We start from the raw sequence: 64,843 nt of genomic DNA, 5'->3' as shown, positions 1-64,843 counted from the left end.
TGCTGACATGTTTGAATTATTATTATTATTATTTATTTGTTTATTTTTTCATATCACATTTTATCATATCAAAGTGTACGTATTGCTCACCCGGTATTGTATAGTCCTAGCCCTAAGTATACGTGTTGCATGGTAGATTATAGGAAATTGTAATGGTCATAGTCATAGTTTAACATTATTATTTAAGTCTGTTACTAACACTTATATGGGCTATGCCTGAATTAAACGATTATTTAATTTAATTTAATAACACAAAGGTTGTGGCGCCATCGCTGGAAATTTGCTGCCATACCTTTGGCCTTTGATATATTAGATGGCGCTTCTTTTTGACATTTAACAAATTTAACACATATTATTGAAAGATTGAAGATCAAAGTGAAATGGCGTTCTAAAAGTTTTAATCATGTGTCTAAAGAAAATAGAAAATTACTATGGCTACAAAATTTTCTTTTACAATCCACCTCTATTTCAACTAGGGGATCGTCCCGGCGTTTCGATGGTTTTTGATCTCTGATAGTTTGTTTCGCATTAACTTTACTAAATTTGTTCTAATTTAAATGAAATTAGGTACGTGTTGTTGATGGCATTCTATTATTAAAGTTGTTACTTGATAATAATATAGGAAGGTTCAAGTAGGGAACAGTGGCTCGGTAGAAAAAAGACGGGTACAGTAGCTCACTCAACCTAATTTCAACACGAGAGAGGCGATATTTGGGCGACTTAGCCACTGTTCGAACCTTGATCCAACGGGTAATTAGAATCATTTTAATGTGTATTTAATGTCTGCATACATAATATTATATTATGTTGACAAAAAAATATGCAACTGTTTAAACAGAGGGCACTTAAAAAATAACATGTTGTCGTCGATTTATTTTTAACTAGCTGTTGCCCGCGACTTCGTACGCGTGTATTTGTGTGTTGGTGGTTGGGTCAAATACAGCAAACTTGTTCGCGTCTTTCATGTAGACATAGCTAATTTTTACGCGGCACTTTTACAGGTGGGATAAATTTTTTCAGTACTCAAATAAGAAAAACGGGACCAGAGTCGTTAACTTTGATTGTATTGTCCATATAAGAAGTGTTTTTTTTCTAAAATGTGTTTGACCCCGTTATGTATTCTACCTACATTGGTTGGTATTTAGGTGTCTTTTTCACATTTATTATTCCACTTTCGTTGTTTGCCGTAGGATTAAGCTTTAATAGGAGGTATTACTGCAATGTTCTGCCGCCAGAGTGCAGCACTAGGACCTATCGCAAATCATAGAGTAACTTAAACTGTTTTTTGACAAGATACCAGAGGAGAAAGCCAGCCAAGCAGCATGGGACGCGATAAGTATAAAAACGCACCACCAACTTCTACTACAAAACTGCCAGAACGACCACGAACGGGCGAGGCTATTAGCCGTTTCCGAAAAGGAATCCGGGCATTGGCTGCACGCGCTTCCATCGCGAAACCTTGGCTCCACTCTAGAGCCACCAGCCTTACGCATCGCTATTTGCCTCCGCCTGGGCCTAAAGTTATGCGAGCCCCACGCTTGTAGTAGATGCGCCCAGCCTGTGGACGCTCTAGGACGGCATGGCTTACACTGCCAAATGAGCGCAGGCCCACTATACAGACACGCCATATTAAACGACCTGATCCGCCGCGCCCTTTGCACCGCCTCCCTACCTGCGACTTTGGAGCCGTCAGGCCTCTCTGCCACCGACGGCAAGAGACCTGATGGCTGCACTCTTGTGCCTTGGAGCCTTGGCCGCCCTTTAGCGTGGGACGCTACCTGCGTCGATACGCTAGCCCCGTCCCACGTTGAAGGATCGGCCCGGAAGCCCGGGACTGCCGCGGACCAGGCCCAGACACTAAAGCGCCGTAAATATGCATTCCTAACGGACGAATACGAATTTGCGGCGTTTGCCATAGAAACACTGGGCCCATGGTCGAGCGACACGATGCAATTTATGAAGGAAGTGTCGGTCCGACTAATAGGTGTCTCGGGCGACCACAGGGCGGGCACAGGGCTTCTTTGCCCAAAGATTGAGCCTGGCGGTGCAAAGGGGCAATGCTGCTAGCATCCTAGGGAGTATTCCAGAAGCGGGTAGCTTTGGGGAGGTATTTTATATTTAGTTTTTATGTATAAGTGTAATATAGAAATATTTTCTTAGCCACAGATAATAAAATATGACATTGATGCATCAAGACGGATTGTTTACAAAGAGCTTATCATACAAACATAGGGGTCAAACTGAGAACCTTTTTAGGGTTCCGTAGTCAACTAGGAACCCTTATAGTTTCGCCATGTCCGTCTGTCTGTCTGTCTGTCCGAGGTTTTGCTCCGTGGTCGTTAGTGCTAGAAAGCTGAAATTCGGCATGGATATATAAATCAATAAAGCCGACAAAGTCGTCCAATAAAATCTAAAAATTTTATTTTTTGAGGGTACACGTACCCTACCCGTAAAGTGGGGATGAATTTTTTTTTTGCTTCAACCCTACTGTGTGGGGTATCGTTGGAAAGGTCTTTCAAAACTTATAGGGGTCTTCAACAAACATTTTTTGATAAAGTGTATATATTCGGAGATAATCGCTCCGAAAGAAAAAAAAATGTGTCCCCCCCTCTAACTTTTGAACCATAGGTCCAAAAAATATGAAAAAAAATCGTGGAAGTATAACTTAAGAAAGACATTAAATGAGAACTATAGCGGACATGATCAGTTTAGCTGTTTTTGAGTTATCGCAAAAAGTTTCTCCTTCATAGTAAAAAGACTTACTTTAATTAGGTACTTCAGATTATGCTAATTTGCCTATTTGTTTAACTCGCGTGAAAGGTACCGTTTCATTCCTTGGTTAACAATTTACTATACTTTAAGCTCCAGTTTAGCTTATTGTGACGGAAGAGTAACTACGGAACCCTACACTGAGCGTGGCCCGACATGCTCTTGGCCGGTTTTTATTTTTACTTAGTACGTGGGCGAAGCCGCGGGCAAAAGCTAGTATGTTAATAATTATACAACGCATGAGATTTGTCTGTAACACCCTACCAAGTTTCAAGCCCCTAACGGAAAAATGTACCTCTATATAATCCCTTTCAACCCGATTAGAAGATTTTCAAGTCAACTATCGACAAAAAGTGCGCTCCCAATGCAAACTTTCAACCTTTATTCACTAATTTAGGGGATTAATACAAACTTTCAACTTATCCTTTTTACTCCATACAAGAATATTTGTCGTGTAAAGGTTTGTAGTAGCATATTTTAAATATAAGGACGGGCCTTACGGACAATAAGAATGGGGCCAGTACAGCGGTGTCACGCACACAAATTCTAGCCAATCGTGCAGTTTCACGCCGCAACGCGATTGGTTGATGAGTTCGCATCACGCACGCGATTGGTCGCAACTAGTTGCGTTAGACTGCAGGATTGGCTCGAATTCCTGAGTGACACCACTGAACTAGTGCCATTCTTAGTGCCCGTAAGGCTCTTCCTTAGATATATATATGTCAAATACGAGTACTAACACCTTTTGTAGTCACTTTCATGCAATAAAAAAATTGATCATGAATTATCTTAACTCCTTTAGGGAATACAATTCTAAAAAACGCTGAAATCACTTTTCTTGTTTTCTATTATTGCGTCTTTTTATGATATTTCAAGTTCACTAATTACAAAAAAAAAACCTTTCCGATGCAAACTTTCAACTGAAACCGCCCTAAGTGATTTTGGGATTTAAATAACTGCCTGATCTCCGTTTCGCCTAAAGGTTAACTGGTATAGAATGCCTTCTGGCATTAAGTTAGTACAATTTTTAATGTGCAATAAAGCTTTTGAGAGGGAAGAATAACTTTTTGAATCTTGTTAAGTAACGTTATTTTTTCTATGAAATTCCATTTCGGGAGTTTCCACTAACTAAGTCTTAATAAAACATTTTGATTTTAATGTCGATCGCTGCAACATATAGGATTATACATTTCGTGTTTGAAAAAAAAAATTGTTTTGCAAATCTTAAAAAAAAAACCTATAAACCTAGTTTTTCATCGTGTCAATCTTCTCTTCTTCTTCCTCGCGTTGTCCCGGCATTTTGCCACGGCTCATGGGAGCCTGGGGTCCGCTTGACAACTAATCCCAAGATTTGGCGTAGGCACTAGTTTTTACGAAAGCGACTGCCATCTGACCTTCTAACCCAGAGGGTAAACTAGGCCTTGTTAGGATTAGTCCGGTTTCCTCACGATGTTTTCCTTCACCGAAAAGCGACTAGTAAATATCAAATGATATTTCGTACAAGTTCCGAAAAACTCATTGGTACGAACCGGGGTTTGCCGCGATCTCCGGATTGCAAGTCGCACGCTCTTACCGCTACTAGGCCACCAGCGCTATCCGCTAGGTCACCAGCGCTATCGGCTAGGCCACCAGCGCTATCCGCTAGGCCACCAGCGCTATCCGCTAGGCCACCAGCGCTATCCGCTAGGCCACCAGCGCTATCCGCTAGGCCACCAGCGCTATCCGCTAGGCCTCCAGCGCTATCAGTATTCATTGTGTCAATAACATACAAAAAATCATGGAGAATGGAAAATATTTATAAGTGGAAAACGTTTTCTCTTTTTGTATGGACGATCCCATAGTATACTTCTCTCTTAACTAAATAAATAAGACCAGTCATGAGTTATAAGAACGCCTTTAATCTGAATAAAATAACAGACATGTAGTAATATACAACGCTAAAAGATTGTGAGTCTGGCGTCATACACTACACGCAGCCTCCAGTACTTCCTTAAGTACCACCGGTGGTGCCCCCGTTGCTGCCATTGCCATCCCAGTCAACGTTGTCGCCGTTGGCACCATTGCAGGTTTGCTTGATGACGGTCGCTTGAACAGTGATATCTATAAAAAAGAGCAAATTGTACATTATTGGGCATTTTAATTGTAGTTGACTACATCGTTTGTTTACGATTATTATAGTCGAGTTGAGAGCCCATACATGAAAAGTACGCAATTACAGTTTGGTATGCGAAATCATAATTCAAACATTAAAATCGACGAGTGGAAAATAGTATTTTATAAAATACTATTATACAATCAATAAAATAGAGAATTTTTCAGGCAACTGCCGTGTTTAGGTCACGAAGCTAGCTGAGTGGCCTAATGAAGGTAGGTACGTGAAAAGCTTGATTATATCGCTATTCAATACTTTTTCTACGAGTCGTCTAAAATATTACTTTTTCCTTACATAAAACGTAAATAATTAAAGAAAATTAGGTAAGTATCCCAGTAGTATAAAAGATATCAACGCGTTTATAATATATAAATATTACTCATGTAATAGTCGCGCGTTGGTGTCTTTGCCACGGGACCGCGGCGCCACGTGATTGGTCAACTTCATTATAGTTGACTACAGCATTTGCTTATGAATATTATAGTTGAGTTGGGAGCCAATACATGTAAAGTACGCAATTACAGATTGGTATACAGAATCATAATTCAACCATTACAGTCGACGGGTACAAAAATAGTATTTTATTTACCTGGGTATCCGGATTGCGTGAAATACGGGCCGCACTTGGTCACGAGGTTGTCAATGATTACAGTTCCAGCTGAAAATAATATTACATAATGTTATCTTCATAAAACTTACTGAATTGATTACTGACAGACTAAAAAATCCATCAAAAATGCAAATTTGGAAATTGGAACCAAAAATGTTATTAATTGAGATCTAAAGGGTACCACGTAAAGTTAAAAGCAGATAAAGTTAGACCAAGTTAATTCAGACAGTGTCGTGTAATAAATAACAAATTTCTATGAAGACAAGACGGTGCAATATAACGTTAAAATCAATAGATGGACTTTTGCGAAGGAAAAGTTAAAACTAATGATTTGACTAAAAACAAAACAGTAACAGTAATCAAAATTTTAATTAATAATACAAGAAGATATATTAAATGGGCATGAGATACACTTACAGTTCGTCTTGCGGGAGTTACTGATGGAAGCAGAGATGGTGGTCACTAAAGAAAAGAAACACATTTAAGCAAATACAAAAATAGGAGAAAACAGAAAATAATAAAGCAAAAATATGAGATGTATGGGCATTGTCAGACAAAAGTGTAACATTGTTTTTTTGAAAAACTATCAAGTTTTGGGTTATTTCTACTAAGAATCACGAGTACTATCGATTTAAAAAGGAAAAAGTGTTCGAAAATGATAGTTTTGTGACGCATATTCACATGCTTTTTCTATGGACCGTCACATAACTGCAACAACATTTTTAAATTTGATTGGATAATCTAATTAGGAATTAAAAAGCAAATAATAACTGTTAATAATAAATATTATTTTTAATGCAGAATAAATGTTTCCTACGCCTAAAAGATGATCGAACGAAAAATGAAAATGAAAAATGTAATAAAGTTACGATACTCACTGATGACAAAGGTTTCTGTCACGGTGTCCTTAGAGATCTGCTGGTAGTCTGCACACAAATGATTATAGCATTATAAATAGGGTAATTGTAACAACTATAAATAGTTGAATATAATCTAATATCTTCTTCTTTACAATACTTTAATGAAATTGATAATGCCTAACGTTTCCAGAAAACATATCAAATATTACATAAAACTTACAGGTTTTGTAGTGGCATAGATAAAGATAAAAAAACGGAAATCTGACTGCCATGAACTTTCTTAACTTTGGGTACCTATGTCTGCAGGAACCTATGTTATTGGTGTACTGTGTGTCCCACACGAATGTGTAGGTTTTGATATTATATTCGAAATACTTACTGGTGATGTAACCGCACAGAGTATTGACTTGGTTCAGAATGATGTTCACAGAACCGCTGGTTCCGTCGATTCCTGCAACGCAAAAATACATTGTTAATATAAGGTTAATATAATAAGGTATAAATAAAGAAGAGTTACGAATAAAGATATGGGTTATAAAAAGTACCTTACCAAAGCATACCAAACCAAAAAGTGAAAACTAGGTAGAAACATTTAATACTTACAAAAGTAAACATTTCAATTAAAAATGTCAGAAGATCTTGTTTTGAAGTAATTTGCAAGCTTTAGATTAAATAAAAAAACTATTAAGTAGAAACTACAAAAGTGATTGTAAATAAAGATTTAAAATATGATTTGAGTAATTTTACTTGTAAAAAACAATTTTGTAGGCATAATTATGAAAAATGGTAAGCAAATACGAAATCAAACCAAGCAACGTTGTAAATAAATTATTTTTAATTGGTGAATTTTGATTAGCGAAAAAGTATAAGACAAAGATACCTTTTCCTCCAGAAATGATTTTGATGTATCCGTCGAGTTGAGCTTGAGCGTCGACAAGTACAAAAAGGTTGATGTAGGCCTCCGCAGTGGCCCCCGCTGAGAGTTCCCCATCTACGCCGAAGCGGGCGTTCCAGCCTTTGGCACACACGCCGCTATCTCCTATGAGACGAGTAGAATCTCGTTAATATTTCAACACGATGAACGCTTCAAATATGTGTTTCTTAAATATAGATCGATTGATAACATTTAGATGAAATTATGACATCAATTGTGATCTAAATTGGTGATGATAAATGAAATTTTCCTTTGTTTTTTGCTCATTAATTTAAAGTATATTGATAGCTGAAGTGGGACCGGGCGGGACACGTTTGTCGTATGCCAGATGATTTATGGGCTAAACCAACCATCAATGGGGCTCCACAAAATCGAAACCGAGGTCACGGCAAACCTCGACGACGTTGGCTAGATGGGACTGGTGGGAGACGAATCAAGACCGGCATACGAGAAAAGGGAGGAGAGAGGCTTTTGCCCAGCAGTGGGACACTACGCTCATATTAATAAATAATAATAAAAGCTTATTATGCAATGAAGGATCTCTTTAAACGTGTTTAACCATCCTTTAGTCAACATCCGGCAACGCATCGTGGCTATTTGCAGAGTCCAGCTATCACTTTACTAAAAGCAACTACCGAACGACGTCGTGCTCTACGAGCACACTATCATTGGCGAAAAAATCAAAAATTTGATGGAAGCTATTTTTTTAAAGAAGGAGATTCTAAATTCCTTTACAAAAAAAAAATGTGATGACAATCATGCTGTTGCACATACCTGGGAGTCCAAGGACACATACGGCGATTTTGACGATGCAAGCGACCAGTCTGACGAAGAGGGAACCGAGACCAGAAACCAAGTTGTTGAGGGTCACTTGGAGGACCAGGATCACTATCAACAGAGAATTTACAGGTCAGATACGAGTATTATATTATACAATTTTTTTTTTTAAAGTTATTCTAGTTTCCATAATCACCAGATTAGCTCAATCTCCATCATCAGATTAGCTCAATCGTACTACCTATAATACAGCATCAACCAATTTATAATCGAATACGTAATGGCAAATGGGTGTAACTTGGATTGCAAGATTTGATTAAACACAGACAACGGGACACTAGACGAAGTAAAAGATCCCAGAATGTACCTTTTCTGGATCCCGTCTAGTCTGGATATACCGCCATTCTATCGCATTATAAACTATCTTAATATTATATTGATTTAAACCATCACGATTTTCGTTCACAGTTCATAGTTTCGTCCAAAGTCCTCTGAACGGAACGTCTTTAATACAGTAGGAAAGTACGTGAAGCAATTGAAATCAGAAAACACAATCAAATTTCAATCAAAATGAGTGTCAGGGAATTTCGTCTTCGTGGAATCCAGTGATTAGCAAATGTAAGGGTGAAGAAACTTTCCAACACATACCTACCATCGGATGTCGTGGGTGTTGTGTGTAGGCAAAGTGACAATCCTAGCGTACAAGTGAATAATCAAGATCAAGTGCGGGTAGTTCGCAAAACCCGCGCAGCAAGATGTTTATACAATTCCTCGCCAGTCTGCTTGTGACCACGAGCGTAATGTCACGTCCGAAACGTCAGGCCATATAATAAACGTAAGTTTACGCGATTAAGTCCCGTATTCGTTTTAAAACTATCTTGTTATTTTCCTTAAGTCAAATTATTGAACTTACAGTTTCCGACGACGTCAAAGACATCCTTCAAGGTACGGATAACTGGAAAGAAGAGAACAAATCAGTTAGTTTAGAAAATACCTATTATTGACGACCGGTCTGGCCTAGTGGGTCTGGGTAGAGACCGAGCCTATGAAGCTGATGGTCCCGGGTTCAAATTTTGGTAAGAGCATATATTTGTGTTGAACACGGATATTTGTTTCAGAGTCTTGGGTGTTTTCTATGTATTTAAGTATTTATAATTACATATTATATACATCGTTGTCTAGGTACCTACAACACAAGCTTTATTGAGCTTACTGTGGGACTTAGTCAATTTGTGTAATAATGTCCTATAATATTTATTATTATCTTACCAATATTAACGACAGCCTCAAGAGCACCGAGAGCGGTGTTGACGACTCCATTGATAACCTTGAAGATTCCATTGAGGACTCCTCCAAGACCGAGTTTGACGCCCTGAAGAAAGTCATATTTTAAGCTACAAAATACCTAATAATATATGAAAGTTACTAGGGCCTCAGATTCTTGGTTGGATTTTTTATCAATATCTTACTACGGAAACGCCAGTGCTGCCTCCAGTGTTGCTTCCGGTGTTGCTTCCGGTGTTGCCTCCAGTGCTGCCCCCAGTGTTGCTTCCGGTGTTGCCTCCGGTGCTGCCCCCAGTGCTGCCCCCAGTGTTGCTTCCGGTGCTGCCTCCAGTACTTCCTCCAGTGCTTCCTCCAGTGCTGCCTCCAGTGCTCCCTCCAGTGCTGCTTCCAGTGCTGCCTCCAGTACTTCCTCCAGTGCTGCCTTCAGTGCTTCCTCCAGCGCTGTCTCCGGTGCTGCCTCCAGTGCTGCCTCCGGTGCTGCCTCCAGTGCTACCTCCAGTGCTGCCTCCGGTGTTGCCATCCCAATCAACGTTGTCACCATTGGCTCTATTGCACGTTTCTTTGATAACGGTCACTTGAACGGTGATATCTATAAAAAAGAGTAAGTGCTTATGATGTAATTGTATATTAGTGTCGAGGTTTTGTATTAATTTTAACCGGACGATCTTGTAAGTCGTGTATAGTGCTTTAAGACTACTACTTTATTTACCTGGGTATCCGGATTGCGTGAAGTATGGGCCGCACTTGGTCACGAGGTTGTCAATGATTTCGGTTCCAGCTAAAACAACACGCAATTATATTAATGGCAACACGTTTTACTTATATTCTGTGCAAAACCAAATGTGGAAATGAGAGCCATATAAAATATTGAAATAGAAAATACACAGAAATATTTGAGAAGCAATTTCTGTGCTGAATCTGACCCTGATGACAGAAGGAAGTCCTGGCTTGACGTCATATTTCCATTTAAAGATGAATTTTATCATTTTTAAGTCGTTGTACAATATGTACAAAGATTGTAAAATTAGACGGAGAAGTTAGTTAGTTAGTTAGGTGTGGAAGGAGAAGTAGAAGGTCAATATTTGATATTATTTAAATAAATAATAAAAATTAAGACTGTTTTACAAAATAATAATATGTATGCAAAATACTTACAGTTCGTCTTGCGGGAGTTACTGATGGAAGCAGAAATGGTGGTCACTGAAATTTAATTTGATAATTTTAAATAAGTTATTTGTTGTGATTTAAAACTTAAGATAGGTTTCAAGGAAAACATAAGAACATGCGAAACAATAAGAGAGCTGACATCTCTAATAAGCAGAAGAAAAATATCTTTATCTACACACATATCATAAACCCTCTATGCCATGCTATAACGCCACTATGATGCTTCCAAAATCCACAAATAATGGCCAGCATTAAGATACTTAAACTGTTTTGTTACAACAAATTTCTTATCTGCGAAAAACCTATTAGAACCAAACCAAGATAATTTGCCGGCGAACGTTCTTTTGAATGTTATTACAAAATCGATTTCGATATTGTAAATTGTAATAACTCAATAGAGTCAGACCAAGGTAAGTTCGCAGCGGTTTTGATAGTCCACACGGTGCAAGTATCTAGTAAACGTCATAATTTTATAGAAGTTTGACGTTTAAAATATCCCGTGCACCGTCTGTACTATGGAAATAAATCTCCATGTACCAAAAAGTGTCATCAAAAAACCTTAAATAGGTGGCGCTACAATACCTAGAATACTTGAAAAAAATCAAATCATAGACAATAACGCACTTCACTCCGTCAATAACGCCTAGATTCTTCGCTACTCTAGCGCTACTCTGGAAGTATTTGGAACTATTATTTATAGCTGACAGCTGGACACTTTTGCAACAGTTCTGCCATAAGAGATGCCTCTCCTCTTAATTCCACACTCCATACTAGAAGCCTCTTATCCACTGACATGAAGCGTAATGTCAAGTTTTCAGTTTTAGATTTAAGCCACTAGATGGTAGACCCTACTATGCGAAATAGAGCTAGCGTAAAGTGTAGGGTATGGAGTGTGGAATTAAAAGGAGTGAAATCTCTTACGGTAGAACTGTTGCAAAAGTGTCCAGCTGTCAGCTATAAATAATAGTTCCAAATCTCTCCAGAGTAGCGCTAGAGTAGCTAAGAACCTAGGCGTTATTGACAGAGTGAAGTGCGTTGTCTATGATTTGATTTCTTTTTCAAGTATTCTAGGTATTGTAGCGCCACCTATTTAAGGTGTTTTGATGACACTTTTTGGTACATGGAGATTTCATTCCTTACCTCCACCTTCCATAGTGTAGGGGATACCTACTTAGGGGATACCATCTGCTTAGAAGCATTAATTGTTTTCGCTTTCGATTCAGGTCACGAGATGGCAGGCCCTCCAACGCGCACGGTCTTAATTGTGTGTTCCATCGTAGCGTCAAAAGTACTTAATTTCAAGGTTGCACCCCTGAGCTTAAATTAAGTAACTTTCTCAAACAGAATAGCGGGTGGTATTCTAATTAACTCCATTTTCAACTCCTTCTGCTTGTAATATTTGTTGAGAAATTTAATTTTCGACAGTCGCAACATCCATGTTAATAATAAAGGTATTAAAAATATTAATCATCTAGGGTATTAATAATTCCGCTACTCGATGCTTGATGAGGAGTATGAAAATAATAAGGGTTTTGGTACCAAAACTGATGCATGGAGTGAGCACTCTATGCATACTACGTAAACTGGCCCTAAAGCAATTGTACACGCTCGTATAGGCTTTATTAGATTAAATGGATTACCTTCAAAATGAATCTAATTAGACAAAAATACTTAATTTAAACTCAGGAATGCACCCTTGAAATTACAGACTTAAAAATATATATTACAAAAATCCATTTAAGATGAACTGACCTCTGTTAATATTATGAAATTGGGTACTTGACACATGTTGAAAATTTTAACAAAATTTGGCTAAAGCGATAAAAAATGAGCCATTTTAAAAAGACATATTTTGATTATAAAAAAATACAAGGCTCCAAATAAGTCTCAAAAAAACTTTTTTTTTACTTTCAAAAAGAAAATGGCACCATTAGATTCCTTACATTTTATTGAAAAATAAATTTTATTACAACTAGAGGCCATCCCAAATCCCAATATGGGACCGGCAAGAAACTCGGCGGGACACATATTTTCAAAATTTCAAAACATTACATCTTATAATTAAAATGGAATAAAAAAAAAACAATATAAATTAAAAAGGACAAAAAACATAAAACAACATACAGTAGGTACTCTCTTATAGAAATTTGATGCACTAAATTGCTAAATACAGGACGTTATCATCTTTGATTATCATTGCCATAGAATCGAAACAAAACCAATATTTATTTTATATACTTGAAAAACTATTCTTCTTTATTTACGCAGGTGTTCCACAAATAAAGTAAATAACGAGACCATGTAATAAGCTTCTCAGTACAATTAAAAAAATGTTTTTTGTGGATACAAGTGCGAAAATGTGCTTAAAATCGCGTATAGCCTTTGTTATGCTAATGTTAAATTTCAGTCTCAATGCCACTGGTATTCTTTTATAAAAAAAGAGACGAATTAAAAGAGGACCCGGGTACGTCCTTAAACTACGTCCACAAGAGAGGTATAAATAAATAAATAAATAATTTTATTGAAAACAGTATAAGTACAGTGTTAGCACTTAAAGACTAAGGATTAAGGATAAGGAAAAGTTTACAAATGCCTGAACTAGGAGTTCCTGTGTTTCAGGCAGAATAGGACCATATTAATTAATTTGTAATTATTCACTTAATTATAATTATAAATAGTACACAATAAAAATCTGGTAGGGTGATAACCTTAACAAAATAACTTATTTAAGTATTCTATATCAAAGTACAGTAAGAAATCATTTTACGACTATTAGTAAGTTCTCTGTATCATCGTATGTCATTTTTTGAAGGGCGCGTCGTAGAATATTCTTACAACCAACATAGCTAAGAGGGTATAAGTCTAATTTTGAATTTAACCTGTTGTACAAATAAGGGCCCAAAAAGACAAAAAATCTACAAGAAAATACGTGTTTTCTTTGTACGGTTTGTATACATATAATATCTTTGCGCCTTTTGTTAGTATATGCAGTGTTGAAAGGAATTTTGGTGTGCTGCTTAAGTGTTGTGCTTAATATAAATAGTTGACGAACAGTTAGTACTTCACATGCTTTATAAAGGAGTTCAGTGGGGTATAAGAATGGGCGGTAAGTAGCTACCTTTAGTACAGCTCTCTGGGCTCTTTCTAGGTTTATTAGTGTTGTTTTAGCTGTACCACCCCAGGAAGAAATACAGTAACTTAGTATCGATTGACACAGTGAAAAGTATACTTGCTTGATTAAAGTTAGATCACCTATCGATCGAAGTTTTTTAAATACAAATATTAATTTTCGAACTCTATTGCACAATGCTTCAATGTGATTTTTAAAAGAGAGAGTTTCGTCAATAATGACTCCCAAATACTTAATGTTGTCAGTAATAGCTATAGATGGGCATGTACAGGGCTTATTTGTTTCGTCCTCACAGTTATGTGCGTAAAGTGTGTGATTATTTGACATTGGATCTGATTTCCGCATGGAAAAGCTTATAAAGTTTGTTTTGTCAGAGTTCAGTGTTAGTAGATGAAGTTTTAGCCAGTTAGTTACAACATTGAATCCTCGTTGTGCGTACTCGTAAACCTCGTTTGTTGACTTTGCGGAAAAAAGTAGCGCAGTGTCATCTGCGTAGGAAATGATTTTGCCACTATCTATCTTTAGATTGCATAGGTCATTAATGTAAATTAAAAATAGGGTAGAGGCCAAAACGCTCCCTTGTGGCAAGCCGTAAAATGTGTTTTCTAAATCTGAGCTGATGATGTTATCTATTTTTACGCATTGAGTTCGTCCGTTTAGGTAGCTCGCGATTAATTTGTGCTGTGTGCCCCTAATACCTAGTGATTCAAGCTTGTGCAGTAAAATGGAAATAGAAACGGTGTCAAAAGCTTTTGCGAGGTCCAGAAAAATTCCAATTGTCTTGTTACCCTTGTCTAGTTCCTGAACTAAATAGTCTGTCAATTCGTGTACAGCATCTGCAGTTGATAACTTGGACCTAAAACCAAACTGCGTCTTTGACAAAAAAGCATGCTTCTCCAAATATTGCACAAGTCTATTATTAATAATTTTTTCCAGAATTTTTGATGTCGCTGGCAAAAGAGAAATCGGTCTATAATTTGTTACTTGAACTTTGCTTCCAGATTTATAGACAGGGATTACAACGGATTTTTTAAGACATTTCGGAAATATTCCTTCAGAGATGCACTTTTGAAATATATATGTTAGTGGTGGAACCAGGATATGTCTGAATGCCTTTATTATTTTGTTCGATATGCCATCCCAACCGACCGCGGAATCGTCTTTTAGGCTCATGATAATCCTTTCAACCTCAGCTTCATCCGTGTTTAATAGGACAAATGATTTCGAGGATTTATATGTACTAAAATGTATTCTTGAGGGGGGTGAAGACGGATCCTCCTGGATTTTATCAGCCAGGTTTTTGCCTATGTTAACGAAAAATTCATTTGTGCTATTTGCAGCTAGCAATTCAGACGGGCCTACTTTCAACAAACTTGCAGATGATTCACGTTGTTTTGTTGTGTATGTTACGTTTTTAATATATTTCCAAACTAATTTACTGTTTTTTCCAGCAATTTCCAGCTGTTTTTTGTCGTAGTTTGTTTTTACGTTTTTCAATAGGTTGTTACAAAAATTACGATATCTTTTATACGACAGTTGTAATATAAGATTGTCTGGATTTGCTTTAGCTTTCAGGTGAAGTTTATCCCTGTGTCTCATGGATCGAAGAAGTCCTGGGGTAATCCATGGTTTTATATTAAAATTCTTGCTATTTAAACGTGTATTATAAGTGTTAAGTAATCTTGCTTGTTGGACATTTTTAATCAAGTAGAGCATACTATTTTCTGCATCAGCAGAATTATAAACGGGGCCAAAGTCAATATTGCATAAATCATCTCTAAGTTTGTTTATGTTTAATTTGTTGTATGGGCATTGTGAATGTCATCTCGCTCTGTGTGGTAGGGCACAGCACAGCGGATGTCATTCCAGATCTAGAGCAGAGCCCAACTGGGTAAGTACCTCCACCTTACAGAAAACCGCAGCCAAATAACACTAGACCCTACTCATAGTGTTGTGTTCCTGCCGGTGAGTAAGGTTGCCAGAGCTCAACGAGAGTTGGGAGGGGGTTAGGGTCGGCAACGCGCATGTAACTCCTCTGGAGTTGCAGGCGTACATAGGCTACGGATACTGCTTACCATCAGGCGGGCCGTATGCTTGTTTGAGAAATAAGAAGTAATAGAGTGCTCACTCCATACATCAGTTTTGGTACCAAAATGCTTATTATTTTTGTTCTACATAAAGTGCGGTCGTGTCCGCACGTCGTCGAATCGAATTGTGGGAAGTGGGTCTATAATTTAGCTTGCAAGATTTGACCCTAATAAACATAGGTAATTTATAGGTTTTTATTTGACGACCGGTTTGACCCTGGCTACGAAGCTGATGGTCCCGGGTTCAAATCCTGGTAAGGGCATTTATTCGTGTGATGAGCATGGATATTTGTTCCTGAGTTATGGGTGTTTTCTATGTATTTAAGTATACATATTTATATATTATATATATCGTTGTCTAAGTACCCCCAATCCAAGCTTTATTGAGCTTACTGTGGGACTTAGTCAATTTGTGTAATAATGTCCTATAATATTTATTATTTATTTATACCAGTGTTGGCCGAAAGTTAATTAGAATTGAAAATATTGAAAATTAACCATTACAAATTTACCGTAAACCATAACGGACGGTTACTGGTATAAATTACCTATGTTTATTCGGGTCAAATCTTGCAAGCTAAATTATAGACCCACTCAATTTGTAGTGGTTAATTTTCAATATTTTCAATTCTAATTAACTTTCGGCCAACACTGATTTATACTAATCAAACATTGCAAGTAAAAAATAAAAGCTTGTAAAAATCAACATTATCAGTTTCCCCTACGCAGCCGCCGTCCAGGGTTCGAATCGTGGTAAGGGCATTTTTTTGGGTGTTTATCACAAATATTTGCTCCTTAGTCGTAACTAAACTTAGCCGTAGCCTATGGGTGTTATCTTTGTATATAAGTATTTATATATTATGTATATAATCTAGTACCCACAACACAAGCCTTTCTGTGGAATATATCTAAATCTGTAACTTAAATACTCCTATCTATAATCTAAGCATATATCATATTAAAATCCTAGCAAGAAAAACCTATATAATCTTTTTTTTTGTTAGTCGACTTTGGTGACCCACTGCTGGGCAAAGACCTCCCCTTGTTTTCTCCACTCGACCCTGTCATTGGAATTTTCCCACCATTTTGGATAGCATCCCAAGTAGCATTGCTAGCTGTATAAGAGCTGTATATCAGTTTATTTGAATACTATAAGCTGTACATTTAGGCTGTACTACAGCTGTATAAGCGCTTATACAGCCCTTATAAGTTAAAAAAGGGCCCCAATTATACAGCTTTTCGCGTTATTAGAGCTGTACAGTAGCTGTACAAGCAATAGATAAGCTGTATAATAGCTGTAATTCGGTGTAAATGGAAACCTTAGCACTACAGATTATCTCTTATAAATATGATTTAAGAATATCAGTTTTAAATAGGTTTTTAAGAAGAATTACAATAGAATAAAGAGTCCGGCCCGATCTGCAGCCGAGTGAGGTCGCGTTATCTCGTGTTACTCCACCGCGCGTAGGGTCATTGAACCCCAGAGTCAAGTCATGGCTCCGAATACGTGTATTGTGAAATGTAATCAGTGCAATATTGTAATTAACGAGGTCTTAACTTTTGTGAGGAATAAAATTGACGTGATGGACGACGAAAGTTTAATTCAAATATGTACGTCTGCTTTTAGCATCGAGGATATTGAAAAAGCGAAAACTATGCTTTTTCAAGCTGTGCCAAATAGTGACCGGTTGGTTGTGAGAAAAAGCAAGGGGAAAGCCACTAGAGACATGGAAGATATAGTGAAACTTTTAAGGAAAGCGAGTTTGGACATTCTGCCTATCTTTGTAGCAAAAGACTTGCATAAACTACCTCCAGTTTATTTCGACCATGTAGACTGCACTAAATTGCTTAAAGATATACTCGTATTACAGCAAGATGTCCGTTATATCAAGGAACACTATGCTACAGATGAGCAAATGCAAAAGGTAAGAAACGAGATCGAATTGTTACGAAGTGACATTGTACAACAACCGTTACCTATTGAACATTCGGCCTTAGAGTTTAATAACGTGAATATTCGTAGAGGAGCATACGTTTTCCAGAATAGTTTTATGAATAACAGTGGGCCTATGGGCCTACCGCACCAACTTTCACCGTTAGAAAGGTCAACGGACGAGTGCACCGGTTCTGCAAACAAAAACATTGGATCGCCTGTCTCACTCGTGCACCCGCCGCAGCAAGATAACGCTGTCTCTCTTGAGCGTGCACCGGCACAAGAGCCAACGGACGCTTATCGGACGGAGCGGCTCACCAACACGATGCATTTACCTGTCTCTCACGCTCAAGCGCGGGGTTGCAATAGCGCCGTCTCAGATGTAAACCCGATCGACGAGGAGCATCGGGAACAAAGTCGCGTGGAGGCCTCCACCGCGGTTTCGAACAGTTCGGAACCAACGCATGCGCATATTGAGGCGCGCTTACACGTGCCGAGACAGCCAGTCGACGACGCCGGAGCAGGTGCAAAAAATAGCGAGATAAGCGAAGTGCATGAATGCAATTCACGGTCAAGGACAATGGCAGATATTGTTAAAAGCGGTATCTGGAAGCAACCTCAGATAAATGACGAGTATGTTAAATCGCAAAGGTATCGCTTAAGGAATCAATTCGTTGGTAATAGGGGAAAGGCGAATCCAGATAATACGAGTGACAGGTTTAAGGCGGCGAAGGTCAAGGTTCCGTTTTATATATATAATGTGGACGAAGGAGCTGCGGAGAGTGATGTCTCCGATTTTGTACTCAGAAAAACAGGAGTAAATATCGTGCCATACAAAATCATAACAAAACAAAATAAAGGCTATGTAGCGTTTAAGTTCTTTATTCCCGAGGAAAAATTGGCTGTTTTTATGAATGAAGATCTATGGCCGAGTGGAGTTGCATTTCGTCAATATATCAAAATTGATAAGAGATGTATTAACCAAGGGCCGAGATCTACTTCGAGTTTCACGAGTAGTGGCAAACTGAATCACATTATTAAAGAGAATGTCGAACAAAAATAAATAAAAATAAAAATAAATAAAAATGTTATTTATTCAGGTATTAACCCATTAAATTACAATAAAGCAACAATACAATAAAATAAAATATACAATTAAAATATACAATTAAAATTAAGACTATAGATATAGGTGCAGCGGGGAAACCTTGCTCATACAGTAGCAGGTTGTATACACTACTTTAACAATACTGTTCGCCGATTCGCTCACTCTCCCGACAAACGACCAGTGCCTTTTACGCATTAAAGCGTAAAAGTCATCTACTCTGTTCTCGGCGAACATACCAGACGCACTACACCGCCACGGTAGCCGTAACATTGCACGAAACGCGTTGTTGTACTGTACTCGAAGTCTATTGAACGATCGTTTCGTGAAATGGTACCACAGCTGGCTAGTGTAGAACGCCTGACAGTACGCCTTGAACAAAGTTATTTTGGCTTGGTCGGAACAGTGAGCAAACCGACGTGCCAGCATGTTGCTTCTCATCGCTATGGCCCGCCGCTGTCTTTCGAGATCGTCATCGTCCTTTAATCTCTCTGTCAAAACATGCCCTAGATACTTAAAACTACTTACACATTTTAATTCTGTCCCGTTTAACCTAACAGGTGGAACGAAATCTGGGCCCTTATCATATTTAAAAACAATTATTTCAGATTTTTTTACATTGTATTTTAGTCCGTGTGTTGCAGCATAATGCTCACATACCGACACTAGCATCCTAAGGCCCGTGATAGAAGGGCTCAGCAGCGCCATATCGTCCGCGTAGCTAAAGTTATTGGCACATACGCCCGCGACATGACACCCGACGGCGGCGCTGCTGAGCTCCTCTATCAGGTCGTTTATGTAAAGATTAAACAGCAATGGCGATGTCAGTCCACCCTGTCTAACTCCGCATTGCAACTTATACGGGTCCGAATTGGCATTTCCCCATCTAACGCTATTCATCTGGTTCCCATACCAGTATCTCAACAGAGTGGCTATTCTACTCGGTACACCTGCCTTTGATACTTTATCCCATAATAAATTATAGTCAATAGTATCAAAAGCACGGCTCAGATCCAGAAAACAGCCGTAAACCGACGTCCTTTTCTTAAGATATCGGTTTACGACGTTTTTAAGACAGAATATAGCCATATCTGTTGAGAGACCCGGACGGAACCCAAACTGGGCGTCGTGTAGACGTATGTGTTTGGCAAGTATCGGGTTAATTAATCGTTCAAGAACTTTGGAGAACACGGTAGCTAACGAGATAGGTCGGTAGTTGGACGGGTCACTAAGATCGCCAGTCCTGTTTTTAACGATGGGAACCACATTCGTAGTCATAAATTCATCAGGTAAGTAGCCGTGCGCTAAACACAAATTAAATAATTGCGCCATCTTTACATGCAATAATGGGCCCCCATACAAAATATGTTCAATACTTAGACCGTCGTGGCCCGGCGACTTTCCGCGTTTCATTTTTCTAACACATTGCCATATCATATCTTGCGTAATGAATAACTCGGAACCTGTCGACGGGCAACCACGGTTCCGCGTATTATCAAACAAGTGAGAATTCGATGAGTTTAGAAGTGAGTTATCGACTTTAAATTGCTTAATAAACAAATTAGCTATTTCTTTTTCATTTTGAATTCCATTTACTGATAATGGTCTACTTTGTTTATAACTTAGTTTATTAGTATCCTTCCAGAACTGAACGAAATTTCCTGCCGACCTATGGGATGCTATAATATCCATTTTAATAATATCTTGGTTCCGTTGGCACCAACTTAATTTATTCTTAAATAATTTGCGTTTATTGGACATATCATCAAATATAGGACCTGAAGAAGGCGAACCGTGCCATATCCATACTTTATGCGCTTCGCGTGCGTTATTGTACAGTGGTAGCACATGATAATTCCAAAATACTAAGCTAATTAGTTTTAACTGCAAGAATGTGAAAAGATCTATCGAGTGTGTTAGGGGCTTGTGTAAGGAGGCTGATATTGTAGCCCTTCAGGAGACGTGGTTATTTAACCATGATTTAGCATTTCTTGGAACTATCAACAGTGAGTTTATGTTTACTGGTACGTCAGCTGTCGATACTTCAAATGGAGTAGTCAAGGGTAGACCGCACGGTGGGGTAGCCATACTGTGGAGGAAGGCGGTGTTCCCGTGCGTAGCGGTGATAGCTTGTGAAAGTGTGCGTTTATCAGCGATAAGGATAATAAACAATGGGCGCTCAATGTTGGTGTTCTCCATATACATGCCTACTAACTCAGTGGACAACTTGCTCGAATTTACAGAGTGCTTAAGTGAAGTGGCGGCCATTGTTGAGAATAGTAACGTTGAGTCGGTATTCATCCTTGGTGATTTTAACGCGCACCCGGGTGAGTTATTTGCAAATGAACTTTTGGAGTTTTGTGTAGATCAGAAGTGGTCGTGTGTGGATCTCGATTTGCTACCTAAGGACTCGTTCACTTTTATCAGTGACGCGCACGGTTGTAGGCGCTGGCTGGACCATTGCGTGGTTACTGAGGCTGCTACACAGTCGGTCGCCAGGGTGGCCGTGTTACGAAATACTTACTGGTCGGACCATTTCCCGCTGGTAATCGAGTGTGACCTTGGGCGCATTGAGCCATCGTTGCCGGTGCCAAGTAACATTGGATTAAATAAGATAAAATGGGGGGAAAGAGATTATGTACAAGTCGAGAAATATTATGAATACTGTAATATAGAACTTAAGAAAATTGTTTTTCCGCTAGAGTTAAATACTTGCACCCATTCCTTTTGTAATTGTGAACATCATAAGTTACTTTTGAAAAACATGTATAAAGATATTGTGAGTGTGCTGAGCACAGGTGCCAGGATTAGTTATGTAGAACCTAAACATAGGAAACGCAATTATGTAACGGGTTGGAATAGGCATGTGGGGGAGGCTCACAGGAAGGCTAGGGATTGTTTTTTGTACTGGATCGCCTGTGGGAAACCTAGTGGGGGACCTATTTATAACAGTATGTGTTCATCTCGCAGACTCTTTAAATCCAAATTAAAATTTTGTCAAGAGAATGCACAACAAATTAAATTAGACATAATTGCGGATCATCATACAAAAAAAGATTTTGGTAAATTTTGGAAGGCAACAAATAAATTAAATCCTAAACCCGGCCAACCTGTGAGTGTCCACGGCCTACATGACCCGTATGACATCGCCAATGCCTTCAAACATAATTTTAAAGTGGAGTCGCCTCTTGGGCCGACCACGCCCGTGTTCCTGGAGAGGAGTCCAAATGAGGGGATTTCCGTTAAATTCTCTGCCGAAGATGTGTCCTCTGTGATTAGAAACATGGTAAGAGGCAAGTCCCCTGGTGCTGACGGTTTAAGTGTAGAGCACCTTAAGCACGCGGGGAGTCATCTCGCGAGGGTGTTGGCTGTGTTCTATAATCTATGCATTAGCCATAGTTACCTACCGGATGAGCTAATATACACAGTAGTAGTTCCGATAGTCAAAAACAAAACTGGAGATCCATCAGACATCAATAATTACAGACCCATCTCTCTGGCTAACATTATTGCTAAAATACTGGACGCTCTGCTTGATCAACAGCTGGAAAAGCACCTAAGTCTACATGATGCTCAATTCGGCTTCAGGCCTGGCCTCTCAACTGAGAGTGCTATCCTCTGTCTCAAGCGTACCGTCCAATATTATACATCTAGAAAAACGCCAGTCTTTGCATGTTTCCTGGACTTATCTAAGGCCTTCGACCTCGTTTCATATAAAATCCTATGGCAAAAAGTTGAGGAAATAGCAGGGCTACCGTCAGAGGTAATCTCTCTCCTGAAATACTGGTACCATAGCCAGAGAAACTGTGTGAGATGGGCGGGTGCTCTCTCGGAGGAGTACAGGTTGGAGTGCGGGGTGAGACAGGGGGGGCTTACGTCTCCCCGGCTTTTCAACCTGTACATCAACGGTTTGATAGAGAAGTTGAGCGGCACCAAAGTCGGGTGTTCGGTGGATGGAGTTTATATTAACAATATCAGCTATGCAGACGACATGGTGCTGCTCACGCCATCTCTCGGCGCATTGCAAAACTTGCTCGGTGTTTGTGAGAGGTATGCAGTGGACCATGGGCTCAGATATAATGCTAAGAAGAGTGAATTCCTAATCTTCAAGGCCGGTACTAAGACGTACGAGGTTGTGCCACCAATTGCTCTATGTGGCACTCATTTAAGCCGAGTTAAGCATTTTAAGTATCTGGGCCACTGGGTCACTGAAGACCTCTCTGATAACATGGATATAGATAGGGAGAGAAGGGCGCTGTCCGTCCGCTGCAATATGTTGGCTCGGAGATTTGCAAAGTGTACTAGAGAAGTAAAGCTAACGCTCTTTCGGGCATACTGCCAGTGCTTTTACACCTGCAATCTCTGGGTCAATTATGCGCAGAGGACGTACAGCGCACTTCGTGTGCAATATAATAACGCGTTTAGAACATTGCTGGGGCTTCATCGGAGGTGCAGCGCTTCGGGCATGTTTACGGAGGCGGGGGTTGATGGTTTTTCATGCGATCATGAGGAAGCGCTGCGCCGCACTGTGGGAAAGGATGCGGGGGAGCCCTAGTAGTCTTCTGAAGGTGTTTGCCGACAGGTGGGACTCACCCATGTTAAAAAGATGGATCAGCCTTCACACTACTTTTGTAAATTTTGATTGGTGACATGTTTTAATTATTATTATTATTTGACGAAATTTAATTTTAATTCTCTACATTTTATAATTTTCAAAATTTAATTTAATGCGTTTAATTGTAATATCTTAATTGTAATTGTTATGTTATATTGTTTAATGGACAATTTAAATTATTTTAGAGATAAGTTATTGACATTTTATTATTTTATGCTCATCCGGTTATGTCTGTGTTTGTGATCTCTGTATGTACTAACAATAGTCTTGTAAGTTATGTTGTGTAATACTAACACTTTTATGGGTTTTTTTTGCCTGAAATAAAGGATTTGATTAATTAAAAAAAATTAAATAAAAAATATTCAAGTCTAAAAATGTCTTCTGTTCATTCGTTATATTTGTAATGGCGCCAAATGACAAATATAAGTGGAAAGTAATAAAGTGCAGTTAAGATACAGGATCTTAAGAGCAGTTATATTACTATTGGTAAGTGCCGATTATTATTTATTGTGAACATGTGTATCTTTTCTGGCAAAATATTCACGCCCCTGCTTAATAATCAAGAAAAACATAACAAAAATATCTAAAAGTGGTACATAAGTTTAGTTTTTGTTTTTAAGGTTAAGGTTTTTTTTCTTTTAATGTTAATTCTAAGGTTAAAGTCAATTTATTTTAGCTGGTTATCATAATATGACAAGTTTTTGTTAAATATTTGCAAGTTTATCTTTAATTATATTTTCAAATATGTTTTTATTCATAGTAAAATGGCGACAGTATTTAAACAGCCTATAGGATAGTTGGAGAGCATCATAATCTTAGTAGCTGTACTATGTAATTAATGGAGTCACTTACAGCTTTTGGATTTAAATCAGCTTTGTAATAGAATATTTTTATACATTTGACTGTATTTCGGCTTTCTGTACATAAGTTATAATTCCCGTTAGAGATCCGTATTATAAATAAAAAAACTAAAGCTGTAATATGACTGCCATTTATTCATTTAGTTTTATAATACACTCCTTGTCAGAAATCATAAAACTACTATACTTATATGAGTGCAAAATTACGCCAAAAAATTACTTTAAGCGACTTTGGTCAGAAATACAGACAAAAACTGTACTACAGCTGTCATTTATTCCTTTAGTTCTATAATAACCTTACAGACAGAAGTTATAACACCATTATACTTATAATAATGTAAAATTGCTGGTGTTGCAGGTGTCCATGGGCGGCGGTAATCGCTTACCATCAGGTGATCCGTCTGCTCGTTTGCCTCCTCTACCATAAAAAAAAATAAAAAAATAAAATAAGAATTAGTTTTAAATCGGAGTTGACAAATACTTTTATACAGCAACAAGTGCCAGGTGATCCTACACTACAGCCTCTATACAGCTTAAATGATAGAATAAGCTTGTAGCGTCACACAACACTCAAAGTTTTATAACGGAGTTTACAGATACTTTTTTACAGCAACAAGTGCCAATTGATACTACAATACAGCCTGTATACAGCTTTAACGATAGAATTAGGTCGAAGTGTCACACAACACTTAAAGTTTTATAGTAGATTTTTTATTTTCTGATATAACACCCCATGCGTACGCAGATTCCTTTATAATGATTTTATACAGCTTGAGCTCAGGTTAGTTTTCTCTGACACTCTTATAAGTCCCTTAAACCACCCTTAGTTCTAAATTGGCTGGTATATTGATTTTACCGACACTTAAATGCTACTTGGGATGCGTCCAAGTAGTAGTAGTTGTATTCTATATTATTTCTTCATAAATCAGTATCAGAATCATCTACTCAAAGGTTAACTGGAAGAGATACCTCAAAGGGATGAGTTTGCCTTTGTACTTCTTATTAATTGTGTGTTACTTTTAATATGTCTTTTTGTACAATAAGGAGTTTACAACTACTATCACTTAGGGCCTGTTTCACAATGTTCAAGTAAAATATTGGATAGCTAATTAACAAATAAATTAACTGCTAGATAAAACTACGAGGGAAGTATAATACCACCTGCGGTAGCAGCATGGTTCCATTTTTATCACTTGTCACTATGCCTGTCACTTTCGCGCTTACATACTTGTTAGAACGTGACAGGCATGGTGACAAATGATATTGAGCCGACCATCTTAGCCCTACTGATCGTCCATACAAAAACAGAAAACATTTTTCCACTTCTAAATATGTTCCATTCTCCATGGTGTTTGAGTATGACTGTTATTGACCCAATTAAAATTTAGATTTATAGGTTTTCCTTTACTTCAAATATGTGCAAAACAAGAACAAAATTTTTCAAAGCGTAACTTACGAGTATAAATCTAGAATATATTAAGCTGAAGCCGACATCAAAATCAAAGTGATTTGTCAAGAAGTCAGTGGGTAAAGTTTTCTCCCGAAATGGAATTCCATAGAAAAAGTACCGTTATTTCGCTAGGATCACAAAGCTATTCTTCCTTCTTAAGTTGTAATAGTATTGTATGCAACAGTTGTATCAGAAGGGCATAAGAAGGGTCAAAAAAGGCGAGTGGCGTGAGTTACAATGTGAGCCGGAGCCGAAGGCGTAGGCGAACATTGTAAAGGAATACGCCACGAGCATTTTTTGACCTACTTATACAACGTTGCATAGAATACTTTTCCTACGAGTCAACAAAAATAAATCTTAATTTAGGTAAACAAAGCAAAAGTATATAGCCAAGACGCGCGAGCATACCTTGTTACGCGGCCGGCCGGTCAGCGACACCTTCTCGTAACTCATGACATGAGGCCCTGGTACTTGCTACTTGCTAAATTAAATTTCTGGACAGTATTTTCTCGATTTTGGCTACCGTAGCCTACGGAGACTAACAAGCAACGCTAAGCGGTCTTCGTAGTCTATATTACGGGTTTCACATGCGTGTTTCTGATTTATGAAGTAATTGTTTTTACTATGCAACCAAATGAATATTTTGTAAGTTGGCAGCAATGCACTTAGTTTAAAACTGTATTCGTTTTGATTTTGTTAGGTTGGTAGCCATTAATCGCAGTAACGTTATAGCGATTTACAGTACATATGGTGCTTCTTTATAGCACTAGTGCGAAAATTTGCATATTACGTTACTGTGTCGAACATTTAAAGGGCCATATGTACTGTAATGTACTATTAGGTATCTACCAGTTAAGCTTATTTGAAGATTGTGAAACGCCAACGATGACTTTATTCGTCAGATAAGTGGCAAGTAGCTTATTCAGGATCGTACTTGGATTCTTTTTAGCTTAAATTAGGTACTTACTATCGGTACGCCGAAAAAAGACAGAAAAGACAGAAAAGGAATAACTATATTTTTATTTACTTTTATATTATTTGCTCATAACAATTCAATAAGATATTTATACCGAAATATAAAATCCACACTGGTGGGTATGGTAAAATATTTTTTTACTAATAGGTTAAAACATAACATATTGCATAAAATGTTACCCATTCTAATTCAATTTCATTGTTCTTTTATTAACAGTCCACATTTTCTCCTGATTTAGTACTTTTGGCACCTCCTTTGGCATTTCCGCCTAGGCTGACACCTCCTCCAATGCTTCCGCTGGCACCTTCGCTAGCTTCTCCTTTAGCAGCTCCCTTGGCACTTCCTTGGGCACTACCATTGACACCGCTGCTAGCTTCTCCTTTGGCACCTCCCTTGGCACCTCTTTGGGCTCCACCATTGGCACCTCCGCTAGCTTCTCCATTTGCACCTCCCTTGGCACCTCCTTTAGCACTACCATTGGCACCTCCTTGGGCTCCACCATTGGCACCTCCGCTAGCTTCTCCTTTAGCACCTCCCTTGGCACCTCCTTGGGCTCCACCATTGGCACCTCCGCTAGCTTCTCCTTTAGCACCTCCCTTGGCACCTCCTTGGGCACTACCATTGGCACCTCCGCTAGATTCTCCATTTGCACCTCCTTGGGCACTACCATTGGCACCTCCGCTAGCTTCTCCTTTAGCAACTCCCTTGGCACCTCCTTGGGCTCCACCATTGGCACCTCCGCTAACTTCTCCTTTAGCACCTCCCTTGGCACCTCCTTGGGCACTACCATTGGCACCTCCGCTAGCTTCTCCTTTAGCACCTCCCTTGGCACCTCCTTGGGCTCCACCATTGGCACTTCCGCTAGTTTCTCCTTTAGTACCTCCTTTGGCACCTCCTTGGGCTCCGCCATTGGCACCTGCGCTAATTTCTCCTTTAGCACCTCCCTTGGCACCTCCTTGAGCACTACCATTGGCACCTCCGCTACCTTCTCCTTTAGCACCTCCCTTGGCACCTCCTTGGGCTCCACCATTGGCACCTCCTCCAACACTGCCACTACCGCTGGCTTTTCCTCCTTTGCTGCCATTATTTTTGTCTTGTTCATTGGAACCTCCATTGCTGCCGCTATCGCTGGCACCTCCTTGGGCTCCACCATTGGCACCTCCGCTAACTTCTCCTTTAGCACCTCCCTTGGCACCTCCTTGGGCTCCACCATTGGCACCTCCGCTAACTTCTCCTTTAGCACCTCCCTTGGCACCTCCTTGGGCACTACCATTGGCACCTCCGCTAGCTTCTCCTTTAGCACCTCCCTTGGCACCTCCTTGGGCTCCACCATTGGCACTTCCGCTAGTTTCTCCTTTAGCACCTCCCTTGGCACCTCCTTGGGCACTACCATTGGCACCTCCGCTAGCTTCTCCTTTAGCACCTCCCTTGGCACCTCCTTGGGCTCCGCCATTGGCACCTCCGCTAATTTCTCCTTTAGCACCTCCCTTGGCACCTCCTTGGGCACTACCATTGGCACCTCCGCTACCTTCTCCTTTAGCACCTCCCTTGGCACCTCCTTGGGCTCCACCATTGGCACCTCCTCCAACACTGCCACTACCGCTGGCTTTTCCTCCTTTGCTGCCATTATTTTTGTCTTGTTCATTGGAACCTCCATTGCTGCCGCTATCGCTGGCACCTCCTTGGGCTCCACCATTGGCACCTCCGCTAGCTTCTCCTTTAGCACCTCCCTTGGCACCTCCTTGGGCTCCACCATTGGCACTTCCGCTAGTTTCTCCTTTAGTACCTCCTTTGGCACCTCCTTGGGCTCCGCCATTGGCACCTCCGCTAATTTCTCCTTTAGCACCTCCCTTGGCACCTCCTTGGGCACTACCATTGGCACCTCCGCTACCTTCTCCTTTAGCACCTCCCTTGGCACCTCCTTGGGCTCCACTACCGCTGGCTTTTCCTCCTTTGCTGCCATTATTTTTGTTTTGTTCATTGGAACCTCCATTGCTGCCGCTATCGCTGGCATCTCCCTTGGCTCCTCCACTGGTACCACCTCCAACACTTCCACTTCCACTGGCATTTCCTCCTTTGCTGCCATTATCTTTGTCTTGTTCATTGGAACCTCCATTGCTACCGCTATCGCTAGCATCTCTCTTGGCTCCTCCACTGGTACCACCTCCAACACTTCCACTTCCACTGGCCTTTCCTCCTTTGCTGCCATTATCTTTGCTGTCTCCATTGGAACCTCCTTTAACGCTTCCTTTGGCACCTCCCTTGGTACCTCCTTGGACATTTCCGTTGGCGCCTCCCTTGGCTCCTCCGCTGACATTTACTCCTACGTTTCCGTCTTTGTTGGCATCACCTTTGCTGCCACTATCTTTGTCTTGTTCATTGGAACCTCCATTGCTGCCGCTATCGCTGGCATCTCCCTTGGCTCCTCCACTGGTCCCACCTCCATCACTTCCACTTCCACTGGCATTTCCTCCTTTGCTGCCATTATCTTTGTCTTGTTCATTGGAACCTCCATTGCTGCCGCTATCGCTGGCATCTCCCTTGGCTCCTCCACTGGTACCACCTCCAACACTTCCACTTTCACTGGCATTTCCTCCTTTGCTGCCATTATCTTTGCTGTCTCCATTAGAACCTCCTTTAACGCTTCCTTTGGCACCTCCCTTGGCACCTCCTTGGACATTTCCGTTGGCGCCTCCCTTGGCTCCTCCGCTGACATTTCCTTCTACGTTTCCGCCTTTGTTGGCATCACCTTTGCTGCCACTATCTTTGTCTTCTCCATTGGATTTTCCATTGCTACCGCTTTCACTGGCACCTCCCTTTGTACCTCCATTGGATTTTTCTTTGGCACCTTCCTTGGCTCCTCCATTGGTGCCTCCACTGACAATTCCTCCTAAGTTTCCGCCTTTGTTATCATCGCCTTTGCTGCCATTATCTTTGCCGTCTCCATTGGAATCTCTATTGCTGCCGCTCCCGTTGGCACCTTCTTTGGCACCTCCATTGGTAGCTCCATTGGCACTTCCCTTGGCTCCTCCACTGGCGCCACCGCTGACACCACCTCCTACATTTCCGTCTTTGTTGGCATCACCTCCTTTGCTGCCACTATCTTTGACATCTCCATTGGAACCTCCATTGCTACCGCTTCCGCTGACACCTCCCTTAGTACCTCCATTGGAGCCTCCCTTGGCACCTCCTTTGGCTCCTCCACTGGTACCTCCTCCAACATTTCCACTGGTATTTCCTCCTTTGCTGCCATTATCTTTGCCATCTTCTTTGGCCCCTCCTTGTCCGCTAATTTCTCCTTTGGAACCACCATTGGCACCTTCACTAACTTCTCCCTTGGCTCCTCCATTGGCGCCTCCGCTGACACTTCCTCCTACGTTTCCGGCTTTGTTGGCATCACCTACTTTGCAGCCGTCTCCGTTAGCACCTCCTTCAACGTTACCTCCTTTGGCACCCCCTCCCACGCTGCCTTTTCCACTAGCACCTCCGCCTATGATGCCACTTCCTTTAGTATTCCCTCCGATGCCGCCACTGGTGCCTCCTTTTCCGCCAACGCCAATGCCTCCATCTCCCTGATAAAAAAAAACGCCGTTAAGAGCCTGACAATTCTTAGAGATATTTATAGGAGTACTTCTTAACCATAGATGTATACTCAAGTAAAATAATATCTCGGAGACCGGAAAACATATACAAACTCAGAGATAAGAAAGACCTAGCTAGATCGATTTTTCACCTCCGAAACCCCCATTTAGCATATTTCATCGAAATCGTTAGAGCCGTTTCCGAAATCCCCGTTAGATATATATATATATATACTACAAGAATTGATCGTTTAAAGGTATAAGATAAATAAATAATAAATAAATATTATAAGACATTATTACACAAATTGACTAAGTCCCACAGTAAGCTCAATAAGGCTTGTGTTGAGGGTACTTAGACAACGATATATATATAATATATAAATATTTATAAATACTTAAATACATAGAAAACACCCATGACTCAGGAACAAATATCCATGCTCATCACACAAATACATGCCCTTACCAGGATTTGAACCCGGGACCATCAGCTTCGTAGGCAGGGTCACTACCCACTAGGCCAAACCGGTCGTCAAAAGATAAAGACATAAAACTGTTTAATAAATTTAATGATGATTAAATTATTATTTCGGTATATTTACAATTGAGCTTAGTTCGTTCAGAAAATGTGTATTGATTGACTATTACTATATGAAAATAAACTATTGGGGATGTGGACGGTCCGAAGTCCGACGACTGATTTGCGTATTTATTTTTGCGGTGGGAAGGTGAGAACATTGTTGCATGTAAAAATACGCAAGTAAGTATAACGGGTTGGCACTGATTGACTACTCGTAGCACGTTATCTTTTCGCGGATAAGCAAGGTATAATATTTTTTTGTTTTAATTAATGGATGTCCGCAAAGTAATGCCTGATTTTATTAACTAGTATATAACCTGAAGTTTAATATATAGCTCCTGTTACATGGACCACTGGTATATTAAATAAAACATAAAAGTAACAAAGTAAAATAAACAATGAAATTTGATTTGACCTCTTATCTAATATCAGTCGAGATGACGTTTTATTCGAAATAAAGCGTCAGTTGCAAACAATTTTGACAAATATTGCATGTTACTTGATATCGAACGATATGGCAGTCGGCCCTGACTCTAGTTCATCTGTTAATAAAAAAAAAACAGCGGATGCGTGATTTGCGCGAAAAAGTTTGCATTACCGCCAGTTGACAACAAATTTTGCATGTAGCTTCAATCGAACGATATGGCAGTCAACCCTGACTCAGTTTGTCTCTGAATAAAAAATAGCCGTTGCGTGACATGTGCGAAAAAGTTTACATTACCGCTATTTCACGTTTAATTAGTCTGTAAGTATAAAATTATTTTGTTTTGTTTAAGCTTATGATATTGATGTAGATAAAGCAGTACATAAAGTAGCTGTACATAATTAGGCATTCAGATACTCATGTGATCCTTTTATGAAACTTATTTCTTTCGTTTCATAAATCCACACTCGTATATTAATGCCTTTCATTATGTAGCAGTCACATAAACTACTATAAATAGTCCCAGAAGCGAAAAGATTCGCTCGTTACGTGATTTGTTCGTACCTAAGTCTAATCTTAAGGCGGAATTCCACTAGTGTGTGGCATTGTGCGGCACTTTTATACTGAATATGCTTTTAGGAGCATTGGCATCTGTTTTTTCATGCTTGCATGCATCGTGAACATTATAGTCTACAGATCCACTGAACGAAATGAGTGATATATATCTCCGCGAGCAAAAGATATGGATCTATCTTTTCAGCTCAGCGAAGCGAAAAACGTATAATAAAAACGAAGAATAAATACTTACGTGTGGTTTAGATGCAGCTAAAGCCACCTGGAACAAAAGAAAAAAAAAAAGGAAAATAAGTAGTGTTCTGTCAAAAAATGCTTCATTTCAAGTCCGGAAGGTCACCTCGACATTGGCAGAATCCACCTTGCTAAATTAGCGAGGAGTAAAAGCCATTTATGGAAAAAAAAAGTACGGAAGGTAAGGAAATAAATCTCCATGCACCAAAAAGTGTCATCAAAAAACCTTAAATAGGTGGCGCTACAATACCTAGAATACTTGAACAAAAAAATCAAATCATAGACAGCGCACTTCAGTCCGTCAATAGCGCCTAGGTTCTTAGCTACTCTAGCGCTACTCTGGAGAGATTTGGAACTATTATTTATAGCTAACAGCTGGACACTTTTGCAACAGTTCTACCATAAGAGATATCACTCCTCTTAATTCCACACTCCATAATTTCAAGTTAGCTATGGATAATATGAAATATGAAAATATGAAATATATGAATGTGGAGGTAAGGAAAGAAATCTACATATACCAAAAAGTGTCATCAAAAACCTTAAATAGGTGGCGCTACAATACCTAGAGTACTTGAAAAAAAAAAATCAAATCATAGCGCACTTCACTCCGTCAATAACGCCTAGGTTCTTAGCTACTCTAGCGCTACTCTGGAGAGATTTGGAACTATTATTTAAAAGTGTCCAGCTGTCAGAACACTTTTGCAACAGTTCTGTCATAAGAGATTTCTCTCCTCTTAAATCCACACTCCATAAAGCTAGCGCGAAGTTCTAGGATGACTTACGCTAGAATAACCCTACCATATGATACGTCCCAGACGCGGGGACATGTCTCCGTTTGAAACTTGGTGTTTCTGTGTGCCGGTCACTAAAAGGTGTGGAAGATATTTGCCACTTTTCAAAAACCCTTTTCATCACACTTGCTCGAAAAAGATTTTATTTCATGCAGGTCTCATTTCAGGGAGTTATGGATTACGAAAAAAGCTATAACTCCATGAGGAATTTAATTTGATTAATTTAATAGTTGTTAAAAATATTTTTACAGAACTTTCAATCGTGGCTGAATGCCGGATTGGTTCGTGCCTTCGATGCCTATTAACCAGTCAAAAAATTTCAATATGGTGGCCGAATGTTTGAAATGTCACCGTATTTAAGAATTTTTTGCCTTAAAATTTAGTTTTTTCTCTATAAGTGTGATGAAAAGCATAGTGTGTAACTCCGGGGGTAAGAATATTGCAAACTCGTTTGCTTGCGTTACTATTATTTTGACAACCGGTGTCAATACATAGAAATCATAGGAACAAAATATGTGTGCTCAACTCACAAATGCCTTTACCGGGATTCAAACCCAGAAGCATCGGCTTCATAGGCAGGGCCCGACGGTCGTCCGTCCGGTTAGGTGATGGAAAAACTTAGTGAAACTGGATATTATCTCAATAAGGTCTTGTTCTGTAAAGGGTAAGGCTTGCCTCCGAAGTTTTTGAGATTGGTGTGCCAAACTCAGGCCTTTCGGCTCCTTTAGGTGAGGATGAGTAAGAAGTTAATAATCATTTAGCCTTGGATTTCACGGGCCTATAAATCCCGGTCTTTTGATATGCTTGCGTGGGGATATAGATCCAACACGTAGAGCCCCCTAGAGCTTTAATGTCATGTAGAATGCCCGATGGAACCCGTTCACACGTAAACCGGTCACTGCAGGCATTGGGATTATTATTGAATTTTCACTATAGTTATCGTGGCAGGCGGTGACTTGCCGTCCACTATGAGCCCTTAAAACTGCCGTCCTGAAGCCTATATTGTATGTTTCACAGTCTATATTATATGGTACAGGCCTCCTCTCATGCGCGAGAGGGCTTGGGCTATCTATAGCCCCGACGCTGGCCCATTGCGGATTGGGGACTTCACATACATCTTTGAATTTCTTCACAGATGTACGCAGATTTCCTCACGATGGTTTCCTTCACCGAAAAGCTAGTAGTAAATATCATAAAGAGATATATAAAGATATATAAACAGACACTATTAATAACTACTTTAAATCTAAAATAGGCCTTTGAGGCATTGTACCAAGGATGCTGGCAGCATTTCCTCGTTGTATCGCAATGCTGATACGTTGTGCAAAGAAGCCGCCAGCTCTTCGGTCACCAATACGCTTCACGATTTCTGCAAAAAACTTGTACGCGCTGGGACGCCATTTCAACGCCAAATGGTACAAAATGATACTTGTCACTGTGGCTATTACATTGATTACGTTTCAAAATTCGGATCTATGGAGTGTGGAATTAAGAGGAGTGACATCTCTTATGTTAGAACTGTTGCAAAAGTGTCCAGCTGTCAGCTATAAATAATAGTTCCAAATCTCTCCAGAGTAGCGCTAGAGTAGCTAAGAACCTAGGCGTTATTGACGGAGTGAATTGCCCTGTCTATGATTTGATTTTTTTGTTCAAGTACTCTAGGTATTGTAGCGCCACCTATTTAAAGTTTTTTGATGACACTTTTTAGTACATGGAGATTTTGTTCCTTATCTCCACCTTCCGTATTCGGATCCCTTTGTTTGACATAATTATTGAACATAATGTAATGAATAATGATTGTCAGATTATCATTAGTCATAACTCTGAAACATTTAACTTTTCAGGATATTCGTAAGGTTATCCTATAGATAGGTTAAAAGGTAAAAAGTGACATACATTTGGGGGAAAAAAATACACAAAAAACAATGATACTTATATAAATAAACTACGAGTACAATGCTAAATAAACTATCTTATTCTAAAAGACCTCCGCGAGCTGCACCGGGTGCAAAGGTGCCCATCACACTTGCCGCGTTACCGCGCTGGATAGCGATGGCCAACCTCTGCACCAGGTACGAACCCGCCCGGGCATCAGAGGTCTTCTCCCTAATCCTACGTCCCAAGTCTTAGGTTAGGTTAGGTTTGTTTTATGCCAATCCTGAAAAGTTACGCGTTTCTGAGAAAAACTAAATTATGACTAGGTAACGAAATATATAGTACATAGTAGTTATGTATTCTGTAGAACTAGTTTTAAGATTGTTAGCTTAACAGTCTCTTGACGTGAAATATGTATTTCATACAATTTTTTATTTTTTTATTCTTTGACATTTGGAGAACCTTTATACCTCCAAATCGTATTATTGTGTATTATTATTTTTCTCAGACCGTGGGGACCTTATACATCTCCAAACTTAATGTATTAACCGTGGAGACTATACGTCTCTGTCATATTGTATAATATACTTGACTTGGTACATACTAGTTATGTACAGAATGTAGCATTAGTTTATGAGACTGCTAGTTTAACAGTCCAGACGCGGTTTATTTATTTAGTATAAATTTTATTTTGACACTTGGAGAGACTTTACACCTCCAAATTTTATTAGCATTAGTACTCTGACATTGGGGACCTTTTACATCTCCAGATTTAATGTGTTTTTAACCATAGAGACTATACATCTCTATTGTATTGTATTAATTATTTATTTTTAAGATTATTATAATGTATAATGTTTACCCAGGTATTGGCTGTTGTCTTTATAAATGTTGTTATGTATTTTTCATGTCACTATATGATGTTACTATAAAAGTTGTATTGACTTGTAAAAGAGCCCTTGAGGCCTACTTGCAGAATAAATTTTTGAATTTTGAATTTTGAAAATGCGGACAAACAATACATTTTGACTTAAAACTGTGTGGTAACAATAGATACCCTTCAAAATTACGTACATTAGATCAGAAAAACTTAACGAAGGCGAAGGCATACGACGTAAGACACATGTAAGAAATATAATTAATTAGACTTACCAGAGCAAGAATGCATATTAGCTTAAATGACACCATCTTCGGGCTTGCTATCCGATAGCAACGGTTGTCCTCTCCTCTAAAGTAATACAGACTTTATATACCCAAAATTTGTGACACAGCTGTTTTAGAAACCTGCGTAATTTCATTGTATAATTACTAATTAAGAAATTCTATAAACGTGTAAGCAAATAACTGATGAACAGTGAAGCAATTCTATTGATATAATACAGACCTTTGAGATATAAGGCGCTTAAATCGATTAAGAAACATTTGTATTGAAAAACTATCAAAAATGACGTTAGCGCCAATCGATTTCCGGACCGTTTTTCTTTGAGATAATTATAAATAATATTATTAAGAATTTTGTTATGAAATAGCGTGTACCTATAATAAACATAAAACAATTTTCCGGTGGATTATACGTTATGATAAAACTAGCGCCTGTATGCGACTTTTTCCGAATAAGTTGCAATGTGCAAAAAGTGTTTTATACAATCGTAATCAGTGGCGGATTTGCAGTGTCTCCCACTCTAGGCCCCAGGCCCTGTAATAAGTACTAGCCGCCCCTTTTTCAGCGCACCCATCATAGAGGTAGACTGCCGAGTGCCGCCCCTAATTATCTCGCCGCTCTAGGCCCAGGCCTACTTGGCCTTAGGGTAAATCCGCCACTGATCGTAATATAATTAATATTATATGACATTATTACACAAATTGTTCCTTGCCTCTACCTTCCATATTCCAAGCTTAAAATAGACGTCAATGTGTGACGTAAATTTTAAATGAAACAGTCGTCCACAGCTAAGAACATTGAGTCAGAACCATTGAGCGAGTTGATTGAGTTGCCAGAAGGGAACTTTGTAAGTTTAAATTTGCATGTGAATTTTCTAAACATAAACAGCCACATCTTTTTTAATCCTTTTTTCACAGCTTCAAGAGACTTAAGATCAGAGTATGTGGTTTTAATTTCAACTGGACACCTCCACACGTATCCGAGATAAGGTTCTTGACAGACAGACGGATGGACGGTCTGACAGACGGACAATAAACTGATCCTATAAGGGTTCCGTTTGATGACCGGTCTGGCCTAGTGGGTAGTGACCCTGCCTATGAAGCCGATGGTTCTGGGTTCCAATCCCGGTAAAGGGCGTTTATTTTTGTGATGAGCACAGATATTTGTTCCTGAGCCATGGATGATTTCTATGTATTTAAGTATTTGTAAATTACTTATATTGTTGTCTGACAATGAGTCAATTTGTGTAAGAATGTCCCTATAATATTTATTTATTATTATTTTCCTTTTGAAGTACGGAACCCTACAAATAACGAAAAACTAAATTGAAAACAAAATCTATATAACTACTTAATTATCGAACCTGCTTACCAAATTTCAAGAGAATCGATTGATAAATGCGACCCCTAACATCCAGACATACGACCGAAATTTTGCCTAAGCTGAAAGCTTGGCTTTTGTTAACTAAAAATAAACACTGAAATTAATTGACCAGAGCATTTTTTTTACTCAGCAGGCGAATATTTCGCCTATATGTATAGCGATAACTGTCACAGTTGTGAAACAGAACCATGTCATTTCATGCTGAGATGAAAATCCACACAGTACCCAACGGGCTTAAAAATTTGGTATTTTCAATGATAAAAACAATTATTCAAATGATTTATTTATCCTCATAAATACCCTGTTTTCCTATTAACGGTTTTGGCGTTCGTATAAAGTTTAATTTTTTTAACGGAGCATCATATCTTGGAGCAAAACGACCCACTTTTACTCTCTTCTTAGGAAACCTCTCTGCGCTTACTTTCTTCATACGTTTCTCGGGTGGACGCTCTATGCTACTTTCTTCTTTATTAACTCTATTGCTATGTTCTTCTATTTCAGAGTCATCATCTATATATTCTCCTTCATCACGTCTGCGGAAGTCCCGTAAGATGTTCATAAGCTTTACGTTTTCATTCGAATGTTGGTTGATCCGTCGCCCTGTGTCAAAGAAAAATCATTACAGATAATTTGAAATAGAGGTGGATTGTCAAAGAAAACTTTGTAGCCACAGTAAATTTACTGCCATCTTTCGACACATGATTAATACTTTTAGAACGCCATTTGACTTTGATCCTTTTTCTTTCACTGTGTACATGATATGTGTTAAATTTGTTAAATATACAAAAGTGGCGCCATCTACTAGATCAAAAGTTCAAAACCCAAAGGTATGGCGACATCGTCTCGAGCGATGATCCGTAATTACCTTTAGGTTGTGCCCAGTAAGATGGCATCACTTTTTCATCATCAATATTTACCGATTATGTCATTTAAATTTCAAATTTGATTAATTGAAACGACATATGCCACTTGAAGAGATATATCAGTGAAATAAAACTTTTTAACAAAAAATAAAACCGACTTCAAGAATTTCCAATAGCGCCATACATATAGCTATAACATTTGAAGAGTTCCGTCGATTTCTCCAAGATCCCATCATGAGACACCGACTTGGTGCCAACGATTTTTCGATTTTTCGACGATGGTTCGATTAAAAAAATATTTGAAAATTGGTTCACGATTCTCGGAGATATCGAGTAACATACATACAAAAAAAAACAGTCGAATTGAGAACCTCTTTCTTTTTTGAAGTCGGTTAAAGATAAGGAATAACGTCAAATGGCGTTCTAAAAGTTTTAATCGTGTATCGAAAGATGTCAGTAAATTTACGTGGCTACAAAGTTTTCTTTGACAATATTATCTTTGCTTACACTTTATAACAAATTATACCCCCGTCGCGTCTGTCTGTATGTCTGTGTGTTGGTACGTGGGTGGATGTAGGGAGATTTTGAGGGAGTCGGAGACAAACTGCGTGTGTTTCTTATGGAATATATTGGAAAAGTGAGATGAGTACATCACAAATTGGCTAGCCTAAATTATTTTTTATTGTTTACTTACAGCGCCATTCCTATGGAATTGCGTACCTTTATTGGATGCCTATAATATCGATTATCGATAAGCCATCTAGGGTTCGATAAAGTATAAAAAGGGTCAGATAGATGGCGCTGTTAACTTCACAAGTTAACAGCCTGTATGTTCACGATTCAGTCTGCGTGCATGCTTGAGAAAATAAATATGGTCTGGCGGTTCTGGGATCTTGCTATATATATATATGTGTAGAGTGGCCAATTAAAAGAAATCTCTTTATCATAAATTCTTGTACCGTAGTTGTTTTTACAAATTCTGTTCAATTAATATGCAAATTTACTGTAATATTAAACATACGATCAACGTATGATCACTTGAATAAATATAATAATATATTTTTGTTGTAGGTATTTCACTTCACGGAAATAGTAGGTATTACCTCCGCAACAATATCAATAAATGAATATTTGGGCTTAGAATTTTGAATTTAAAGGTAGAAACAGCCAAAGCCAAAATAAAAACCAGCCGAGCGAGAGTAAACGTAGGAGTTAAAAATGGAAATCCGATTACTCTAGAACTATATTATTAGCGGAAAATCGTTCAGCATTAGACTTTTTGTTTGCCGCGACATCTATTGTCGAGAAGCAGTACTGAGAGTTCCGCTACTTGACGCTAGATGTAGACTACGAAAATAATATTATTTTTAGTAACAAAACCGTTGTATGGAGTGAGCACTGGGCCCCTGTGCGAACTCCGATTCAACAATATTGAGTTCAAGTCGGATTGAAAGTCTCAGTTTGGGTCACTGAGGCAATGAAGGAAGGAAGCCTAAATATAAAAGGTACCTTCTTGCTCCTTGAGTCGGGCGTCCACCTGGATGAGGAATTGCATGACGTCTTTATAACTGACGCTGCTATCACTCTCTGATGATGTTCTGAAATGAAATGGAAGTTGTCAATCATTTCTACAATATGTTACCAACGTCCAGGACAGATCTTTATTCAGATCCTTAGCTCACTCAGTATGACAACCTGTCTGGTCTAGTGGGTAGAGGATCAAATACTGGTAAGGGCATTTATTTGTGTGAGGAGCACGAGTATTTGTTCCTGAGTCATGAGTGTTTCCTATGTATTTAAGTATTTATAAATATTTATACATTATATATATCGTTGTCTAAATACCCACAACACAAGCCTTATTGAGCTTACTGTGGGACTTAGTCCAGTTGTGTAATATTGTTCTATAGTATTTATTCATTTATTTATGTTATTCAACTCATCTTCTTCTTCCTCGCGTTGTACCGACATTTTGCCACGGCTCATGGGAGCCTGGAGCCTGCTTGACAACTAAACCCAAGATTTGGCGTATGCAATAGTTTTACGAAAGCGACTGCCATCTGGCTTTCCAATCCAGAGGGTAAACTTGTTGGGTTGAGCCCGGTTGCCTCACCATGTTTTCCTTCAGCGAAAGCGACTGGTAAAATATCAAATGATATTTCGTACATAAGTTCCGAAAAACTCATTGGTACGAGCCGGGGTTTGAATCCGCGACCTCCGGATTGGAAATCGCACGCTCTTACCGCTAGGCCACCAGCGCTTCCATGCATATGTTATTCAACTCATATTTATCGTAAAAGATAAAAATATTTAAATATTTCTTGACTAAGATCACCGTACATTTGATGTCTTTTCTTCATCTTCCGATAGTCTTCAAAGATCTCTGGTTCATTAACGAACACCACGATTTGGTTGTTGGACGAACGTGGGTCCATTCTAGTTCGCTCATTATCAGTTACCTGTTAAACGGAAATCTAATTACTGTAAACTGGGGTTACTTTGAATCCAGGGGAGACATTGATCATCGATAAAAAAAAAGAGAAACAACCTTAACAGAAATGCATGATGAAAGCGTTAAAACTAATTTCTTATAGTTTAAAAATCGACGATTCATGTTTCCCCGCAATTCGAAACATGCCCATTTTACTGATAGGTATACAATTTATAGAATCAGGCGTTACTTTGCAGTGTGTGTGTTTTAATATAATCGCATAAAGAATTTAAAAAAAGTTTTACTCTTATGAAACAATTTTACAAAAAGAAATTTTGCCTTAACTGCTCGTAAAAGAATGTAAACCAATTCTGATTTTTTTTCAAATATACGCTAAACATGTCAGCGGCCGATTGTAAAATCAGGTCGATCGTACAGTTCCTGGTTAATGTTTTGACGGTAGTCACATTCAACCAATAGATAGGTAGGATATGTTCGTTATGTTGCTTCAGATGTCCGAAGGGCAAACTGTCCAGAAATAAGTAGGGGCTCAGGGAACGAGTCAATGATTTTCACTATTCACGATATGCTTAGGAATTTCATGATCTGCCTGTTTTTTCGATCGGCCACCGACATACATACTAATATAACAGTAATTTAACAGTTGTGACGTCGCGTCAGCAAACTAGTGTGACGTTTTGAGTTGACGTTCGTATGTCAAGCCAACTGCAGCTACATTACTGTTGTGTCGTCGTTGTTGCTGTCGCTATATCTGTCAAATTTTTTGACAAGGTGAATGACGGAATGAATGTCATAAGCACGGCAGTAATACGGCGAACGTCACTTATTTAATCAAAGAAATTACAGAAAAACAAAGCGGCAACAGTAATGCAGTTGTTATCTGAATACCACATGTATTTGAGCCTGTTTTAATAAATTACTTACTTCAACAGTCCTCGGTGAAAGTCTCCTTTCAACGCTGTCTCCAAAATAATCCATGTCTATTGCTACAAAAAATAGGTACCGTGAACCGGGGTGAATAGGGATAGCTGGGGTGAATAAGGACAAGACTTAATATATGATTAACCTGACAATTTCTTAATAACTACCTCCAAAAAATGTCGGTTTAAATTTTCAGTTGACTTTGTGAAGATATTTTTTAAGAAATTGTCAGGTAAATTACATTTTAAGTTTTGTCCCTATTCACCCCAGTCATCCGTATTCTACCCCATCCCCATTCACATTCCTGAGGTCATATTAAGGAGCAAAAAGTGTCGTATGAGTTTTGGTCGAATTCGGCAAAATATATTTTTTTGCCGGATTTTGCACACAACACGTCATTTCTTTTTTCATATTGCCAAAAAAAAACATTACAATGACTACCTATGTAAAGTTCATTTTTAAAACTTTAATGTATGTCAGTAGGTACATATGTCTAAACCATAACGGCAGCGTCGCCAAAAAGGTGTTTTCCACAAAGTTATTATAGAAATAAATTTTTACAATAATTATATATATTACAAAAAACAAAACCAATTTCCAAACCGATTTCAGAAAACTTGTATGACATTTTAGTCTCTATTTGCGGTCAAGAATACACTTATTAAATCTGTCGGGCTACACTAGCCCACGGTGTAAACGTTGCTTATCTGTGTCCATAAGCGACGATGATCGGCTCCCATCAGGCGTCTGTCTAACTCTTCCAACGCCACGATTTGGTGAACGTGAACCTTGTCGGGATGCACGAGCGGCGTCTGGTTGGCAGTCAAAGGGTTAAAAAAAAGCTTACCACCAGGATGGAAGGCCCTGTTCAGCTTGACATTAGCAGAACTCAGATTGGGGCTCCATTGAACGGATGTTCGTGAAGATACGGACGAGGAAGCAGTCAAGAGAGCTGGAAACGAATGTCATGTCATGTGGTAATAAGACAAACATATTTTAATTTTGCTCGGGGTAAAATAAACAATATGAGGAGTCACTATAAGTGTTTCTCTTACCCCAGTGTTTCTTTTAACCCCATAGCACGCACTCCAAAGCACGGATGTACAATAAACAAAACTATTAGCTTAACACCCTTACATACATATCTGCAATATACTCTTTCGGCCCGATTCGAAGAATGATTAAGACACGTTTAAGATCTTGGAAAGATCTTTAAAAGATCGATCGGTAACTAAACGACATGTCATAATTGACGTTTATTTCGATTCAAATGTGATCCCAATAACATCTATATACGATATTTCTTTATGTCAAAGTAACATGGGCTGCCCGAATCGAGTTGCTTGTGTTATACGACATACAAACGATATCTAAATGAGAACTTATCTAAACAAAATGTATCGTTAACGTATCATTCTTGGAAACGGACCGTTCATTGGCACACCTCAGCAAAATATACAACTTGCGAGTACTAGTAGTTTGTGAATATCTATGTTTTTTCACAGTAAGCTCAATAAGGCTTGTGTTGAGGGTACTTAGACAACGATATATATAATATATAAATATTTATAAATACTTAAATACATAGAAAACACCCATGACTCAGGAAAATATATCCATGCTCATCACACGAATACATGCCCTTACCAGGATTTGAACTCGGGACCATCAGCTTCGTAGGCAGGGTCACTACCCACTAGGCCAAACCGGTCGTCAAAAAAAAAGCTCCGGTAAAGTGAATAAGACTTCGGCTGTGGAATGAGCTCCCTGCCGAATTATTCCCAAGGAGCTACAGTATGAAGTTCTTCAAAAAACGAGTGTACAGGTTTTTAAAGTACGCTGTAGTTGCAGGCATCCATGTGCGAAATAATTGTAATTTAATCACCTACTTGTAGCCCTCTTATATTGCTGTGCCCTTACAGGGTGTCACATACCTATATAGGTACAGTCAGCATCAAAAGTAGCGGATGAAACAACGCGCCAAAAGTGTCTGATATTACGGATAACTTTTCCAAATATAGATAAATTTCTAAAATTCGTGTTCAAAGGTATATCTTTTACAGTCTTAGTTGTTCTATATTAAAGACATCACTTTTTGTTAAGCTGTTACAGAATGGTAGTTACTTATGAAACGTTATTTCATCCGCTACTTTTGATGCTGACTGTACATGTTCCATTGCATCCATGCTTGTTATGTATGTGATATAGAATAAACGATTCTATTCTATTATATTCCATAGGCTACGGTAAATGCCGTAATGGCCGTAAGCTTTTTTGCCACCGACTTACTACTACTACTACTACTTAATGGCGCAGCGACCCAAAATGAGTCTTGGCCTCCGGCACGAGTACACGCCAGTTGTCTCGATCCTGCGCCATCTCCCGCCAGTTATCGGCCTGGAGATCGCACAAGTCCGCTTCAACAGCATCGCCTCAGCGATATCTGGGACGTCCGATACCGTCCCAGCCACCGACTTGGTATAATAAAACGTATTAATAAGAAATTCTCTCGCAAAACTTACCCAAAAAGGTATACAAAATATAATTCATATTTTACAATATCATTATTCGGTGTGTGAATGGTTTTATTCGCTCCACTTCTTATCGTTATGTGAAATTAAATTCACCGGCCGTAGCCATAAATTTTCATATAATTCAACATACAACAATCACCTGTGACTTTGCCTTGGAGAATATAACACGAGGCCTATTCCAGCTTATTGTGGTTTTGATAGTTTTTTTTTACGTCAGTGGCAAACAGGCATACCGACCGCCTGATGGTAAGCAGTCTCCTTAGCCTATGTACGCCTGCAACTCCAGAGGAGTTACATGCGCGTTGCCGATCCTAACTCGCACCCTCGTTGAGCTCTCAACCTTACTCACTGGCAGGAACACAACACTATGAGTAGGGTCTAGTGTTATTTGGCTGCGATTTTCTGTAAGGTGGAGGTACTTCCCTAGTTGGGCTCTGCTCTAGATCTGGAATATCGTCCGCTGTGCTGTGCCCTACCACACAAAGCGAGATGACATGCACAATGCCCATACCTCTCTTAAATATTTTCAATTAATCTTTCTGGGATTTTGAGTTTCCAAAACGTCCCGCTTGGCGCGCTGTTTCTAAATCCCATACAAAATGAGACTTAACACAAACGCGTACGTTTCGCTATCAAATAAATTTACACTAGGGGTACTGTACCTATCTGTTTTGTGATTAAACAGTGAGCCACTTTAATTAAGAGCGTGATAAATGAAACGACAATAATTTCCACTTAGTTTCGTGATACAAAGTTATTTTTGCCTGTATTCCTATGTTCTGTTATTATTTGTTGATATTTGGGCTTTTATATGAGATTTATGAGCCCTAGGTATGACTACGTCATATCAAGATGACGAATCGCGAATTTTGGCGTAAAGTATCTTGAGATATCTCAGCAATCAAAAAACTCATAAAGTATTGTTTGGCGAACCAGTTCATGGCATCGACTTCATTTCTGTAGCTGCCGTTATTCGATTGGTTAACTTTTATAGTAGATAAAACCGTGCCTCTTTTTAAACAAATACACTAGCGGGCAAATAATACGGGTCAGTAAGAAAAACTAGAATAATTATCTCCTAAAATAATAAAGCTAGGAGCATGAATTAAATTGTACAATATAGATAAACTCATAGTTAATAAAACGACATTAAAAGTTAGAAATGATATTCACTTGTTTATTTAAATTACACAGTAAACACGTTATCAATTAACTATAGGTAAAAAATCAACAGTGGTACCTCACACACAAAACAAAAATAAATAAAATAAAAAACATATTAATACTTTCTATTGCTTCCCGGGCTCTTCTTACAGCTTCTAAACGATTGGGCATACTGTTTATTAAGTTTCTTATGCGTTCTTGCGGGATATTAGCCCATTCTTCAACTAACGCCTGTTTCAGGTCTTTCGTTTCAGGGGTTTCGATTTCTTACACGCCTCCCGAGCTCGTCCCATACGTGCTCAATCGGATTTAGGTCCGGGCTTCTCGAGGGCCAGTTCATAGTGTTGATGCCAACCTCCTCAAAATAATCTTCTACAATCTGAACTGCATGTGGCCTGGCATTGTCATGCGTGAACATGGAGTTTTCACCCATATTAATTAAATATGGACCGACATGCTCATTAAGAATCTCTTCCAGATATCTGGCACTGGTTAACGTTCCATTTTCTATCAAAACTAATTCCGTGCGACTCTCTGAAGAGATTCTAGCCCAAACCATAACAGACCCACCGCCGAAAGCAACTTTTTCTTCAAAACACGCTGGAATAAACCGTTCACCTGGCCGTCTGTAAACTCTTCGCCGCTCATCATGTGCATAGAGCATAAATCTGGATTCGTCAGAAAACATAATTCTTGCCCATTTTTCGTCACCCTATTGCCTGTGTTCACGTACGTAAAGTTTTCTTTGTTCGATGTCTTCTGTCAAGTTTTGGGCCATTGGCTGGTCTATGTGGGGTCAAATTAGCTTCACGAAGCCGCCGCCTTACAGTCCACTCGCTGATGTCATCTCTTCGGGTCTCCCGAAGTTGGTTTTTGACTTTAACTGCAGTGAGATGCCGATTTCGGAGCATGCTTGTAACAATAAATCGATCTTCTCTAGCCGTAGCACATCTCGGCCTATCGGTTCCTGGCCTTCGAAGGTTCCTGCATATGACACTGTAGTGGTTTTTTATGATAAGCCTTGGGAAGCTGTGTATAATACAGCTAAAGCAGGCCTACGTAAAATAACGACATGGCTAACCGATAACCTCCTTACACTAAATAGCTCAAAGACAACCTATATCTGTTTAACAAAATATAGTAACACGCAGCCTCCTGCAGATATGAAGTTAAGAGTGCACAGCTGTCCTGATAACACTCCAAACTGCAACTGCACAATTATTACCAGGACTCAGTCTACAAAATATCTAGGTATAATAATAGACACCACTTTCCTGGCATAACCATATTGAACATCTGGATGGCAGGATCAGGAAATTAATATGGATTTTCAAAATTCTGAAATGTGTTGCTCCTACAGAACGACTAAAGCAAGTATACTTGTCTCTAGGCCAGTCTATAATTACCTATTGCATCCCAGGATGGGGCGGGGCTAATAAAACGAAACTTATAGAGGTAGAAAGGGCGCAACGTAGTTTGTTTAAAGTACGTGGCGGATTAACCGAACAGCAGAAAAAGCATATGCTAAGGGCCCCGCGCCTAAGGGGGGCCCCGCGCTCCGACCCTGACCATGCGATTTCGGCACGTGGAACCGGCCAAGTTCAAGTAGAACTCGCACTCCGCGGATCCTGTACTACCACATTTTATTTACAACTAGCTGTGCCCGCGGCTCCGCTCGCGTGGTATTCGGTCTGTGTCAGTAACCGGCTCATTCACGGCTAATTTCTCTGCCTCTCCCCTGGAGGTGGAACTTGAAGTAAAGTTGACAGATGGATACGCTAGAGGACTGTAGTCTAGATAAAATATTTTACAATTAGGTACCACTTAATAAAACTACACTCGGCATTTTTCATAAGGCATTTTCAGTTTTCAGTTCTTATGGCATTTTAACGCGTATAAAATGCGAGTCCCAAATCGTTTGACATTTACACCGCAAACATCAGAGAATTTTTTTTTCATAGTACCCACCTTCGTAGCCATTATTAAGTGCTTAAAAGAGGCGATACGTATGAATATGGATACGATAAAATTACGATTAAGTAGGTATAATTCATGACGGAGAAAATTTTTTTTAGATAATTATGCAGTTATACGCGTGTTGATATGTGTATTGATTTTGCCACTACTTAACTATGCAAGTAAACTCATTATTAACCGATTTCAAGATTTCAAAAGGAGGAGAATCGAGGGAACTCTTCAAATATGAAAGTCATACATATACTGATTTTTGTATTTTCTTTAACAAATCTAGCATTTACATTTAAAAAAGTGACATTTGATGAAGTGGAACTGCTGATGATGATCAGAATGGAACTCTTCAACAATACACAGTACACGTTTGGCGATTTGTCCTCTTCGCTGTGTTTGTTAAGTAAATTAGATTTTCATGACAAATTTTTGTCAAGTTCGAGTTCTGACGATGGGGTTCATGAGGAATTCGAGGGAACTCTTCAAATGTGAAAGGCATACATATAGTGATTTTTGTATTTTCATCAACAAATCAAGTATTTACATTTGTAGAAGTGACATTTGATGAAGTGGAGCTGTTCATGATGAACAGAATGGAACTCTTCAACGATGCATAGTTCACGTTTGGCAATTTGTTCTCTGTGCATGTTTGTCAAGTAGTTAGGTTTTCAAGACACATTTTTATATTTCTATCCTATTTAGTTTTTTTAATAATTATCTGGTGCTTTATTTCATGCATGGTGTGAAATAATTTATCTTAAATACAGTCGAATACCCTATTGCGGGTATCTTACCAGTCAACCATAGGGCAAATCTGAAATGTGTCAAGGTGGGTGCAGTGACAAGAAAAAAACATGTTACCTCCTTTTATACATAATTAGGCGTAGGACGCTGTCTTTTTAATTTAATTGTATGAAATCAAAAATCAACAATAATCGTTCTTTCACCGGTCTACCTCAATGAAGTCGGTTTTTTTTTTCTTAAAAATTATTAGTTTACTTGATTACAAAATTTCTACTCAGTTTCCCAAAAGATGGCACTGTGCAATGTATGGCAATCAATTTACTGTCGTTTAATTTCGTTGTATTATTACATCAACACAATTGAAATTGAATTGATATCCGTACCCCCCTCTTCTAACTTTAGAGTTAATTTGGCAAAATCCTTCCTCGGTGGCTTAATTTCAGCACCATATCTGTTAGTTTAGCAGGGTACTATCGATACTCGTAGCACATATTTGTTGTAAAAGTTTGCACCTCCTTCCTAAGTAGCGCCATAAGATTCAGGTGCAAACTTAACTCAATCGAGTGTAGTGGCTACCCCCCCTTCTAGGGGTTGAATTTTTATAGCCTATAACTTGGCCGGGCATTTTCTCGACAGATTAGTAAAGTTTGCATCAAAATCCGTTCAGCCGTTTTCACGTGATGCGAGGTCAAATAAACAGACAAACAGAGAAACAGACAAACAGACAAAAATTCTAAAAACTGTTGGAACGTGTTCTGTTAACGATTCTTAGTATCCCCTGCCTATTTTTTTTCGAATATCTTCCGTGTACAGACTTTCGACCCCCTTCAGCTTTATTATATGTATAGAAGATGTATAGATAGATGTATTTGTTTCGTAAGTCAGTAACAATATTGATCAATTATTATTATTTGTTATTATCCTGTAAATTTTTCTTTATGACGATACCAAATTTAAATAATTTTTAGGCTTACGCAAAGACCAAGAGCAGAGTTTAGCATAAAACCGAAGGTGCAGAGTGTCTCAAAACTTTTGTGCATGTCTAAGCTGCAGGAAACAGCAGAGCACGTAAACGAACAAAAGAAGATACTGTGTTAAAAAAAAACATATTAGTGAAAAGCAAGGAAGGATGATTTATTTATTTTTCCAAATAACAAATTGCACCTTACATCTAATGCCTAATGATGATCAGCTTTAAACCCGTAGTAGGCCAAAGGACGCGCTCCTCTACGGCTGGCCGGGCGCCCGAAATATGCCGAGTTGCTGCAAAGCCGTTATAAAAAGAAAACAGCGGGGCCCCTATGCAGGGCTTTGCATTCGCGTAGGCCGGATGTAAAGCCCTGCATAGGGCCCGATACCCAAATTATCCCAGCAAGTCGTACTTTCGAGCAAGAACTAAGGCCGAGCAGCAGGCGAGCCGAAATCTAAAAATTCGCATACTAGGGAAAAATCGGTGACAATACAATATTATCGACGATGATGATGAAAGCCGAAGGTAAGGAGGAAACCTATACAAAAGATAGGAAATGTGATAAGATAACACATCTTCATTAAAATTAGGCTTTTTAAAAATGGCAAAAAAGAAACAATTAAAAAAATAGGAATTCCTTAAAAGAAAAATACTCCGGATTTTAAATGACGTCATATACCTATAGTTCGTGTCATCCACGAAGACGCGCCCCGCCCTTCTTCCTAATCGCTTATAGTACAAATCTGCAACTTTTTGCCAATTTAATAGTTATGTCTACTAATTAATGTATATAGATAGAACTACTATAGTAGTAAAAGGTTTCATACCACACTTGTAGGTACTATAGTTTTCTATAGTTTTCATTGAAAGTATATATTAAGCTTTAATTTTATCTTTCGGAGCGATTATTTCCGAAAATAATAACTTAAAAAAAAAGGTTTTGAAGACCGTTATTCGTTTTGAAAGACCTTATTTAACCATACGCCACACTGTAGGGTCAAAGCAAAAAAAATTAAGAAAAAACATTTTGTATGGGAGGTACCCTATTTTTTTTATAAGTAGTTTTTATTTTACCGTACTGTCGCAATGCATAATTTATGCATCCATGCCAAATTACAGCTATCTAGCACTAACGATCACGGAGCGAACCCTCGGACGGACATGGCGAAACTATAAGATACACTGCATAACATGTTACAAACTAATCGAAAACTAGTAAAAAAAAATTAAGACATCGTAAAAATGTTGTGATGGTACTGAGTCCTCAGGGTGCGAGTCCGACTCGCACTTAATCTTTTTTTTTTCAAACCAGGGGGCCCCGCGAGCTATTGTGCTAAGGGCCCCGCGCCTTCTTAATCCGCCCCTGCTTAAAGTCATATATTCTAAACCTTTTAGATTCCCTACCACTGAATTAGCGACCTCCACTCCGGAAGAAAACTCTATATAGAAGCTTTGCTTCTTAAACAACACAAGGCCATACAATTTGAGAATGCCACCTTGACTCAACGTAGGAGAATACCCAATGTTGTTGTAATTCCATCTACCAATCAAAGTTTGTTGGTTTTTACCCTATTTCCTAGTGGAAGAGCGGGGTCTCCCGACACAAGTATTGTTATACTTAATGGGAGATTCCAGCCCTTTATGTTTCATGTATTGTAACCTCGTGGCGCCCAAGGCTTTTTTGGCTCTTCTTTAACTATGACCCGACCGTCCTTCTTATAGGACATAATAGTTATAGTCCTATCCGCCCAAGATTTCGAGTTGAAATTTTTATGTGTTAGAGTTACCGGTTTGAAGTGAAACTTTCGGGGTATAATTATGATTATATTAGCATGTGTTTTTCAATTCAATTATTTGTCTACCTTTTGTTCTTTACAAAGGCCACTGGGCCACAATTACTAGATTAGAAGGAATTATTAAGTGATGTAAAATTAATAACTTTTTTAGGATTAATATGTTTATTTCAGTTATTTTTCAATTAAATGACTTACTTCTATTACAGTTATTCTTTAATCAGTCTTATATTACAAGGCTTAGGTTTGGTTTACTCATTAGATTCTTATAATAATAACAAAATCTTAAAATTCTTCTATTGTAAAATCTGCATCCGCTTCTCCGTCATCTTCAAACTCCGAATTGTCCAGGTTACCATCGCCCATAAAGGCTTGGATTTCTTCATCCCGCAAACCTGTGATTAAAACACCTTACGTATAGGTGATCAATGCAATCCTGAACCTCTGGCTAACAATACTGGGTTAGAATAGTGCTAGATAAGTGTATCTACACAGACTAGACACGAAAACTTAGTAGTGTAAAGAGTATTAAATTATTAGTGACAAAGTAGCATTTTCATATTAGTAATATTTCATAAACCAGCATAACATAAAGCCACAAACTAAAAACATTAAGATATTTTTAGTACTAGCTTCGACCCAACCGACTTCACAAAGTACATATTATTTTAAACCAAGATTTCGAAGAATTTAAGCTATAAAAATGCGAAATAATTATCTCCATTTAAGAATTACCCATTCATTAGCAACTTTTTGCATAAAAACATACTCGACAGTCACGGATTATCATAATAAAATGCGATCTACTTACCACGTGTTCGTGAGCCAGCCATACCGCCGTCCATTTATCAAAAAAATGACATCTGTCAATTGTGACAGCTAATGGTAGCATACCGGAAACTGTTCCCTAATATTTCGTTCAGAAATCGGAATAAATTATTTCTTTGACCCGCGAAATTTCAAAAATCTAGACAGAGTTTATTAATATGACCTTCTGAAAGGCGCATGAGCGGTAATTGAAAGTTACTTGAAAAAAGTTCTGGGCTGGAGTCGCCATGTTTATTTTGGTTTATCAAAAGGCGCGTGGGCGCCACGAGGGTAAGTTAAGCCAAATAAACTGTATTTGTAGTTTCTAGGAAACGTTGGAGGACTCTGCACCGTAGATAGTGACACGCCTGTTTTTCTTGCTGTATACCTCTAAATTCTGCCTTCATGTAACAAAATGATGATACGTGTACATTCATCTTGTGTTAGCGACATGATAGTAATTCAATAATGACCATCAAAGATAACAATAATTGCCTGTTATCATTTTGCTTTGACAGTAAAATAAGCTCAATTTGAATTTAGTACCAAATTCGACTTTTTTTTTAAATTAAAATTTTTCCATATTTCTTGTAGAACATTGAAGGTTCAATAAAATTCAATTCGATATTAAATTATCTATATTACACATAACTGTGTTCCTGCACATACCGCTGTTACTTTGCAAAATATAAGGGTTTTTGTCACTGACCCGTATTATTTGCCCGCGAGTGTATTTTCATTGAACAAGCAAGTGGGACCGATTCAAGCCTCAACATTTTCCATGTAGATTAGTCTAAGCACACACTTCAATTCTGTAGTTGTCATTTTTTCGATTAATTTACTAAATGGTAAAATCAGTTTTTCCGCATATTACCTAATAGAATAAGCTAGCGCAAAACCATAATCTTGACTGGTAGAGAATGCCTGATGGCATTAAGTCCGCCTTTTGTACTATAAGGTTTTGTTTTGTACAATGTGCGACGACTTTTTAGAAAACGAAAACCCCATTAATTAATAATGAAATATGTATTACAAAATAAATAAATAAAATATCGGTCCTTCCCAGGTAACCAAAAATTACTCATATGGTAAAGCAAGTTAAGGAGTCATGGATAGGACATTTCGTACATGCCCGTACATGTATTACGAGTGATACGTACAGTTGAACGAGAATAAAATGACATTTAGATATCAAATGTTAGTTAAAATTGGCTTCCGCGTATAGTAAGTACCACGTAAATACCATAGATCCTACCCGACTGCGCCAATTAAGGTGCCCACTGATTACTAGTTCGCTGGACGATATAGTATGGAATAAAGGATATTAGTATGGAATAAAGCGTATAATATATTTAGGGCCTGTTTCACAATGTCCAAGAAAAGTCTTGGATAGCTAATCAACAAATAAGTTAACTGCCAGATATAACTTCACGCAAAACTTAGCACTTTATCTATCAGTTAAACTTATTTCAAGATTGTGAAACGCCAACGATGACTTTATTCGTCAGCTAAGTGGCAAGTAGCTTATTCGGGACTTTACTTGGATATTATGAAACAGGCCATTAATTGGCTTCCGTGTATAGTAAGGACCATCTATCCTACCCGACTGCGCCAATTAGTACGGAATTAAGCGTGATATTTAGTTACTAGAAATATCTGCAACTAAGTACTTAGTTTAAATGCTATTTATTATTTACCAAATGCCGTAAATCACTTCTATGAGAGAAAAAGGATTGCATTTTTTTCAGCATCCTGAATTAACCAAACCGTTGATTCGTTTTAAAATGCACCTTATTTTGATTACTATAAGCTTTAAAAGAACTGCAAATCTAAGTGGGTGTGGGAGAGGCTGCGCAGTGCAGTCATAAACACCTTTAAGCTAATACAAATAAAGATGTTATTAGCCTGCGTTCAATGCAAATGTAATCTTGCGTAAATGTAATATTGCGTCGCTGCTATTTTCCGAGACGAATTACTTTAATAATAAAATCGACATTCCTTTGTTTCATCTGTAAAGGGAATCTGGTTTTACAAAATTACACAGTGCGGTTTATCTAGTCTCTATTGCGTAAAATTTAAGGTGTATTTTCGTGTGTATAAAGGTTAGAGTTGGTTGGTAGTTTCGATGCGGCAATTGCTATATAGCTATAAGTACGGCAGTGTGTGTGGAGCGCTTGATGCGTAGAGCGCGCGCGGGAAATTGTGAAAAAAGTTTAAAAAGCAAGTGTTTTAAATATATTTGTTAATGTATGTTGCTAGGATAATTTCTTGGTAATTGAATATTTATTATTTTTGGAAATTTATAACATGAAAATACAAAATATATAAAAGTCAAATAGTTATTTACGATACAAGTGCAGAAAATAGGAAAATCGCAACGAGTGGTGAAAAATTAAAACACGACCGAAGGGAGTCATTTAAATCGACACAAGTTGCAAATTATCTATTCGCATGTGTATCGTACAACGTTTTACAGTACTCTTTAAAGTTTCGATATATATATATAGGAAAAGTGCTCATTCTCGCACGCGTATGTACCGTAAATAAATATAGGTAATGTATTTGTTGATTATCGAGTGACATCACTTAAATGGTGGTTAGCATTTAAGAGCAAATAAACAACAGGAATAATTATTATAAAAACAAAAAACCCGACTGCTTACATATATTTCTGAGATGGTCTTTTCACTAACTTTCACTTGATACCCATATTGCTATGGTAAGAGAAAAAACAACCCCCCCCCCACTTTTTCCATTGGCGGGCGTCATTTTCAAAATGTATATAGCCTATGTCCACTACCACTATTCTGACGAGTTCAATGACACCTCATATGTCAAAAACCGTCCACCCGTTTGGACTGCTGGGCATGCCAAATAAATGGACATACATACGCTCTAAAAACATTACCCTCCTTCTGACGGAGTCTGGTCAAAAATTGTAATGTTGTTGTATATTTATACCAAATTACAAATTATACTGTAAAATAAAAAGAAACATTAAAATATTTTAAAATCTCTTTTGTAGTTTAATATATTAATTTAAAACAAAACTAAAATTTCACTTTTGGACCCGGGTACGTCCTTAAACTACGTCCACAAGAGAGGTATGGGCATTGTGAATGTCATCTCGCTTTGTGTGGTAGGACACAGCACAGCGGATGTCATTCCAGATCTAGAGCAGAGCCCAACTGGGGAAGTACCTCCACCTTACAGAAAACCGCAGCCAAATAACACTAGACCCTACTCATAGTGTTGTGTTCCTGCCAGTGAGTAAAGATGCCAGAGCTCAACGAGGGGCGTTTGCCAACGACGTAGTATAAAAAAAATCACACCAAAACGTCATTAATACTTATAGTCATTAAACATCATTAATAGTTTACCACTGACTAAATCTTAATAAAATCACTTTAATTTGAATGTCGATCGCTTCAGCATAATATATTCTAGCTTTATAGGTTTCTCATTTTGTATTGCATTTTTTGAAAATAGGAAAACGTTTAAACCTTGTTTTTCATTGTGTCAATAACATACTACAAAATCATGGAAAATGGAAAATATTTTGAAGTGGAAAAACTTTTTTATTTTTGTATGGACGAGTAGCCCCCGAGTAAAACCCGACCAGTAATATATGATCATTGTCAAGAGGGCGCTGTTATTCTGTTAAGAGTGACAGTTCAGTTTAGTATGAAAAATTTAGTTCCAATGAAATCCGCAATATGGCGCGTGATAATATATTACTGGTCAGGCTTTAGGGCCAACACACATACCCACGATATGACGCGGCAACGTGAGACGACGTCATCAACAAAAGTACATGCCTCGAGGATCTTGACGCTAAACGCCAGCTTCGAAAACCTCGGCCCAAGCCCTCCTACACATAAACTTACGACTCAAATGGCGAGGTTTACTGCACGACTTGCGGCCGGAAGTTTAAAACAAAACTCGGTTTCGCAAGTCACGTTCGAGCCCATGCACGTCAAAGTTTACAAAATACCTGAGATCTCCGGGTGTCGCCGTCGACGGATGCGTCTCGGAGGACATCATCATCATGTGTGTTGGCCCCGCGATACAACGCCGTAACATTGCATGACGCCGCAACGTGAGACGACGTGGTATCGTGTGTATGTGTGTTGGCCCCGCCATACAACGCCGTAACGTTGCACGACGCCGCAACGTGAGACGACGTGGTATCGTGTGTATGTGTGTTGGCCCCGCCATACAACGCCGTAACATTGCATGACGCCGCAACGTGAGACGACGTGGTATCGTGTGTATGTGTGTTGGCCCCGCCATACAACGCCGTAACGTTGCACGACGCCGCAACGTGAGACGACGTGGTATCGTGTGTATGTGTGTTGGCCGCGTCATACAACGTCGTAACGTTGCACGACGTCGCAACGTGAGACGACGTCATATCGTGTGTATGTGTGTTGACCCTAACTTCGCTCTTAACCTACTTTAAAATGATAGGACCATTTTTTACAAAGAAAACCATACCTTGATGAAATATGAAACCTTTACTCATCAAAAATTGGATCACGTAGCCAAACTTCTATAAATGTAATGTAATGGCTGAATCTGCTAAATTAATCAAATCCTAATTTGCATGGTAACTGACTCGGGTAGAGCTTACGGCCAAGTTAATATGGCTAGTTAATATGGCTAGTTCCCGAATAATTTATCGCTTTTAGGACTAAAGGGGACGATTGCTCCATACAAACGTAGTCTCCATTTTCCTTTGTAGATAATAACATTATAGAAAATATTTTTACACGATTTTGTGTATCATTCCCTTTTTTTAATTTTTATCGACTTTTCTAAATTATATTAGCAGCATTTACTTTTTTGCAATTGGATTGATATATATAATAATCAAAAAGTCAAACGAAAGGGCATAGGGTATGACCGAATTTAGCTTTAAAGTACTAGCATTATTTTTAAGAATAATAATAAATAAATAAATATTATAGAACATTATTACACGAATTGACTAAGTCCCACAGTAAGCTCAATAATGCCTGTGTTGTGGGTACTTAGACAACGATATATATATAATATATAAATGCTTAAATACATAGAAAACACCCATGACTCGGGAACAAATATTCATGCTTATCAAATATTCAGGATTTGAACCCGGAACCATCGGCTTCATAGGCAGGGTCACTACCCACTAGGTCATATCGAATTATCGAATGTACTTACAAATTAGATCACTGTTATCTTTATTAAATAAATAAAAAATAGATAGATACAGCTATGCGGACCGATTCAAACTTTAAGATACGCCAAATATTAGGTCTAGAAACGATATGGATCGGATATGTTAGTATCAAAAGCAACGTTTCTTCAAAAAAAAACGTCACGCTTGACACTAATATATCCGATCATATCCTGACCTGATATTCGGCGTATCTTATAATTCGAATCGGGTGGATCGTCAATATACAATTAATTATAAATATAAATATTATAGGGACATTCTTACATAAGTCCCACTGTATGCCAAGAAGGCTTGTGTTGTGGGTACTCAGACAACGATATATATATAAAATACTTACGCTCACACCGGTGTTGCTCCTGGTCGTCTTCACGACAGCATTTTCAGAGGCCCATCTAGCGGGCGGCCAGTCACCGCCTGCCTCGATAACTAGTGAAAATATTGTTATGGCAGGTGTCCGGACCTCTTTGCAATAACCCAGTCTCATTGTCCTCCCAAACTTCAATCCAAAGACCGTTATACTTTTCACTTTTACTACAATAGTCCCAATGCCTGCTGCGACCGGTTCATGGGTGTCTATTGTTGGGCCTGTGAACGGGTTCCAGCAGGCGTTCTACATGACATTAAAGCTTTCCAAGGGGCCTCTACGTGTTGGATCTATATCCCCACGCAAGCCTATCAAAAGACCGGGATTTACAGGCCCGTGAAATCCAAGGAAATACTTAAATACATAGAAAACATTCATGACTCAGGAACAAATATCTGTGTTCATCACACAAATAAATGCCCTTACCGAGATTCGAACCCAGGACCATCGGCTTCATAGGCAGGGTCAATACCCACTAAGCCAGACTGGATTAATTGTGTAGACATATTTCCCATAATGTCAATATCCAGGAAGGAAAATGGGGACTACGTTAGTGTGGAGAAGCGGTCTTCCATTATCCTCTTAAGACATCGCTGACCGTAAATTCACTCCGCAAAAGCATTATACCAGATTGTCGCTAAGGAACGATGTTTTATGACAATGAGAATAGATCAGACACATTTTAGGACCGGTACAAACGGACTGCAACTCGACTGCAACTTGTTTGGAAACTGCACGCAACGTGGTGTAGTGCCGTGGGTTTCTCTTTTTGAAAAAAAAATTGTGTTTCATATTCTGGAAAAATGGAAAACCTATAAACCTAGTTTTTCATTGTGTCAATAACATACTGAAAAACATGGAGAATGGAAAATATTTAGAAGTGGAAATACGCTTTTTCTTTTTGTATACTTCCCTCTTAACGGAACTCTCTATACCCGTCTGTATAATTTTCGAATAAATATTGACTGTGAAAAGTTAGTTAAAAAACCGGACAAGTGCGGGTCGGACTCGCTCACCGAGGGTTCCGTACTTTTTAGTATTTGTTGTTATAGCGGCAACAGAAATACATCATCTGTGAAAATTTCAACTGTCTAGCTATCACGGTTCATGAGATACAGCCTGGTGACAGACGGACGGACGGACAGCGGAGTCTTAGTAATAGGGTCCCGTTTTATCTTTTGGGTACGGAACCCTAAAAACGAAACAGTTCGTTTAATTTACTGTACGTGAGTAGGAATGTGCTGTCCGTCTGCAGCGTCATTAACTTTGCTTCCCCAGCTTTGTTCCACTTCTAAACAAAGTGAAAATTTAACGGCCTAGTAGCCCCGTCTATGAAGCAGGCAGTCCCGGGTTCGAATCCTAATATATACACTTATTTACGTGTTCATCACAGATATTTGTTCCTGGGTTTCGGATGATGTCTAATAGCACAATCGGATTAAGACCAACCTCGAAATCTCTAGAACAGTCATGAAATTTGGTATGTGTATAAATTAAAGGTCCCTTTTTTATGCCCACACCATTTGACATTTGGGGACCTCGAGGAATCGCAGCCATCTTGGAAAATGTGTACCATCTAGGAGAAATTCGCGTTTTACTCTAAATCTACATTCTTTATGAAAATATAGTGTATGGCAACATTAAAGATTATTAAATTCTATACAAGCGTTAAAGTTAGATTCAGCAAGTATTTTCTATAAGAAGATGTATTTTTTCCGCAAAGAATCCAGAACCCTATGTAGAATTTGAAGACCTATCCATAGATACCCCACACGTATGGGTTTGATGAAAAAAGATTTTTTGAGTTCTAAGTTCAGTTCTAAGTATGGGGAGCCCCCAAAATTTATTCTTTTTTTTTCTACTTTTGTGTAAAAATCTTAATGCGGTTCATAGAATACATCTACTTACCAAGTTTGAACAGTATAGCTCTTATAGTTTCGGAGAAAAGTGGCTGTGACATAAACGGACAGACAGACGGACATGACGAATCTATAAGGGTTCCGTTTTTTCCCATTTGGCTACGGAACCCTAAAAAGAGGGTGCTATCTTTATCTGGCAGATAATTTTATCTGATGTTTGAAAAGTCAGACCTTAGTGTGACATGTGAGATATATAAAACAGTAAGTACCTGGGCGACCGAGCTTTGCTTGGTTAGAACTATTTATTGTAATATGGTGGTGTATAGGTGATAATCTTATCTACATTTTTTTACTACATTAAACTTGTCTAAAACAATAAAAATTAAAAAATTATATATAAACTTGAACGTATAAAAAAAAAGTTAGTCACCGGGCGAGATTCGAACCCGTAACACTCGTTTAGCAGTCCGCGTCTTAACCCGCTGGACCAGACGGACAGTGGCCGGCAACACGAAATTAGCGACCATATTCTGCGTCGAAAGAAAAACGCATGAAAACTCGAAAACACGCGTTTTCCCAAACATAAAACTAATTTAGATCGATTGTTTACCCCCAAAAACCCCCATATACCAAATTTCAGCGAAATCGTTAGAGCCGTTTCCGAGATCCCTGAAATATAATTATATATATACAAGAATTGCTCGTTTAAAGGTATAAGATAGGTATAAAGTGTAAATAATCTAAAGATTAGAAATGTATGGCGCGGGCGCAGCGGTGGCGGGACAGAAGGACGAGAGACGGAAGACAAGGACGCAACACAAAGAACAGGTGAGAAATATAGTATATGTGTTGTTTTTATTTCATCCCAAAAAAACTTCTCGATTATCCAAACTTTTGACTATCCGAAAGTCACAATCCCAGCTAGGTCGGATAATCAAGGTTCTACTTAGGGCCTGTTTCACAGTGTCCAAGTAAAGTATTGGATAGCTACAATAAATTTGACGACCGGTTTGGCCTAGTGGGTAGTGACCCTGCCTACGAAGCTGAGGGTCCCGGGTTCAAATCCTGGTAAGGGCATTTATTCGTGTGATGAGCATGGATATTTGTTCCTGGTCATGAGTGTTTTCTATGTATTTAAGTATTTATAAATATTTATATATTATATATATCGTTGTCTAAGTACCCTCAATACGAGCCTTATTGAGCTTACTGTGGGACTTAGTCAATTTGTGTAATAATGTCTTATAATATTTATTAATTGTATTTATTTAAATAAATCAACTGCCAGATAAAACGTCCTGCAAAACTTAGCCAATTTATCTACCAGTTAAGCTTATTTGCAGATTGTGAAACGCCAACGATGACTATATTCGTCAGATAAGTGGCAAGTAGCTTATTCAGGACTTTACTTGGACATTTTGAAACAGACCTTTAGACATATTACAATGCGCTTATGAATTTCCAATAAAGCTAAGTTTTCCTTCGTCGAAAAACGACTTATTCTTAATAGGTACTATTTTTCAAACACGAAAGGTACGGTGACAGGAGTCATCTCAATAAAAATTACGAGATTTGACGTTTTAAGGTTATAAATTCTATGGACTTGAACCTGTTACCGTACACATCGTGTTAGAAAAATACTCATCAGTAAATTTTACGGGGTTTGAACCCGCGACCTCTGGATAGAAAGTCGCAAGCTGTTACCGCTATTATCTTTCCAGCTCTCTCACAACTCCAGAGGTGTTACATGCGCGTTGATGATCCTAACATCCCGCACCCTCGTTGAGCTGTGGCAACCTTACTCACCGGCAGGAACACAACACTATGAGGAGGGTCTAGTGTTATTTGGCTGCGGTTTTCTGGTGGAGGTACTTCCCCAGTTGGGCTCTGCTCTAGATTTGGAATGACATCTGCTGTGCCCTACCACACAAAGCGAGATGATTCACAATACCTCACGTCTGGACGTAGTTTAAGGACATACCCGGGTCCATATCTGCAGGAAATAACCGCATAATATTTCCGTATATTTAGTTTGTAAGCACGTATCACAATTTGCGCGTCGGTATCAAGGATACTCATTTGAATTCCAGCCATGCCGCCTGATGATATTAGTCTGACAGTTCATCGCAAAAGGTCACACTATGGGGGATCAGCCGCCAAGCCAATGTCGTCGCTGCCGCCGACGAAACTGTGCGGTAAGCCCGCACTGCCTTCATCGCAATAGCCCTCTGAGGTCTTCTTTGGAGGGTTGAGTGCATCATCCCACAAAGGGGCTCCATACATGGCCATACTGCGAAGTACCCCTTGCATACAGCTGCCGGCATCGGTTGTCGGGCCCTCCAATCTAATCATGATTAGACAGCAATCAGCAAATAGCAGCTACCAGCCTCGGTGCGAGAGCAGTAAAATGTGTCCGAAAGCTCCACCGTCCGTCGAGTACCAGGCCAAGGCATTTGGGCCTTGACCAGCATGGTTTCGCCGATTTCAATCCTTGCACCACGGGGCGGCCCTCTGCGTGGACCATGAAAGAGTAGGACATCCGTTTTATGCAGGGTAATGCTGAGACCGAGCTGGCGGTAAATCACCATCTCGGTCCCTACGGTAGCCCTGCGTACCGCTTCCTCATAATTTTGCCCTCTAGATGTCACAAGAAGGTCATCCGCGTAGCACAACATTCCCAGAGTAGTAGCCGTTTTTGCAGCAGCAAGTCGAGCCGCTGTTCTTTTTTTATCTGCCTCTAATGGTGGCCGATGAACCTTCGCGGGAAGAAGTCGATCTTCAATGCCCTCGAACCGCGCATTAATAATAGCTCTGACAGAGATTTTTTTTTACTGTGGAAAACAAGCATACGGCTCGCCTGATGATAAGCCGTCACCGTAGCCCATGGACGCCTGCAACACCAGAGGTATTACATGCGCGTTGCCGAACCTTTAAAAACCTGTACACTCCTTTTTTGAAGAACCCCATACTGCAGCCTCTCGGGAAAACCTCGGCAGGAAGCTCATTCCACAGCCGAAGCGTTCGCGGGAGGAAATGACCAATCCTTTTAGTTTCTCCAATAAAGCATCTTCTTTAAACGGCTCTACTGCTGTCGCGCTCGGGGCAGAAATCAGCACTTTCATTTCTGAGAATTCACGATAGGCTTCAGTCTTGAGATTTTCGATCTCCTTCCGCAGTCGGCCATTGTCCGCTTTGAGCCGGCGAGTTTCCTCCGCTTCTGTCCGTGCACTTAATGCGTCTACTACCTCCTGCAGCCCGGCTGTTGCTTCCCGTAACCGTTGGGCGGTGGCTTTACTTAAATTTTTGGTTTTTGATGCCACATCAATGATGTCAGCGGCTCTTCGTCCAGCACGGGCTCTCAGCTCCTCTGCCGAGAGGTTCGAAGCGTTTCCCTACATTTCTTCTAAATTATCTGCTTCAAGAATTAAGCTCGAGCTTGAAGAGCCTTCTTATACTCCCTCTCTTGGGTCTCAGATTCCGTCCTTTTCAGCTCGGCCCTAGCTCGCGTAATAGCAGACCCTCGGCTAGCTCTGCCTCGACGAGCAGCACCGGCACAAAGCCGGATGCAAGGATCCTTTTTCGGCGGCCTCTTACATTAGCACCTATTTTTACTACAAGACCAGTGTCGCTGGTGTTAGCGTACGACTTCGGGCCGCAGGCTTCCACCTCCATTTGAACAAAGTCTTTATCAGAAGCAACATCTTCGTCCGAGTTTGTAATGCCGTGGTCATGTTCACGGAGGTCGGCAATCTGCCGATCTACGAGGCGATGGTTGACCACCCCAGAGTACGAAGGGCTGTCATTCGCCGCAGGGAATGAGCGGGATTCCTTCTCTTGGAGACCCGCCTGGGGAACTTTTTCACAACCGATCTTTTTCATGGACCCCCGATGCTCCACATCTTCGTCTCTTTTTTCAGGGGTGGGCCCCCCTGTCAGCACGTCCGACGTGTTAGACGTGCCCGTCCCACCTCGCAGGCCCTTGCGGGCCCCGTCGGGATATGCCGCTCTTTGTCTGGTCTCTCCTCCTAAGCCTGCTCGGTATGGATAACCCTGCCGATGTAGCCTTAGGGATCAAAAGGACACGCAAGCCCCGCCACCACAGCAAGGTGGCAGCACAGTCGGGGGGGTTGGGGTCACTGAACGACCTGACTTTAACCTACATTATTTGATCATGTAATGTTTTCATCTACCCTCAACTGGCTTATGGAGCAATTTAAGGGGAGATTTTGTTTAATTTTATTTAAATACCTAAAGGGCCGGGGCCGAGCCAGAGCGACCGACACGTCATATGACAGCAGATATCGGTCGGACAGCCAGTGGTCTTGGGGACGAAAACTGACTTTCAACTGCTAGTGTGTAGTGGCAGAGATAGAAGCAGGCCATAGACGGGAGGCAATAATCGTTTATGTGTGTATGGCCTGGGACGGCAGGCCGCCCGATAGGACCAGAGACTGCAGGCGTACTGATAATGGGTCCTTTTACACAAATCGATCTAACTCCTAAAAGCATTTCTTGATAATGGAAAATTATTGTAAAAAATGTATGCGATAAAATAAACTAGAGACTGTGCGCTGTAGATCTCGCGTTAAGCTCGCGTGAAAAATACTTAATTCGTTAAGTCGTTATCACTACAATGGTATCCAAAGGTTGTCTGGAAGAGATCGCTATTTTGCGATAAGACCGCCTGTTGTCTGCCTCTACATTTAAACAATTGTTTATTTTCTTGTATGTTTTAACTGAGGTGTGCCAATAAAGAGTAGTACCTGGGCAACCGAGCTTTGCTCGGTTATAACTATTTATTGTAATATGGTGGTGTATAGGTGATAATCTTAACTAAATTTTTTTACTAAATTAAACTTGTCTAAAACAATAAAATTAAAATATTATATATAAGCTTGAACATATATAAAAAAAAAATTTGGCGCCGGGCGGGATTCGAACCCGTAACACTGGTTGTTTATGGCCGCCCGCGTTTTAACCTGCTGGACCGGACGGACAGTCGCCTGTAACACGAAATTAGCGACCATATTCGGCGTCGAAAGAAAAACGCATGAAAACTCGAAAACACGCGTTTTCCCAAACATAAGACTAATCTAGATCGATTGTTTACCCCCAAAAACCCCCATATACCAAATTTCAGCGAAATCGTTAAAGCCGTTTACGAGATCCCTGAAATATAATTATATATATACAAGAATTGCTCGTTTAAAGGTATAAGATTCTATCTATCTAATGGTCTTAAGCGCTTCACAGGCAGGGTCACTACCCACTAGGCCAGACTGGTTGTCACACTCGACTCTAGAGTTAAATCTACTGAGAATGTAACGGTAACCTATTTACAGTGCTATGTATTTTCATTAAAGATAACTGCATTTTCTGAGCACATCCGTAGTAGGCATTATTACTTTTATTACCTACCTATTTGCCGTCAGAAACAGTATGAAGCGCTGGTGGCCTAGCGGTAAGAGCGTGCGACTTGCAATCCGGAGGTCGCGGGTTCAAACCCCAGCTCGTACCAATGAGTTTTTCGGAACTTATGTACGAAATATCATTTGATATTTACCAGTCGCTTTTCGGTGAAGGGAAAACATCGTGAGGAAACCGGACTAATCCTAACAAGGCCTAGTTTACCCTCTGGGTTGGAAGGTCAGATGGCAGTCGCTTTCGTAAAAACTAGTGTCTACGCCAAATCTTGGGATTAGTTGTCAAGCGGACCCCAGGCTCCCATGAGCCGTGGCAAAATGCCGGGACAACGCGAGGAAGAAGGAAGAAGGAAACAGTATGTTTCCGCACCATATGTCCTGAATGTTCTGAATTATGGGTTACGCCGCACACACATTAGTTTCTACAAGAGGCAACCGA

General features: G+C 39.3%; 2 protein-coding genes across 2 annotated transcripts; both read right to left on the bottom strand.

The window, feature by feature from the left end:
- Nucleotides 1–4,647: 4,647 nt before the first annotated feature.
- On the bottom strand, nt 4,648–11,706 carry LOC133532816 (mucin-19-like). Its single transcript, XM_061871667.1, has 13 exons — nt 11,694–11,706; nt 10,542–10,586; nt 10,096–10,164; nt 9,572–9,975; nt 9,372–9,474; nt 9,016–9,057; nt 8,100–8,213; nt 7,272–7,430; nt 6,771–6,842; nt 6,410–6,457; nt 5,949–5,993; nt 5,511–5,579; nt 4,648–4,869 (listed from the first exon to the last, which is right to left on the bottom strand). The coding sequence occupies exons 1-13, from the start codon at nt 11,704–11,706 to the stop codon at nt 4,760–4,762; spliced, it is 1,293 nt and encodes a 430-aa protein (XP_061727651.1). The 3' UTR covers nt 4,648–4,759.
- A 25,879-nt stretch (nt 11,707–37,585) lies between these two features.
- Nucleotides 37,586–41,644, bottom strand: LOC133532691 (uncharacterized). The gene is made up of 4 exons (XM_061871461.1): nt 41,558–41,644; nt 40,522–40,640; nt 39,691–39,779; nt 37,586–37,918 (listed from the first exon to the last, which is right to left on the bottom strand). Exons 1-4 carry the CDS (start codon nt 41,609–41,611, stop codon nt 37,599–37,601), a joined length of 582 nt encoding a protein of 193 aa, XP_061727445.1. The 5' UTR covers nt 41,612–41,644; the 3' UTR covers nt 37,586–37,598.
- Nucleotides 41,645–64,843: the final 23,199 nt, after the last annotated feature.

Source organism: Cydia pomonella, chromosome 27, assembly GCF_033807575.1.
Source record: "Cydia pomonella isolate Wapato2018A chromosome 27, ilCydPomo1, whole genome shotgun sequence".
Lineage (NCBI taxonomy): Eukaryota > Metazoa > Arthropoda > Insecta > Lepidoptera > Tortricidae > Cydia > Cydia pomonella.
The sequence above is the reverse complement of the archived record's forward strand: the minus strand, read 5'-3'. Positions and strand labels throughout refer to the sequence as shown.

What these genes read in the sequence shown, in the direction of transcription:
- LOC133532816 (XM_061871667.1), bottom strand. An exon ending in TAACTCCCGCAAGACGAACT is followed by an intron (nt 10,165 to 10,541) that starts GTAAGTATTTTG and finishes GTGTTGTTTTAG; the next exon opens with CTGGAACCGAAATCATTGAC. An exon ending in TAACTCCCGCAAGACGAACT is followed by an intron (nt 5,580 to 5,948) that starts GTAAGTGTATCT and finishes TATTATTTTCAG; the next exon opens with CTGGAACTGTAATCATTGAC.
- LOC133532691 (XM_061871461.1), bottom strand. Translation starts at nt 41,611, where the DNA reads ATGGATTATTTTGGAGACAGCGTTGAAAGGAGACTTTCACCGAGGACT. An exon ending in ATGAAGAAAAGACATCAAAT is followed by an intron (nt 39,780 to 40,521) that starts GTACGGTGATCT and finishes ATTTCATTTCAG; the next exon opens with AACATCATCAGAGAGTGATA. An exon ending in CCGACTCAAGGAGCAAGAAG is followed by an intron (nt 37,919 to 39,690) that starts GTACCTTTTATA and finishes TCTTTGACACAG; the next exon opens with GGCGACGGATCAACCAACAT.